Source organism: Salarias fasciatus, chromosome 15 (assembly GCF_902148845.1).
Source record: "Salarias fasciatus chromosome 15, fSalaFa1.1, whole genome shotgun sequence".
In the NCBI taxonomy this organism is placed as follows: Eukaryota; Metazoa; Chordata; class Actinopteri; order Blenniiformes; family Blenniidae; genus Salarias; species Salarias fasciatus.
Genome location: NC_043759.1, coordinates 25,410,713 through 25,481,806, shown reverse-complemented (window position 1 = coordinate 25,481,806; position 71,094 = coordinate 25,410,713). Strand labels below are relative to the sequence as shown.

General features: G+C 45.8%; 3 protein-coding genes and 1 pseudogene across 3 annotated transcripts; 2 read left to right on the top strand and 2 right to left on the bottom strand.

Moving 5' to 3' along the window:
* Positions 1-18,185: 18,185 nt before the first annotated feature.
* LOC115401499 (meprin A subunit alpha-like) lies at positions 18,186-24,282 on the bottom strand. Its single transcript, XM_030109752.1, has 14 exons — positions 24,223-24,282; positions 24,118-24,142; positions 23,985-24,029; positions 23,868-23,908; positions 23,607-23,682; positions 22,822-22,939; positions 22,458-22,633; positions 22,078-22,299; positions 21,845-21,991; positions 21,559-21,774; positions 19,975-20,436; positions 18,713-18,889; positions 18,440-18,504; positions 18,186-18,354 (listed from the first exon to the last, which is right to left on the bottom strand). Exons 1-13 carry the CDS (start codon positions 24,280-24,282, stop codon positions 18,455-18,457), a joined length of 1,815 nt encoding a protein of 604 aa, XP_029965612.1. The 3' UTR covers positions 18,186-18,354; positions 18,440-18,454.
* A 2,905-nt stretch (positions 24,283-27,187) lies between these two features.
* On the top strand, positions 27,188-42,941 carry LOC115401498 (meprin A subunit alpha-like; annotated as a pseudogene).
* A 5,702-nt stretch (positions 42,942-48,643) lies between these two features.
* Positions 48,644-54,622, bottom strand: LOC115401497 (meprin A subunit alpha-like). Its single transcript, XM_030109751.1, has 13 exons — positions 54,563-54,622; positions 54,458-54,482; positions 54,325-54,369; positions 54,208-54,248; positions 53,947-54,022; positions 53,162-53,279; positions 52,798-52,973; positions 52,418-52,639; positions 52,185-52,331; positions 51,899-52,114; positions 50,149-50,602; positions 48,876-49,060; positions 48,644-48,693 (listed from the first exon to the last, which is right to left on the bottom strand). The coding sequence occupies exons 1-13, from the start codon at positions 54,620-54,622 to the stop codon at positions 48,644-48,646; spliced, it is 1,815 nt and encodes a 604-aa protein (XP_029965611.1).
* A 1,047-nt stretch (positions 54,623-55,669) lies between these two features.
* On the top strand, positions 55,670-69,380 carry LOC115401496 (meprin A subunit alpha-like). The gene is made up of 12 exons (XM_030109750.1): positions 55,670-55,679; positions 63,252-63,296; positions 63,373-63,413; positions 63,599-63,674; positions 64,303-64,420; positions 64,609-64,784; positions 64,943-65,164; positions 65,251-65,397; positions 65,468-65,683; positions 67,504-67,950; positions 69,036-69,212; positions 69,331-69,380. Exons 1-12 carry the CDS (start codon positions 55,670-55,672, stop codon positions 69,378-69,380), a joined length of 1,725 nt encoding a protein of 574 aa, XP_029965610.1.
* The last annotated feature ends 1,714 nt before the right edge of the window (positions 69,381-71,094 follow it).

The window sequence follows — 71,094 nt, the reverse complement described above, 5'->3', positions numbered from 1 at the left end:
AAACAGTGTTTTCTTGACCATGTTGTTGTTACTGAAAAAAGTAAAAGTGCAAAAACATTTCTTTAGGGTTAGGCTTTGTTGTGGTGTGGGTTAGGGTTAGGGTAAGGGTCAGGGTTAGGGGATAGACATGAATGGGAGTCAATGGAAGGTCCCCACAAGGATAGAAATACGAGACTGTGTGGGTGTGTGTGTGTGTGTGTGTGTGTGTGTGTGTGTGTGTGTGTGGAGTCTCCTCAGTGGAAAATGCCAATCAGCTGCGTGCTGGTCAGAGGAGAGTGGGCGTGTTGTCTGCGCGGGGGTGGGGTGGGAGAAGAGTGGTGGGGAGGAGTTCAACTTTTGTGACACATAAGTTTGAAGAGTTTTAAACGAGCCGTTTTCTACTCGAAGGGAGGGGCTGCTGGAAAGAGCAGCAGACTGAAAGAGATTACTCAGACATGCGTGGATGAAGGCAAATAACATTTTGGGGGTGATTTTAAAGGGAAATCAACTTTGTGGCATGCTTTAAACCTTAAAAAAGTGGATTTGTATGATATAGGTCCTTTAAAGTACAACTCCTCCACAACTTCACTAAATTATCACCTCAATACGTCACATTCAGCCGTGCTGTGAGGAGCGAGGAGTTCTCAGCCTACAGTCACCGCAGCGTTGGGACGACGAGTGCTCTTATATTGAAAAAAATTTAGATAAGTCTCACGCTTTGCAATGAGGACCACCATGGCTTGGATGTTTCCGTTTTGTTTATGGGCACATCCGTTATTCTCAGGGATGTTTTTAGTTGTTTACAGGCAGCCTGTATTTTAATGTAAAGGAGGATTATAAATGGTGCTAATAGTCCAATTGTGACTTAATTTCTTTTCCGATTTATGCATTTTATTATACTGCTAAATAAGAGACAGTGCACTAATTTATTTTCAAGTTAAAGTCTATTTGTTTTGCTTTTAACAGACACTTAGAAGACATTTATTTATTTTCATGTTTCAACTAGCCTTAAATTAGCCTTGTTAATGCATTGTTCTATTTGTGAATGTGTTGTTCAATGCTGTTAAGAATAAATCTTTTAAGGAATATGATTTGCATTTTCTCTTTCATAAGAAAGACAGCATTTTCATAGAAATGAACCGATTGATTCAGAGGGAAATTCAGTTTCGCAGAAAAACTGCTGCGTATCAGTCGATAATCGATCAATAGGATGAAACAACTATCGATTAATGAATTACTCAATAATTTGCATCCCTAGTAAATACCCTACTTTTATTATAGCTCCGTGTAAAGGCTGGGTCAGAGTGTAAATCAACGCGGAGGCTGCTTGCCCAGAATGATGCGTATTTAAGTTCACATCCTATAACTTTACATTTGATTGCAGCGAGTAGAACAGGAAACACTGACAGTGAGTGGAGGAAGGTGTAGGGAATGCTTTTATAAGTGATAGAAATGTATATTAGCTAGTTGAACTATCCTAGTATCCAAATATGATATTATTTGGTCCTAGTAATAAAGTAAGCAAAATAAGATCAATATGGTCCAATAGCAAAGGCAAAAGGCACCATCATATAAAAAGTTTTTTAAAAAGTTTCACCATCATGTCAGTAAGTCTAGAGAAGCCATTTTATGCCTGCACACCCGACCTGTGGACAAGCAGAGCGGCAGACAACATCTTGGAGCAGCAGCAAGCTGTGTGTGCGGTGCTGATAGAGGACAGAAGAAAATAGCATCTGATGCCCAAAGAGGCTGACATTACAACTTTAGAGATTGTGAAGAATGTCCTTGAACCACTGAGCCCCTTTACTGACACACTCAGTGGTGAGAAGAACAACTCTCTCCTCTGTCTCACCAGTGATGTGGAAGATATCCACCTGCCGCAGTGATGAAAAGGATGACTCTGCACTTGCTGGTCAGATGAAGCGCCAGTCAGAGACTATCTAGATGAACATTATCAAGACAAAAAGTTCCAGCTGCTTTCAAACACAGCCACCTACCTACCGTGACCCTAGGTTTAAAGACAGGTTTGTTTCACTTGAAGATGTCGTCAAAGTCTTCTGGATCAAGTCAGGGAATCTGCTGCAGCAGACGTGGCCCTGCCAGGAGGCCCGGGACAAGCAGAGCCCTCAGCAAGCCAAGCCATCAAAAAAGACCAAGACTGAATTGAAACATCTGCTTTCGAATATACAAGTGCAAACAGAAGGACAGTGATGCCAGTGCCACCCAGGAAGCGATATTTCTGACCCTGAGTGAAAAGTTAAATGGAGAGTTTCTGATATAAAGCAGAATGCCAGAACTCGATGCGGACTCTGAGCAGGACCCACTGGACTGGTGGAAAACCCATGAAAACACACTGCCTCAGCTCTGATTTTGCCAGGAAGTTTTTGTGTATTGCAGCCACAAGCTGTGCGTACCTCAGGTATTATTGTCACTCCAAAACAAGCAAGACTGACCCAAGAAAACATCGAAATGTTGGTGTTCCTTGGCAAAAATCTTCAATTGGTGAAGACAAAGTTCATGACAAGTGATGCGGTTCTTATGGGAATCAAACATCTCCATAAAATGGAAGTAGCAGCAGCACATAATCCTTCTGCATGTTTTGTAATCAAGCAGTAAGCTGCAGTGTTTTTGAAATAGTTGATTACATGACACTTGATGCCTAAGTAAGCACAGTCCACCAAAGCAATTTTTATACAGTACTTGAAAACTACATGCACAATATTTTGTTGTTAATTATTGAACGCGACATGCAGAGTATCTTATGTTATTGCTTATTACTTGAAAGCGACATGCACAGTATTTTGTTACTGTTTATCACTTGAGGGCTACATGTAGATCTTATTTAATTGTTTAATACTTGAAGAGTACATGCCACTGGTTAGGCAAGGAATTTTTTATTTTTACACTTGAAGGCAACATGACATGTTATTTTGTTTAATAGTTGAAGGATACATACATGTACAGTTTTATTACTCAGCTACATGCACTTTATTTTCTGTTTTATACTTGAAGGCTACATGTATAGTTTTAATTTACATGTTCTATTTAAGCATAATATTGTTTGTTGTTCACTCTGTGCAAATAATGGAGTGTACGTTGAAGTACAGGGGATTTTTCTTTATTTTTACTGTGGTATTGAGTGGTACCGAGTATCGTAAAATTTAAGTGGTATTTGGCATCGACCACTAAATTTCTGGTATCGTGACGAGCCTAGTGACCTGCCTGTGAGATCCTCCAGACGGATTCCTCAACTCGGCCCCTTCGTCATCTACCAGTCCTGGCAACTTGCTACCACCGGGAAGGCAGCAGTCCCGTCAAGGAAGGCAAAACAACAACGCCAAAAGGCCAGCGGACGGAGTGGGTCTGAGCACGAACCATCTGGAGTGACCGCATCCTATGTTCGTGTGTGTGCAGAGTCCCCTTGCTGCCATCAGGATGCGGGGCACCTTTAATCTGTGGCTGATCTCAGACCTGCTGTTGGAAAAAGTTCAACTGTGTTCAAATTTTTTCAACTTCGTCAATTTTTTTTTTCTACTTCCTCTGCATTACTGTTCAGCATTTTCAGCTCGGCATTCACGCTTTCATTTTCTTCAGGAACTGCAAATTTTTCCAGTCATTGCTTGCTTCCTTCACAGCTCGAAATCAGAATCAGCAACACACTGCAGACACAGCAGGTTAAAGACTACTCTGTGGTGACTACTGTTGGCATCCGGATCAATAACGCAGACCGCACAAACACAGGTAAGCCATTTATAGCGAGCAAAATCTATACTGGCATTTAGCAACAACTTCATTGATGCGATAATTAATTTTCGCCCTCTGATATGCTGTCAAATGTGTCAAATTCAAATGTAGTTTAAATATAATCAAATAAACAACCTCAATCAAGACCGAATTAAAACAATAAATCAAATATATTCAGTTATTCTCTGTTTTCAGATGCCAGAGTGCTTCCCTGCAAGGTTCTACAAAAGGACAGGGGCAGCTGTGGTTCAGTGGGGAGAGCGGTCGTATGTCGGTTTGACTCCTGTCTTCCCCCTGTCTGTATGTTGAAGTGCCCTTGAGCAAAACACTGAACCCTAAATTGCCTCCAGTGAGCACCCTGAGCACCCTGCATGGCAGCCGCCTCTAATGGTGTATCAATGTGTGTGTGAATGGGTGAATGTGATAATGCAGTGTAAAGCGCTTTGGGCTCTGTCGGTGCAGGGCAAAAAGTGCTATAAGTGTAACCCCCCCCCCCCCCCCCCCCCGCAAAAAAAAAACAAAAAAACAAAACAAAATCACTCCAATCACACCCCATGCACAGTCTACTGTTCTACTGGCATTAAAGTCTCCTTCTAAACAGTGGACTCGATAGATATGAAGTCTGTTGTGTTCCCAACCTTCGACTCAGCTGACTAGGGGTGGGCGGTATAAACCGTATGCGATATAAATTTGGCCCACGGGTAGGGATTTTGGTCATGCCGCCCAACCACGATAGCCCATTACGTCCTCTAGGTGGCAGTAATGCAACTTTTTAGATGCCCGTTCCCAGAAGCAGTAGTATACAACAACAGCGATGGCGGCAAGCGGTGAACAGAGGAAGAGCTCGTGAAAAAGATTGGTGCAACATCTATAACAGTGATCTGTAACTGGCGGCCCACCGGTCAAACAATAATATCTGGCCCGCCAGATGATTTTGAGAATCTGAGGCAGCTGCTTCACGGAGGCAGTAACACCGTCCATCAGCCTGTCAGCATCCAGCTCCTCCTAAACCGCCTTCACTACCTGTGAAACACCTGGAAACCCTCTGATTCAGAGAACAACCTAAGCCGTGCAGCCTGCTGCCTTCAGGGACACTTTGTAAAAGTAGCTGCTGATAGACGCTACCGGTGCCTCAGTCAGCTGTTAGTCACAGACGAACAGGGATCAGTCAAAAAGAAATTGGCCCGATGCCAAATCAAGTTGCCAACCCCTGATCTATAATCTGGACATGGTTTGGATTCAAGGTAACTTGACTTCTGTTATTTATAGTTTAAAAACTACTTCCTGCTTCCATGCATTCACCATGTGCTATGGCAACCATCAAGAAACTTATGCTGTAATTTGTATATCAAATTATATCGTGATATATACCTTCTACCGTGTAAGTTTCAAATTATACCGTGATTTAAATTTTAGGCCATTTCGCCCACCCCTACAGTTGACCCAGAAATGTTGTCTAAGATCTCTCTCATCCAAGCCAGCAGAGACCAGACCGAACACAAGTCTACCTCCGGGTGCCAGTGCCGTGGGGGTTGCATTACCAATAAATGCTGCTGCAAGCGAGCAGAATTCAAGTGCTCTACCAAGTGTCATGGCACAACCAGGGAAGCCAGAAGAAATTTTTAGTTTAAGTCAATAATGTGGGATTTTGAATAAACTGCATCAGCTCTGGGTCAGCTCTGCTAAGTGAAAACCATGTGAAATAATTACGCTGCCAAACAACGGTGAGGGTCAGCTGTACATTAACCTAGGTCAGGACTTTTCTCACTGACTGCACACAGCCAGTCCCTGATGACACTCCCCCCTGATCTTCACGCCGGAATTTCTGGCGGGTATTTATGCACTGCAGCCCACTGGCTGTGCTCACAAGCAATGCTTCAACCACGTTCTATTTCATAACTACTGACCGCCAGAGGAGATTCTGAAAGCAGTGGAATGTTCCCTTCAGACATGTGCAGTTCAAGTATGTATACCAACAACGTCACTCATGACCCCTGGGTGACCCAGGAACAACTCTAATGCTGCGTTCACACCGGACGCGTCGTGGGCTTTGTTGAAGTTTGGGACACCTTGAAGCTGACGCTTGTGAATCTTCAAGCACAATGCTTGACACCAGGTGGTCACAAAGCTCACGACGCGCGTCAGTCCGATTTCTGTTTCCAGCTATGGCGGATCGCATCAGGAGAGTGGCTTGGCTTTATTTGTCAAATAAAGCTAGACAGCGTTGTCTCTGGGTTCATCCCATTATACAGAGGCGTTCTGAATTTGGGGAGTTTCACCATTTGCTCCAGGAGCTGCGTGAGGATGAGGGTCGCTTCCAGGGCTACTTTCGTCTCTCCCGTGCCCAGTTTGACGACCTGCTGGCCTGCATCACTCTCCAGGACACCAACTACAGGCGCTCAGTTCCTCCTGAAGAGCGCCTGTCCATCTGTCTCCGGTTAGTCAGTGACATTATATTATGATTTTATCTTACAAAATGCACTTTCGATCACTATAAGCACATTAGGGCTGGGTTAAACGATTATTTTTGTAATCGATTAATCTAGGAAATAGTTCGTCGATGCATCGATTAATCTAACGATTCATTTTTAAATCCGTTGCGGAGCTCCTCTCCGCCTTCGTGGTTATGCGGCGGATCCCCGCGCGCTCCGCAGCCGGGTCTCCGCCCGGGAGCAGAGATCCAGAGCTCTCCCGTCAGCCTCCGTGGGGCAGCTCCACTCGGCCCCTGGAAGCCGCGGCCTGCTTCACGCGCCTCCGTGGAGCAAGCCGCGGCGCGGCAGCTCCGGATCTCCGCTCCCGGGCGGAGACGCGCTCTGTGCCGGCCGCGGAGCGCGCGGGGACCCGCCGCATAACCACGGAGGCGCTTCAAGCAGGCCGCGGCTGCTGGAGCTCTCCTGTCGCCGCCGTGGAGCAGCTCCGGGCCGTTTACCCAATCGGCCCCTGGAAGTCAGGCACCCAGGCGCCGTGACAGCCGAGGCTGAATCAAAGTGCCTCTCTGCTGGGGAGAGGAGCTCAAACGTTCCCATCCGAGCTAATTGTGGCTAAGTTAGCGAAAACTGTCAGTTGACTCACCTGAAGACGGTAGACGAGCTGACTTTAAGATAACACTGGCGATGGATGAAAAAATATAGCTGAAAAGAGCGATTTTGCAGAGATTATGTCCTGCACTGAAGCTCCCCTGCCGTGGCCCCCGCTAAGTGCGGCTAAATCGGTTGGATCTAAATAATTGCTGCTACTCGATGCCGCCGCCATTTTTTTTTATTCTGAAACGACGCATCGACACGCAGTTTTTGCGTCAACATATTTTTTGTGTAGACGTAATCGATGACGTCGACGCGTCGTCCCAGCCCTAAAGCGCATATAGTGCTGGATAAATTTGCATGCAGACTTGAGACAACAGGGTCAGCCTATCCCTACGTTTTCTTTTACTTAATATTATTTATATGAAATGCAAATATGATAAGCTGGTGTACATTTGTACATATCTAGCCTGCTGTAATGTATGCAAAATTTCTATTAGCAGCACTAAACGTGTTCTGAACAGGCGACATTACAGAGAGCTAATGTGACAACTATGACACCTGGTGACAGGTGACAGACACGCAGTATGGACTCAATTATTTTGTGACAATATCTACAGATGGAGTTATTGATGTTTTGTGCTCCTCATGTGCTATGCATGTTACTAAATTTACAGTAAAAACCACATTGTCTGCTAGTTAAATGTCATTTGCAATAGGTTATTATTTTTCCCATAGACATTAGGGAGAATAAGATTTTATATTTTATGAGTAAATTAATATATGCATTTTATCATTGCTTGCAGGTTTCTGGCCACTGGGTACTCCTACAGGACCACTGCCAGCAGCTTCAGGGTGGGCATTTCAACTGTCTCTGAGATAATCCCACAGATGGTGATGGTCATCTGGGAGAGCCTCGTGGAGGAGTTTATGCCTGTTCCTGGAGCAGAGGAGTGGAGGTCCATTGCGGTCGAGTTCGAGGAGCGGTGGAACTTTCCTCTGTGCTGTGGTGCTGTGGATGGGAAGCACATTCAAATGAAGGCACCCCCCAACTCTGGCTCCCTGTATTTCAACTACAAGCTGCTCCATCCCCTGGTCCTGCTTGCAGTTGTAGATGTGAGGTACAGGTTCTGGGTGATAGATGTTGGAGGTTATGGCAGAACCAGCGATGGAGGGATCTTTGCCAACTCTGCCTTTGGCCAGGGTCTGCGTGCGGGTACACTGGATCTGCCTCCAAACCAGCACTTACCCGGAGCCGACCGAGGATCCCAGCCTCATGTGTTTGTGGCAGACGAGGCGCTTCCTCTTCGCCCCTACCTGATGCGCCCCTTTCCTGGACATGGTGGCCTAACCCTGGAGCAGCGCATCTTTAACTACCGCCTCTTCGGGATTTGGTCTTCACAGTGGAGGATGTTCCGCACTCTGCTGGAAATCCACCCTGAAGTTGTTGAGAAGTGTGTGAAGGCAACGTGTGTTCTCCACAACTTCATGAGGATGTCTGCAGATGCGCGAGCACCTGCATTCAGAGGAGCGGGGGAGCATGAGGACCCACTTCCAGGTGTGCGGCGGATGGGGGCCAACAATGCGACACGAGACGCACTCAACACACGAGATGCGTTTATGGCCCACTTCTGCGAGGAGGGAGCAGAACCGTGGAGCCAGCAGAACAGTCATGTCCTCACAGGACTGACCCACAACGGCTCTTCTAAGAGCCACCCACAAGTAACTAAAGAGCACTCCTATTATAACATTTAAGCATCTACATTTAACAATGTACTAATGAAATGTGTATATTAATGTTTTTCTTGTGTACGTTTCTATATTAATATGCTCTTTGGAGCTTTTTTTCCATCCTGTTTGCAGGTAATGGCTGTCAGACTCTTCTCCTTCCCCAGACTTGTTTCATCACAACATGCACATTCAGGCCAGTCTAAACAGCACAAGGTGAAATAAATAAAACAAATTTCCAACAAAAAACTTGTTTTTCTAAGATCATATGAAACGAAATATCTACAATTGCGGAAATCAACATTTTCAATCAATCAGGATTATAAAACGATAAAGGTGTGCTTAAAGTCACAGTCAAAAACAGAAAAGAGTTGCAGACAACGTAACTTTTATTTAAAACATAACAAAACTACATACATAAAACACACAGACAAGAATAGAAAGGATCTTGATTGGAGGAGGTGTGGTGAAGAGGAGGGACACACCATGGAGTCTGGTTCCTCTCCTGCAGAAAGTGTCACCTCATCCAGGTGAAATTACTGAGTTGGCTCCAATTGTTCCAAATTAAGCATAAAAGTGCTGCTTTCATATAATAATTTGTGTATTTGAAATTTGACGAAATCTTTTGATTGAGGCGGCACTTTTTGCAGGAGAGGAAGCGGTGAGAGGAGGAAGTGCTCATCTTCTGAGTAGGGTTTCCTCAGTTCTGCCAGCATCTCCCGCTCAAGGGCTGATGGCTCTGAGCGGTCCTGGAGTCTTTTTCTTTGCCTTTTACGTGATGGGCCTTTAAAGAACACGGGGCAATGAGAATCCTGACAGCTGAAATATGTTTCACCCACAATTCAACCAATTATTACAAAGAAAATAACATAAGCAACAACTAAATTCTGTGTTAAAAGAAGAGCATGTGTAATTTAACAATATATAAACAACTTTTATGTTAAATTATGTCAAATTCAATGAGCATTCATAGTAAAATTGTTATTTAAATTGACCATGAGTATTTCACATCTGACAACCAAATTTAGCTCACAAGCATACAAGTTTTCTCACAGCCTTTATTTGCTGTATATTTCAGTATATGTAAAAAAAACATAAAAAAAACGGGCATCTAAAAAAAAATCCAGTAAAATTCCTAGATTCACAGTTCATCATTCAAAGACACGCACAAATAAATGACTATTGGACCCAAAAGTATGATAAAAGTTTCAAAAGAAATATTTTTGAAACAAGCACGTAGCTCCCCAAAAAGATATCTCTATAGTATTTTTTGGAATCTACTTGATTGTGTGGATCTTTTTCAAAGCTTTTAAAATATTCCTAGATTCTCAACCTTAGCAAAATTCCTACACACCTGAAGGTGTCGCAGCAGAGGACGGGCCAGCCTGCGCAGCAGCAGCCGGTGGTTCAGGTACAGGTGACTCTGGGTTTGAAGAGGACGGTTCTGTCCCAGGTCCTATGTCAGCAGGTTCTGTATGAAAAAATACTTCAATAAATGCACTGTTTTTTGTTCTATTTTTCCTAAAAATAAATACTTATATTATTTCCACTGCTTGTACTCCTGCTTCTAAGTATCAAGGTAGCACACTGATCAGACAGAAATCAATGTATTTTGTTTAGCGATCATAAATTGTGTGTTTTTTTTCTAACAAAATCAGAGATAAAGCACCTGACATCCCTGCAGCTGCGTCTTCCTGTGGCTCTTCTGGGTGGTCATACCCTGCTTCCTCCTCTTCCTCGACCCTTGGCAACAGCATGTTGCCTGACGTCTCCCGTGGGGTGATGTGGGGGTCGAGGAAGGATAAGACAGCTCGGTATTTCCACCCCTTGGCTGACCCTGCCTCTGAACCACTCTTCTTCCTCCTCTCGTGCTCCTTCCTGAACTCCTTGGTGTACTTGTCCCTCAGGCTCTTCCACCGATTTTTGCACATTTCCTCTGTATAAACATTCATTTTAACCGGAGAGATAGCAGTGGCTGTACAATGTTCTGATTGAATGTAGCACACAATACAGCGTGATGAAAAGTTTAGATAACTTACTTGAGACCCCGATCTCTTCACTGATCCTCCTCCAAGCAAGATCCTTTCTATTCTTGCCTCGGTAGTGGAATGACGACGTGACTTACAGCTTGGGACGAGCGCACACAGCCACAGTCCACTTGTCTTCCATCGTCTTTCTTTTCCGGACTCCTGGTCCTGATGTAAACGACGTGAAACGTAGTGACGTAGCGCTGGAGGGATCGTCTCTGATTGGTTGACGGCAGCGTGTCAAAAGTTCAGTTTTCCGAACTCTCAAAAAGCGACGCTCACGAAGCTCCTGACGCCGGGGATGCGCGTCGTGAGCATCAGAAGCTCGAAAAGCTTGAAAAGTCGACGCTCCTGAAGCGCCGCCCCGCCGCTCCACGACGCTCGTCCACATAGACTTTGCATAGAAAAGCAACGCCCACGAAGCTTGCTACGCGTCCGGTGTGAACGCAGCATAAGTTCTGGTGTCCCAATCCAGAAGCCAGGGATGTGCTCCCAAGCCTTCACCAAGTCAGCACAGCAGAAAATGTCAACAGGTCATCCGCCTACACAGTCAGGCAGTCTAAGCTGGTGTGAAGCACCTCCCTCTCACTCGTAACCTGGTTACTGCTCTAAACGGGAAATAAAAAGAGCCACGTCCCAGATGAGCTCCAGCTGGTTACCACCTGGCTCAGGGCCAACAACAAGAAGAGAGGAAACACCCAACAACAGTCATCAACATCAAGGTTTTAACTGAAATTAAAAAAAAAAAAAATCATGAATATGGAAGATTTGGAGGGATTGCACTCACTACTGTCAACAGTGTGTGGATGGGTTAAAGTTAGGAGTGTAACGTTATTTCAGTGTTTCCCCTGGGTTGAGAATTTACTTGTGGTGGTGGGCCGGGCGGTGTAGGAGGACGTTGCGGTCTTTGATAAGTGCATTCACAATAACCTAGTCAAACTGGTTTATGAACCATCTATTATTTATTCTAGATACATCTTAAGCCTGCTTTAACATAAACAGAACCAAAAAGAAAAGCGAAATAAAAAAAAAAATGAAGGAAAAATAGCCATTTAAAGCCACTTGCAAAGCTAGTTGCAAAGCTGACAGTTTGTGTCAGAGCATTTTTCTTGGTTTAGTAAAAAAGATCTCCAATGCCTTTCGGTACGGAAAGGATCGGGGGTCAGGTCCATTTATGCTGATGCGCATGCATGCAGCAAGATGCTCCCCTTGCAGCCTGTTCCTCAGTTCAGTTTTGATCTAAAAGAGAAAAAAAACTTGCATAACCATAATGCAAAAGAGCACAAGAAAATTAACTGAAATTATTCACATTGTGCTCTTATGCATTATGGTTTAAATCACTTACTAGAGCTGGGCGATATGGCCTCAAATCAATATCACGATAATATTAAGCAGTTCACCTCGATAACGATAAATGGACGATAATTATCTACTTGGGGGGGCATTTAATCAAGCTTTTTGTTGTACTGGATTAAATTTATGACAGCTTACTGTTGGCTCAGGTTGTGCAAACATTATTATTTTATTTCTCATTAAATGGGGTCAATTTTCTTGAAATGCTAGTACATTTATCAAGATTAGGGTACAAAACATATCTATGTATCCTAACTTTCACAGCAACAGACGTCCAAATCCGACAGAACTCTGCTGGTAATGTAAATGTCTTCTCTGTGGGCTTTAGGGAAAATCCGATGACTGGAAGACTATAGAAAATTATTAATGTTCCGTGGTTCCAGATGTTTCCAGTGTCATGTGGTGTTTTGAGCAGCTGAGAATGGAACACAGCTGGACGTCTACCTGTCCCTGAATTACAAATGAGCCCAACTTATTTGTTTACAATTTCCTTCTCAGTTTCCTGTCCACACAGCATCGCTTCAGGAAATATCTACATCCACGCAACATAACAAGGACTCAAAACGATGTAGTTCACCCACCAGGCCTTCAGATGGCGCTGTCACTCTGACACAGCAACTCCAAAATAGAGAAGAAGACACGGAGCAGGACTCGGAGCTGCACATGCAGCGTCATATAAACAAACACAACACCAGAACATACAGCCTGCTCAATAAAACAGCATGAGGAGCTTCTGCAGGAAAAATCAGCCAATCGAGCTGATTATAAGTTATACTGTCCGGGACGGTCGACCAGCATTAATCTGCAGCCTGCAAGCTGTTAGCCTGTAGCCGGTAGCGGCTAAACTAGCATGCTTCCATGTGTCCAGAGATCAGAGTCCACGGGGGTGCGCGAGCCTGACACCCAGTGTGAGAGACAGACCGCGCGTTTTTGTTTTTGTTTTATCATTAATCTGCTTGGGCGGGTGTCAATCTACTTGGGCGGCCCGCCCAAGTAAAGTGTATGTAGGGGAAACTCTGTATTTATATTGGTCCCATACCGTCACGGTACGGGGGTCACAGTTCGGTACACACAGTCACATCGAATACACCAAAAAAAAAAAAAAAAAAGCCGAGTCCTGATTCCAACCTTAGGTGGCGGTAAGTCAATGTAATTACGCGATTGTTGCTCGGTCTTGAGCGGCGAGCGTTTCCAGCAAAAATTCGCTCGCCGCTCGAGTTGAAATAATTGAACTCTTCAAGCGAATTGGCTTGTTGACACGCCATGACAGCCTGTCAGCGTGGAGGTCATCACGGACGTGCTGACGTGGGACACGCAGGGCTCCGAGCACGCAAAACGGTTGTTGGCGCACTTTTTGAGAGCCCGAAGATGGAGGAGAGGCTGACTGTCGCCGTGACTGCTCACCCAGAGCTCTATGATGTGACTGGTCCTTTGTAGGAGGACAGCAACAAGAAGGAGCAGCCTGGGTGAGCATCAGCCAAAATATTGGGATACCAAGTACATTTTTTTGTCTTACTTGTATTTTACATTGATTGTCTGTTGCACAGTTGAAGTTACTGCCCCAGCACGGCTGGCTTTGCTGGCATAACCTTACCTGTCTTGTTTTTCAGCAATCAATTAAGGCAGCTCTTTAATCTTATTTCTTTCACGTACGTTACGTTACTGCAGTCGAAAGGTGTAAAAAAAGTGGAAGAACCTGCGGCTGCGGAGCGTGCCTACACGGGGTGTCAGCGCAGCACAGTGCAGAGCGGTGCTCACACGGCACACGGAGCGTCAGGGCGCCTATGGTGCAGCCGGCCCTGATTGCACTAATAATAATAATAATAATAATGTATGTATGCAATAATAATGTAAAGCATGTAATTTATTTGTATCTATAATCTCTGCAGATAAGCTCACATTTTTTGGATAAACAATTTCTCACATTATCTGTTCAAATTATATGAAATAGGCTTAATTGCACTGTGTCGGTCCGTTTCGCAGCACAACATCCATGCAAAAACAAACACTAAATTAAATAGAAATAGCCTTTTAGATAAATAAAATATAATAACCTAAAATATTACAATTAAACAAAATAAAAGTCAGCATTAAAAATGAGACTTGAGTAACAGAACCGTCTTTTATTAGCCCAATTATCCCCAATTATCCGGCTACTAACCCGTTGTCTCCATGTTGTTGTGGAGTGATATGAAAGGACACAACCTGCATTTGACTTTTTTTTTGGATCATCCTTGACTTGGTCTGATGTTCTGGGTTTTTTTCCCCGACATTTTGAGCCTTTTAAAGTTCAGCCAAATCACCACCGAGATGCTGCTCTGTGATGGAGCTCTGCGCAAAATCGGATTGTGCCACTCACCATGGTGGTTCATCCACAAACACTAAATAGATAGAATATTGAATAAAACTACAAGTACATTTTTCCAGTGTATTTGATAGGCTAACATTAAATAGGCTTTGTATGATATTTGGAAAAAAAACAACCAATTCTATGTAAAATCAGTCATTCAGCACCCCCATACAGCTGTAATGGAATGGTCCTCGCTTAATAACCACATTTTTTCGATGCTTCGACTGCGTGATTGGCAGTCAAATCAGGCCCCTTTGAACGAATCATCGAATCGTCGACTATCTGAGGACACCCCTAAACAATACACAGATTATTTTAAGGATGGCTGTTGTCAGACTCAGCAAATATATTTGATCCATAATACCGGCCGGGCGGTCGCTAGTAGTCTGCTGGTAGTCTGCCGTATCCTTGTGAAACATGTGGTAAAAATTTCAGTGAAAAGAGGTCCATGTTGACCCACATGAAAACTCACTAGTGAGTCCTTGTTAAATGTGGAATAAGTGTTTGCTCAATACTGCGCTACAAGAGTTCACACAGGCGAGAAGCTGTATTCTTCTGTTGAAAAGTTGCTTTTCATTGTTGTCCCTCATGAGAACAGATGTCGTTATGTGCAAAAAAAAAATTAAATTTCATCAAGTGTAAATAAAATGTTGCCATGAATTCAACGAATTCAGAGTTTCGTTTTCTGTTAACACAACTGAGTCTTAATTTAGCTTCTCATTCTTTTTCTGTTTCACAGGAGAAAAAAAACTCTGCCTCTGACTGCTGCCATGCAATGATTGAAAACTTGTGTGGAGAATGTCTTTAAACTTATTACATTTGTCATTGTGTGTCACCCATTTACCAAAACAAAAGGTATGTTTGAAACAACGAACTGAAACATACACTCAAGATGTTTTCCAGGCAGTGTCACAAAATTGAGAAAACAAGAGGATATGATACATGAGGATATCAGATGTGCTACTGGGCAATAAACGGGTGTAAATAGTTTTCAAAAACCAGCCACGTCTTCTGAAAACCAGTGCAAATTTTATCAACCCGACCACTGCTGCTTTTTTAAGGCAACGGTTTCAAAAGAAACACAACTGGGCGGAAACCCACCCAATCTGGCAACACTGCCTCCGCAACTCAATGCGGATGATGCGTTCACGACTCTCGGAATTTTCTCTACTACTGGAAATAACGTGGGATACAATGACTTGCACGTGAAAGACTCAAACGTGGATGAAATAACATGACCGCTGGGTCAAAGCGGGAGGACGCATCCCTCCTAAACCGACTCCTACGAAAAAGTGTCCTTCCTCCAAAGACATACTGCATTGCTGGAGCGAGTGGCACGTGACCAAGATGGCCGCCGCGCGGGCACGTCGGCTCAAATCGCCAGCAGACGGATTGAATGCGGCGTCGATGTAAATTACGTCCACATTTACGACCAATAAGCCGACATCCGATTTTTATCGGGTTACATACCTTTCCACGACACCCGAAGTCCCGAATCTTCCGGGAACCTTTACAACTTTACCGACCTCAGTAGCTGCGGTGTCCTCCAAACTCTGCCTCCCAAAACTCGGAGTTGCGCCAAGTTCCCTCCTGGACCAGCGACCTGCTGGAGCGGCCAACATGAGGGCAAGAAGACCGCCAAGACTGCCCAACGAAGTCACAACGGACACAAGCTCACCTCCTTCCGCCGTCCTCCACCTGTCCCGGCGCCACGCTCTCTGGTCTCCTCTGCACGTGCTCTGATCACTTCCTCTTTTTTTTTTTAAATCCGGAGGTACGTCACGTGACACCGCAGTATGGTAAGTTTAGATAAATAAATAAATAAATAAATATTCCAACAAGAAAAATAGTGACAGCATGTTTCTTTAACTAAATATGTGTTTCTATGAGCATATAATTCAGTGCAGTCAACAGAGGAAGACAATTTTCTCAAATTTAAACTATTTGAATGGTTTATATACCAAAATTATAACTACTGTGATAATTTCTTTACTGAAAAACAGCAGTGTAGGTATGAGTAAAAAAAAATTGTGAGAATTTAGAATTTAAATTGATGTTTGAATGCATGTTTCATGTTTATGTAAAAAATCTTTTCAAATTTATCTTAGATTGTCTTCATCTACAATTTATTTGACATTATAGATGTTTCAATATGGTCTGATAAACAGCACGATTTCCCTGATTGGAGAGATAATCTCCTCCTCCACCTTGGAGTATGGGTATCAGGCCTAAAAGTTCTCCATCCCATTGACTTGAACTCTTTCTGTGTTTTCTTTAGTCCTACGCTGGTCTATCAGGGACCTTAGGGAACTACTCTTACTTTCTTCATGCCTTTATTATCTATTTGAATACTTACAACCTTCTATTTTATTTTGTCCACTTGTTGACAGTTTTGTCAGGGATTCATTCTAAATTCAACTGAAACAAATATCTAAGGAACCAGAACCAATAATTCCCTTGATCTTCACTGAGAGGTATCTGATCCATCACAACGAGAATCAGTCTGTGGCAGCAGAGAATTTTCAAATAAGATCAGCATCAAAGTGATCTTAAATTAATGATATTACAAGATTCGATAGGCTTTTTTTTTTAGGGGAAATGAGAATCACTCCACTTTACTTACTTTTAGAAATATAGATGATCAGGTGAACTTTTATAAAAGTTCACCTGATCACGTCTTCTCTGGCGCCCTCTGGAGGTCAGCAGGAGTATCACTGAGTTTCTTATTGTTACAGTACCTGACTCTTACCAGTAGGTGGAGACAGATACTAACATGCAGACAGCATTTACCGTATTGGCCCGAATATAAGACGACTCCGATTATAACACGACCCCTATTTTTCAAAGATCATTTTGTGAAAAAAAAAATACTGAAAACAGGTCACTCATAAAACAACTTTTTATTATACAATTACTATAAACTCAAAACTCACTACTGAGATAACATTTCACGAGATATAAAATGAAAAAATATTACTACAGTATTGAATAAATATAGTCTCTTTCTCAAAATAAGAAACAATAAGCAACAAATAAGAACCTCAACGGGTCAAAACTTCATAAACAATGTAAATAACTTTCCAGTGCCTTCAGCTGAATCAGGCTCTGGTGGTGGGCATTCCGTCTTTCCGTTTTTCAGAGTATTCTCTCACCCGTCTATCAGTCTCTCTGAAGCGTCTCTCTCAGGACCACGGAAAGCTTTTCTCATAGCGTTAGCATCTGTAGGCGTTTTTTCTGTGCTCTCCAATTAGAACGAGGCTCTGCTCCACCAGACCTCCTGGCGGCTTGGCAGTAGTTTGATGACTCTGCTGCGTTTAAATCACCATCAGTTTAAAGTTGGTATCATAACTTCGCCTCTGTTGTTTGCTCAGTTGTCCAGCGTTCAGCCCCTTTGTTCCAGATGAGCTGCCATTTTTCATCAGATCATTTGATCTCATTTCATCGCTCCACTCGCTCTCTGGTCAGTGAAACTTTGGCTCCAGCGAGCGGCGCGGATGGGTATTGACCATCTACCGTAAGTCCGCGATTATAACACGACCCCACTTTTGAGGATGCAATTTCTGGAAAAAAACATCGTCTTATATTCGGGCCAACACGGTAATTGTCAGAAAGTGACTTCTTTAAAAAGAAAATTGATCCTATATATATATATATATATATATATATATATATATATATACAGTATATATAATCTGTAGTTGTATTTCTAACTGTTTGTCCTTTTTTTTATTTAATTTATTTTTATTTAATTTTCTAGAAGTACATTTGAAATGAATGACTTTTTCACTTTGAGACGTTTGGATTTCTTAAAGGATACTTTATTTTCAGCAAAATAAAGACAATTTTACCTAATTACAACATTTCAGTCCTTTCTCCAGCTCTGCTCAGTAATGATGTAAAAAATGCTTCAAAGAAAAAACAACAATTGACAAAGTATTTATTGAACACACCACATTCCGTTTCTTTTATACATTTAATAAAGATAGATATAAAGATACAAAATCAATACCAGTGTTTTGACAGATCTGTGTGCATCCATTCATTCGCACAAATTCCATTATTTTTGTTTCTAAAGGTGAAACAGTCACACTTTCCAACTGTCCATCGACGTTTCATCTTCAGGTTATTTTTCCACATCCTGATTTTTCCATTCCTGCAACAGATGAAATTAATTAGAACAATTAATTCATTTTTATAGATAATCACTGAAAAGCTGTGAAACAAAGAGAGGATCTCACCTCTCTGAGGCGACGTCACTCCTCCGACTGGATGGGAACTTCTGTTTTGATCAGTGACGTCAAATCTGTCGACCAAATCATCCCCACGTTAACACACACACACACACACACACACACACACACACACACACACACACACACACACACACACACACACACACACACACACACTCTCACACACACACACACACACACACACACACACACACACACACACACACACACACACACACACACACACGCCTTCACGGCGTCGCCGCGGAAACCACTCACCATCAAAGTCCACCGTGATGATCAGGTCGTCATTTTTCAGGTAATTTCGCCGCCTGAGGTCGAAGTGCTTCACAAAGTTCCTCCAGCCCCACGATGCACCTCTGTAGCAGCCGCAGGAGGCGTCGTACGTCCCCACCTTGGACGGATTGTCCCAGATCAATTTCCCATCTGATGTTGCTTGGGACAAAACAACAGGATAATCAGGCAAAGTTGGAAATGACTCTTTTAAAATCATCTGAAGAGTGGCACAAAAAGACCCAAACTGGTAAAATAGTTAAAATTTCGATGTTTTCCACAAAAGAAATGCTGAAAAAAAGAAAAGAGAAACTACTAAAATCAGATTAAAAAAACAGTCAAATGTATTGTGTTGTTCATTGTCTGAATTGTAACTGAAAATCCATTAATGCAGCAGAATAAAGTTTTTATCTGTGTTTCAGATCGAGAAATGAAACTTTATGAGACGTTCTCATTTTAAAGCTTAAATTCACTCCGAGGCTCCAGTGAAACATCATTTGGTAGAAATTAAGTTGCAAAAATGTCTGTTTTGGTTGTAAAGGCAATAAAATCGATTACTAAAATGAAGAACACTTTTGGAAAATGTAGAGCTGGAAACAATGTTCTGAATTACGGAGCACATCCAGAGGAGGAGGAGAGATATGACAAACACCTGTGTGATTTCTGGAATGTCTTTTTTCCTGTTAAATCCACCGTATTATCACTTTTACCTCCGTACTAACTGAAGATGTGCCTCCTCCTGGACTTGATGTCTTGTGCAGGCACACTGTGAAAATGTGTGGATAAAATTTACTCTTTGATATGTTCATTGTTTATGATTAAAAAAATCATCTTGATAGAGTCAGTATCTTCCATGAGTTGGCGTGAGAGTTCAGTGGCTGTTTTCCAAGCTAAATAATAATAAAAGATCTTTACACAGCTTAAAACAGCTGATCACATCAAGATAAGAGGATTTTAAAACACTGCGAAAGGGTTTATTGTTGTGTTTATCTGACTGTAACTGTGTGGCGGGATATGAGCTGCTTTATCTGTGGTAAACACTTCAGCGGTGCATTTATAAGCTTCGCCCTGTGGGGAATAATAAAGGATGTAAAAGGATTATCAACAAAAAAACTCAACAGTTGGTTTGTCAAACATGAGGCCCGTGGGCCAAAACTGGCAGTCAAGAGGCTCCAATCCGGTCAAACCAAAAATTCAAAGAAAACTGATTGCATGAGCCAGACCCCGTCAGGATGAAACACACTCACTGGTCAGGGCGGTGGTGAGGCTGCGAGCCGTGGACATCCTCAGTGTGACGTCGGGGTCTTGGTCCATCACCACCAGCGTAGCCTGCCTGTTGACCGCCGGCCACTGCAGCACGGCGTCGTTCTCCCCGCTGGCCAGGTGGAAGGACAGCGCGGTGTACTTCCCCGTGAAGTCAGTGTAGGTGGACACAGGCTGGACCAGGATCCCGTAGCCGTACCCCTCGGGGCTGTAGAAGCGGGGGCTCCAGAGGGCCGTGCTGGTGTCGGCCGTTTCCAGGATCTTGGAGAAGTTCTGGATCTTCCACACGGCGCTGGGGCAGCGCGTCTCCGTCAGGCTCACGTCGTCCACGTAAATCCCGCCACCGGAGGCCGAGGGCTCGCCTCGTATTGCCTGGAAGCCGTAGCGAAACTTCACTCCCACCTCCAGCGGGACGTGGGCGATCTTCCACGTGTGATCAGAATCCGCTGGGAAGCCAGGAAAACTGTCTGTTAGCCAAGATCTTCAGCAAAAGATTGATCTCAGGAGACAAATCGACAGAGAAAAAGTACCTGGAAGTAGGACTGTTAATGTAGAACTTATACTTTTACTTTTAATTAGGTATATATTTTGCTGCTGTGCTGTACTTTTCCTTAAGTGCTGAGGTTCTGAACTTCCTCCTCCACTGATTACAGTCATGCTGCACAGCAGCAGCCTTTCAGCTTTCAACTAGAAGACTGGCCTTGAGCTCTCCCAGAAGGTCTTCAGTCTGGCTTATTTCAGTAGTTAATATGGGATCAAACTATCCCACTGAACAACATGTTAATTAACCTTTGACTGCATGTTGTTACATTTGGGTTGTAAATCAAAGACAGCAGGTGTCTTGTAGGTGAAATGTAAATCCAGAAAACGCAGAAATATCTGGGAAGACAATGCAAATCAGTGAAGGTCTGAGCTCCACACAGACCTTATCACCACTTTGGGCACATGAACAGACTGATTTGTTGTGTTTGGTACATAACTTAGTGGGCCTGATGAGCTACATTACATATATTTACATACAGCACAAACATCCCAAACAGGACTTGATAAATGAAATGACAATGCTGATGATATCAAAATCATTACCGTACTTTAAAAAATGGGATTTGGTTCCAGTATTCAGAAATAATAAAAACGTATTGTATAGTCTGTGGTCCCTTTATGTGTCCAATCAGTATGAATCTGAGGCTGAAGAAGGGGTTGTACCTCTCTGTCAATAATCTCTGGTAGAATATTTCATCAATGAAAGAATCGTAGGAAGCTGCCTTCTGTCTTTGTTAAACTAACTCGGTGATAGATGCAGCTTTATGATATAAAGTTGACTCTGTAGCTATTTATCATGCAGCATCGAATGTAGGAAAGCCTCCAAAAGAAACCTCAAACACAACATAACAGAAGGACTTTATGTTGTTTCTGGATGTTCTGAGATAACTTCATTTGAATTTCATGTCTTAGTTACCGAGCAGCTGAAGAAATAACCAAATTAACTTTTGCCACCATGCAAATCTCTGTTTTTCGGCCTGTTAATGGATGAATTCATGTTGCCGCAGCACGAGCTGGATCGTTACCATAAAACGTTTGTGTCTTCCTCATTCTGCGAACGGTGCCCATGCCGTCATCCGTGTTCACCCAGATCACCAGTTTGTCTTTGGGGCTTCCGTTCATCTTGTAGAAGAACTCCAGGCACTGCAGCTTCCTCTTGGGGTACAGGATGCGGGACTCCAGCAGGGCGGACTCCTGAGGATTCCCCGACTTGGTGTCGAAGTGCATGAAGTACCCGGCATCTGAAAAACAAACAAACAGTCAACTCCTCCAGTAGTTTGGAGAAACCTCCTTCTGAATCGCCCTTCACACCTCTGCACCGTCCCAGCAGCGTGTGGTCCTCCGAGGCCTCGCTGCTCTTGGTGTGGACCCAGTCGCCGTCGTCGGTGGAGGGCTGGATCATCCCGCAGATGTTCTCAAGCTCAAAGGTGCACTGGTCCAGCAGCGTGAGCGGGGCGGCTGGGGTAGAAGACGGCCAGGACCTTTGCTTTAACTTGACCCACAGACTTGACGACAGCGAGTCAGACCGGCGACGCGATACGTACTGCAGTTGTACATGCGGTTGAGCCTGAGCGTGTCCATCTCACTGAAGTCCAGGTACTGGCCTATGATGTTCTGGAATGCGGGGATCTTGGTGGTGATGGTGGGGATGGAGTCGTTTTTGTTGAAGGAGAAGGGCCGGTAGTGCATGATGGATTCGTAGTCATACGCCGTGTTCTGATCGGTGATGAAGTTGTCTTCGTATTTATTGAAGTTGTGTTCCTTTCCTGAAGAGAATGCAGCGGTTTCAAACGACATGCTGCAAAAATGTCCCAATAAGAAACATCAGTACAGCTCCAGTGAAATCACTAAGAATCCCAAAGGTCATCTTACAATACCGTTTTGTTGAGAAGACTCTTCAATGAATCTCTGTTCCTGGACTCACCTTCCTCCACCTGGTCCAGCCAGATGTTGACGTAGTCGTCCCGGTCTGTGCGGGACTGCTCGTGGTAAAACCCCAGTGCGTGGAGGAGCTCGTGCTCAATGACGGCCTTGTGGTCACAGCCGGTTCCCAAAGACAAGATCTGACCGACCTGCTGGTCTCCAACAGAGGAGAAGCACCTGTGGCGACGGGAAGAGCTCACTCAGGTCGTTGATCACAAACGGTGGCCATTTTTTAGCAGCTTCCAGCATCCAAGGACATTTTATTAGGCTCCGGCTTGCATAAAAGGCTTCTTCCTTTACTCAAGGACATGAACTTTAATGTGTAATTAAAGGTAATCATTAACACGGCCATCACTTTACAGTACCCTCCTCGCTTCTCGAACTTGATGAAGGTCTTTTCTCCCTCGTAAGGCTTGAAGTCGACGCAGGACTTGAGTCGATACATCTCAAACGCCTGATGGACGCAGCCTTTGGCGTTCAGGTCTGAGGGTTGAATGAAGCAGTCGGGAGAAAATGTCACATACCTTTGGCCTTGTGCAGACTTCCCCATCAGTCTGTCCAGTTTATTCAAACTGGTGGGCCTTTCTTCAATCTTGGACAGTGTTGTTCTGTTCTTTTAAAACCATTTAGGTCAAAGTTCGAAGTTGTATGTTTTCTAATAGAAAAGGGTCTCCAGAGAGGACTTCATCTTAGACTCTACATCTGTCTGTTATCCAGTCAGCGGCCGTTAAATAGTTGAATTTCCATGCAATATTCATAGTGCAGAATATTCTGGTGCGGTGTGTTTGTTTGGGCTTTGTACCATTTGCTTTGTGGGGTGGCAGGCTGCATTGGAGCCTTGCGCAGGCCCATGGGCCTTATGTTTAACCCCTCGGCTCAAGAGTGATTGCCAGGTGTGGTTGTGGCTCAGCTGGTTGAGGGTACAAGCCTCCACCTTGCCCCGTCTGTGTTGCTGTCATGATTATTGTGTAGATGCGGTAGGTCATGTAAAGACTGCTATAAGACTGCTGAAGGGGTGTATTGTGTAGGACTGGTGTTGTAGACTCATCCAAATCTTTTCAAGATGATGGGTCTTTCTCCTTGAAGTGTTCGTTTAGCTGGGTTCATACATTTGTAGTTACGGCGGTTTTACCACGTCAGAGAAACTCACCCAGATCATCACCCAGAATGTACGGAATGGGAAACTTCCACCTGTATCTCTGGTCCAGCAGAGCATTCCTCCCCCCCTGCTGTAAAAACATTTTTTTAAGACCGACTTTATCTGCCATCATAAACCTAATCATTTGACAACAATGCGCGTAGTGCCGGGTGCAAAGAGATCAATCCGAGCAATAAAACAATAACGCTACTAATACGACATAAAGGAAACTGCTCTTTAAATCAAAACAAATAGCTTCAAATATAAACTCACTGGGATTAAAATGTCGCCTTCCATGAGGTTTTCCTTCGACCCTGTCGCAAGAAGTAAAAGCAGACCTGTCAGGAAAGAGTCTCTCTGGTAATGAAGCAATCAAACGCTGAGTCTCACCCTTGTTTAAGATGGGGTTCTCATCCTCCCCGTTCTCATAGACCTCTGTAAAACACAGAATTCACTTAGAGCGTCTTATCATCTCCATAAGCTTTCAAGCCTTTCCTGAATAAAGATGATACTCGTCACGTACCGTGCACTACAGGAAGAGCTGGTATCTGCACAAAGCGAAACCGACAAGAGTCAGCATGGAGACCATGTAACGAGCGCTGGAGACACACGATGAATCCATACTTACAGCGACGGAGCAGGCCAGAACCAGCAGTCCACACAGCAGCAGGAGTCTCTCCATCACCATGTCGAGCAGCAGCAGGGAAACCGTCCCGCGGTAGAGGTGTGGTGAGACCTTAAGACGTGGATGGGCCAGCTGTAAAGACCGACTGCAGGACTTTGACTGATTGGTGTCGCGTTTTATACCTGCCTGTGTTCGTTGGTCACACCCCAGACTCCTCTGCTCTGCAACAGCTCAGCAGTGATGTGTTAATGTTTGAAGATTTTGTGTGGTCAGCATTCAGAACTGCTGCCACGCACAGTGCCTGCAGGCTGATGGGGCGACGCGAGGTTCGACTGAACCTCATGTTACCAGGTTCAGCCTGTTCTGTCGACTCAAGCTCCCTTTACATGACGTTTCAAATGAAACGCTTAATTTTTGTGTCAGAAAAGTTTCGCATTTTCACAGAAAAGCCCTGAAAAAGAGATGTTTGTTTACACTGGCATGTAGTTAGCATGTACAGCGGCTCGTGGGTGCTGTTGGATGTTGGACATTCGTTATTCCAGGTGACCCCAGGAGAATATTGCCTGGAGGTCACGACAACATCGTCTATCTATACACACACACACACACACACACACACACACACGCGCGCACACACACGTGCACAGGAGAACTATTTACTATGGCAGTGGTGTTCATTCGCAGCAGCAGTGTTTCCACCACCAGCAGGAAGGCGGGCCTGAGTGTTTCCACAAAATTCCACTTCCAGAGCCATTCTGAAAAAGTTCCATCACCAGAAGCTCCATCCACTGCTGTTGCATAAAAAGGATGAAGGTAAAGTGTTTTCAAATATGCCTTTGAATTGATTTGTGACAAATAACAAAAAGTATTAGTGACACTGATGAGTACTTCCAACTGTAAATGTAAGTCCACACCCAGTTCATGTTTGGTCTGGTTTCTTTTAGCTGTCCAAAAATAAGCATGTGAGGTTAATGGCCTGAATATGAGTGATTGTGAATCAACAATCTAATTCTCTCTACTTGTTTTTCTTATATAACAGAAACAAATTAATTTCACACTTGACCTTCAGTTTTATGAGTTTAGGATACATTATGTAATCATGTACAGAGGTGGGCCGTCAGGGCCTGCAAAGCCTTCTCTGCTGGCCTAAAAAGTATCTGAATTACAGACTGATGTAAATTATATTTTGTCCATGAATACTTACTAAATGATTCCAAACAGTATGTTCTGGTTCCTTTCATAGTTTTCCCGTGGTTGCGGTGCTTCCAGACATGTTTTTTTTTTCATATTAAATCATTTAACCAATCAGATTTCAGGAATCATATGTTGCCAGGGTCAAAGAAATCTGCCTGAGGCCTTCACAGTCCGTTCTGATAGCCCAGTAAAGTCAAGTAAAGCGTCAAACAGACAGTTGCTTCAACCAATCAGATTTCGAGTTGGCGACTCAGCACCTTCTAGCTAGCGTACACTAACAACAGCAGACCCAGGCCTTCTGATTTACATTCACCAAGAGATACAGTAGGTGGCAGTATGCACCTAAGTTGTTGGTCGCCTGCCGCCAGTGGCGGACTGTGCATTTCACACTAAGGCCTTCAGAACAGATCCGCCTGAACCAATCCACCTCTCAATAACTATTTTATGTCTATAAAAAAAAATCTTATTATACAGATATGCATATAAAGAGTTGTGCAATGTGGATTGGGTGGCAGCCTACGGCAAGGTGCCCGGCGACCCGGTCCTCAGACGCAGAGACAAGCTGTGGGGACATGGAATGTCACCTCGTTGGGCGGGAAGGAGCCCGAGCTTGTGAGGGAGGTTGAGAGGGACCGGCTAGATAGTCGGGCTCACCTCCACACATAGCCTGGGCTCTGGAACCCAACCTCTCGAGAAGGGCTGGACTCTCCACTTCTCTGGCGTTGCCCGCGGTGAGAGGCGGCGGGCTGGTGTGGGTTTGCTTATAGCCCCACAGCTCAGCCGCCATGTGTTGGAGTTCACCCCAGTGAACGAGAGGGTCGCATCCCTGCACCTTAGGTGCCTCACTGTTGTCAGTGCTCCGACTGGGGATTCCATTGTTCTGCTGGGGGACTTCAACGCCCACATGGGCAGCAACATTGAGACCTGGAAGGGGGTGATTGGATCGCATGGCCTCCCTGATCTGAACCCGAGTGGTGTTCTGTTATTGGACTTCTGTGCTAGCCACAGTTTGTCCATAACAAACACCATGTTCGAGCACAGGGGTGTCCATAAGTGCACTTGGCACCAGGACACCCTTGGTTGGAGGTCGATGATCGACTTTGTTGTCGTGTCATCTGACCTCCGGCCGCGTGTCTTGGACACTCGGGTGAAGAGAGGGGCAGAGCTGTCGACCGATCACCACCTGGTGGTGAGTTGGATTCGCTGGCGGAGGAGGAAACCGGACAGACTTGGCAGACCCAAACGTGTTGTGAGGGTCTGCTGGGAACGTCTGGTGGAACCCTCTGTCAGCATGGTTTTCAACTCCCACCTCCGGGAGAGCTTCTCCCATGACCCGAGGGAGGCTGGGGACATTGAGTCCGAGTGGACCATGTTCTCCACCTCCATTGTCGAAGCAGCTGCCCAGAGCTGTGGTCGAAAGGTCTCCGGTGCCTGAGGAGAAAGCAGCCACCTCGGTGCGGCCGGAGCTGAAGAGACGGGACCTGGGACGGAGCCTCGGACAGCGACCCGGATGGCGGCGGAGCCTCGTGACCTTACGACCACAGCTCTGGGCAGCTGCTCTGGGCAGCCGCCGTGATCCGATTCCCCCGTGGGCTAGGCAACCGGTCCGGACCCTCCTTCCGCGCTGCAGCTGCGGGAGACAGGAACCTGGGGGCACTGACTCGTTCGCGGCCGACCGAGCTGGCGCAGCAGCAGCGGTTCACTTCACGTCGCCAGAGTACAACAGATATGGTAGTTACACGCAGGGGCAGAGAAACTCTGCCTGCCTGCCGTGATGAGCCTCGCACTCTGGTCCCACTACTGCTCCACGGTCGTAGTGAGCCGTCGCACCGCGCCGTCGTCCCAGGTCCCGTCTCTTCAGCTCCAGCCGCACCGAGGTGGCTGCCTTCTCCTCCTGCCGTGCTGGACCCCCTCCTGCTCCCTCCGCCACCGATATTAACGCACCCGCACCTGGGCGTCCGCCCCCAGTTCATTTAGACCATAATTAGCCTCAGCTGCAGGGGTCACGTCATTCACAACAGGAAGTAAAGCACGCACCGTTCCATTTCAAATTAAAAGCACCACAAACAAAAGCACAGCAATCCAAAAATTGCAATCCAAAATAAAAAACATGCAAGTGCAAATGTGCAATACTCCCGTTCCGTGACATCCCCCCTTGTTTTAAGGGTGGCAGTCCCTGTCACCTCAGTCTTCATCCGGCCCGCAACCGGGTTGGAGGCTGTCCAAAGTTCACTCGGACGGTACGTCGAGGGTTCTGTGGTAACTCAGGCAGGTTTACAGGATGTTCTGGAGGCTCAGCAGGTGGATCATAAAAAGAACAATAGTATGGGGTCTGGCTCTGTGTACCACTCTCGGGAGGATCATCCGTAATCTTTTCCAGGTCCTCGTGTGCGGATCCAACACAAAGTTTCAGTGAATTCCTGTGCACAGTCTTCTCATTGCCCCCCTTCTCAGGCCTGACCTTGTAGACAACCCTGGTATCGCCAACTTGTTCCAGCACTACATGGGGCTCTGGGTCCCAACCCGGGTGAAGCTTACCCTTACTCTTACGGTTCCTGTCTCTCACCCACACTCGTTCACCTGGGGCCAGTGGCATGGCCTTGGCTTGCCGGTCATAAGTTTGCTTATTGTGACCTGCCACCTTGTCAATGTTCTGTCTGGCTAACTTATAGGCGAAGGAGAGCTTTTAGTGGTGGTCTCTAACCCAGCCTTGTCGGTCATAAGTCTGTGGTTGTCAGTCCACACCCAGACTGACATCAACCGGTTGCCTCAAGTGCCGGGCAAACATTAAAAACGAGGGTGTATAGCCAGTAGAACTATGGACAGTGTTGTTGTAGGCTGCTAAGAGTTCAGGGAGGTACTCAGGCCACTTACGCTGCTTTTCCACCTCAATAGAGCGCAGCATATTGAGCAAAGTCTGATTCATCCTTTCTATGCTACCATTACCAGCAGGATGGTATGGAGTGGTCCTGCTCTTGCTAATGCCATAGAGCTGACATAGCTGTTGGACAACAGATGACTCAAAGTTCGCCCCTTGGTCCGAGTGAAATCTCACAGGGCAACCAAAAACCTGAATCACATGGGACCACATGGCATGGACAGTAGTCTCTGCTGTCTGATCCTTCGTGGGAACTGCCTAAGCGTAACGGGTGAAATGATCTGTCAAAACTAATATATTCTGACACCTATCTGTTGCTCTGCCCAAGGTCAAGTAATCCATGCCTATTACCTCTAATGGGTAGCAGGCGATGAAGGGATGCAGTGGGGCCCTAGGCTGGGTCCTGTTCTGCAAACTGCAAGCGACACACCCTTGTTGGAACTGACGCACCTCCATATTCATCCCAGGCCAGTAAAAAAACTGCCGTATCCTGGAGAGGGTCCTTTCAGCTCCTGCATGGGCGGCTGCCTCATGATACTTCCTCCAGACCTCCTGTCGCTTGATGACTGGGCACACCACCTGCACACATGTCTCAAAAGTTTTGGGGTCTTTGACCCTCCGACACAATACCCCATCCACAAGGTGCAGCTTCTCCCACTGTTGTAGAAGCTTTTGCGACTTCAAAGGTAAAGCCTGTCTTGTAGGACCATCAGGCCTCGACTTTTCAGCCACGTACCTTCTTACTGCTTTGATGTCGAGATCCGCATCTTGAAGGGTCTTCCAATCCTCATCCAGGTATAACCTGACTTCTCGAGTAGCTGAGCTCACCTCAGGAGTCACTGTCAGCTGAGCAACGTTGCAGCCTGTATCAGTGGAGGAGCTGGCAGGAAACCTGGAAAGGGCATCGGCATTAAGATTTTCTTTCCCAGCACGGTATTTCACTTGGTAGTCGAAAGAGGCAAGTTGGGCAACCCAGCGCTGCTCGACGGCACCCAGATGAGCTGTTTGTAGATGGAAAACAGGATTATTGTCAGTGTAGACAATAACCTTTGCTCCCATGAGATAGTCCTTAAATTTTTCCGTGACGGCCCACTTCAACGCTAGGAGTTCCAATTTAAATGAGCTGTAGTTTGCATCATTTCTCTCTGTTGGGTGTAAGCTCCGACTGGTGTATGCGATTACACGCTCCTGGTTGTCCTGCACTTGTGCCAAAACAGCACCAAGGCCTTGGTTGCTGGCGTCTGTGTAAACAACAAAAGGTTTAGTGAAGTCTGCATAGGCCAAGACAGGTGGCTGGGTCAAGGCCGACTTTAATCGTTCAAAAGCAGCCTGACATTCTGGGGACTACTGGATCCGAATCTGTGAGTTTTTCTTAACGGGCACGCCGCTCAACAGGCTATTCAGTGGCCGGGCAATTTTAGCAAAGTTCGGTACAAATCGTCTATAATAACCTGCTAAGCCAAGAAAGGCTCGGACCTCATGTACAGTGGCAGGTGCAGGCCAATCTAACACAGCACAGATTTTGTCTGGGTCTGGTCTTACCCCAGCCTTGTCAACCACATGGCCCAGAAACTTCACCTCGTGTTGAAACAGTTTGCACTTATCCATCCTGAGCTTAAGTCATTGTTGCCAAAATCTTTGGAACACCTCCTCCAGATGCTGTAAGTGGGAGGAGAAGTCAGGTGAATAAATGATCACATCATCAAGGTACACCAAGAGAGACTCAGTTATTTGACCGCTCAAACACTGCTGCATCAACCGCTGGAAAGTAGCAGGTGCATTGCAGAGCCCAAAAGGCATCCGCTCAAACTCAATAGGCGTGGTGAAAGCTGTCTTTTCACGGTCTCTGGGGTCCATCTCAACTTGCCAGTACCCACTAGCAAGGTCTAATGTGGAAAACCATTCTGCTCTGTTCAGACTAGTCAGTGGCTCTTCGATCCGTGGAAGTGGGAATGCATCTTTGTGTGTGACCGAATTAAGTTTCCTGTAGTCCACGCAGAATCTCCAGCTGCCATCCTTCTTCCTGACGAGGACAATTGGTGCGGCCCAAGGACTTCAGCTCTCACGGACAACACCTTTGTCGAGTATATCTGCAAGCAGGGTCTTTATCTCTTTGTACATAGATGGGGGCAAGGGTCGATACCTTTCTTTGATGGGAGGAGCATCCCCAGTGTGAATGCGATGTTGCACCAAGTCGGTGCGTCCAAAATCCTCTTAATCCGCAGCAAAAACCTTCTCCCACCGCTGTAGCAGAGCTCTGAGCTCCAGCTGCTGCTGTGGTGTTAAATGATGACAGTCAGCAGGCTTACTCACTTCTTCAGTGCACTCTTTGTGGTGGGGGCTCTGGGTGTCCACCATTCCCACCTCCACGACACCATCCGGGCCCAAAGTCAAGCTCAGGTCTTGGGACCCCTGGACATCCACGTCTTTCACGCGGTACAACTGGCCCAGCTTCTGGTAGCAATCTATGATGACTGGATATACATGGGGGTTGCAAATACGAACAGGGACCCTCCCACTTCGCACAACCGATAAGGTCCTTGCTACTCCCCATGCTTCTGTTCCAGGCATAGCCTCCAATACCGCTGGGAAGTCAGGGCTGCTTGGCCCCACGCAAGTGCGGCCCCACACAATCATCTCAGTCCTTGGTGGTACCTGAACCTGTTGTTAACTCGCAAGGTGGACAAAGCCCAAGAACCCATTTTCTGGTGTGGTTACGATGGTCCTCTGGCACACAACAAACGCTTCCCGCCATGGCTTCCATTTCTGAGGGGAGAGAGCTGGCTTTCCCTGTTTAACAACAGCATCCCAACATGCACCAATCACATTCATCCCAATGAGCAGTGGGTGGGTGGAGCAATCATCCTTGACAATAACAACACCTTTCCCTGGAATTTTTACACCTTCTACTTCAAAGTTCATTATGGCATAACCACAGAAGGGTATACTGAGGCCATTGGCGGCTTTCAGTGTTAACACCAAGGGGGCTGTGCCTTTCTCAACCTGAGAAAAATGTTGCTCCATTACTTTCTGTTGGATTAGCGTTACCTGTGACCCTGTGTCTAACAGCCCAGTCATCCTGGTTCCACCAACACAGACTTCAATGGTTGGGCACTTCCCCACAAACTGGGTGGTGGCCCCCTGGTGGTTAGCCTCAGAGGCCGCCCCCACTGCTTGGGCCTCAGCAGCAGGGGTGATTAGTTTAAAGGTGTATTGTTGGTGGTACTGGCGTTCTGACAGAACCTTGCCACATGACCGGCCTGTCTACACTGCCTACATATAGGCTTCCCATCTCTAGTCCACTCATTGGCGTCATTTTGGAATCTTTGTCTAGTTCTGCGTCGGTACTGCATGGGGGAGTGTTCTAGTCCAGAGAATTGCAACCACGGTTTGATTTCTCTTATTATTTCCTGGGTGAAGCCTTTCATTTGGTCTTTAACATCATTCATTATCTCTTTCCTCAGAGCCTCTCTCCAGCTAAGTGTAGGTGGTGTACCTTCTTGAGACCCCCCAATGAAAGCGGTGTACGTTGCGTCGATGCCGTCCTGTCCACGTTGCTCCTCCTCCAGGAGTAGAGCTTCATGGTGCACAGCAGCAAAATCCAATTCAGGGTTTCGGCCAGAGGTGGGAGATTGGAGCCTGATCAAGTCATCTCCATGCCATGTTTTTGCTCTGACCATGTCTCACACCAGGTGAATCTAATCAACCCTGCTCCTCAGCTTGTCTGTAGGGTTTGGCCTCCCCAGCTAATGCTCCCATTAAAAATTCAATTTTCCTGGGTTCAGTGAGATTTTGTGCATTTAACATGCCACACATTTGCTCTTTCCAGTCCCCATACTTAATGTCACTGTTTGGCCCATTAAACTTTGGCAGCCAAGGCGCACCGGAATATACTGGCATTATCATCATGCTTAGTTAAAAACAAAACTAAAACAGCCTTTGGATATTACACTGCTCGTGCTTGTGTCCTGCCGACAATGCCACAATTTGTGGCGAGGTGAAGAGTGCAACTCGGATGACAACGCCACCCAGTTTTAATGGAGACTGGGAACTCAGTAAAATACCAAAAAGGCTCTAAAAACAAGGCAAGCAGTGTAAAACCAATAGGCTGAAATGAATGGCTGGTTAAAAGATTTATTACAATAAATCAAATAGATGAATAAAAATAAACAAAGCAGCACAAGACCTAAAATGATGCCAGCAATAAAATAGAAATAAAATACTAAAAGGTCCGCGAGTAAAAACCAAGGAGAGGTCCGCCGCCGGCCTGCCGTGTCAGCTGGCTCAACTCAACCGCAGCACAGCTCCACCGCTGTCCGAGGCTCCACTGCCGTCCGGGTCGCTGTACGAGGCTCCGCCGCCGTCCGGGTTGCTGTCCGAGGCTCCGCCGCCTTCCGGGTCGCTGTCCGAGGCTCCGCCGCCGTGATCCGATTCCCCCGTGGGCTAGGCAACCGGTCCGGACCCTCCTTCCGCGCTGCAGGTGCGGGAGACAGGAACCTGGGGGCACTGACTCGTTCGCGACCGACCGAGCTGGCGCAGCAGCAGCGGTTCACTTCACGTCGCCAGAGTACAACAGATACGGTACTTACACGCAGGGGCAGAGAAACTCTGCCCGCCTGCCGTGATGAGCCTCGCACTCTGGTCCCACTACTGCTCCACGGCCGTAGCCCGCCGTTGCACCGCGCCGTCATCCCAGGGCCCGTCTCTTCAGCTCCGGCCGCACCGAGGTGGCTGCCTTCTCCTCCTGCCGTGCTGGACCCCCTCCTGCTCCCTCCGCCACCGATATTAACGCACCCACACCTGGGCGTCCGCCCCCAGTTCATTTAGCCATAATTAGCTTCAGCTGCAGGGGTCAGGTCATTCACAACAGGAAGTAAAGCACGCACCGTTCCATTTCAAATTAAAAGCACCACAAACAAAAGCACACAGCAATCCAAAAATTGCAATACAAAATAAAAAACATGCAAGTGCAAATGTGCAATACTCCCGTTCCGTGACAGTAAGGTCTCCGGTGCCTGTTGTGGCGGCAATCCCCGAACCCGGTAGTGGACACCAGAAGTAAGGGCTGCCGTCAAGCTGAAGAAGGAGTCGCATCGAGTCCTGTTGGCTCATGGGACTCCTGAAGCAGCTGACAGGTACCGGCAGACCAAGCGAACTGCAGCCCGAGTGGTTGTGGAGGCAAAAACTCGGGTCTGGGAGGAGTTCGGGGAGGCCATGGAGGAGGACTATTGGTCGGCCTCGAAGAAATTTTGGCAAACCGTCCGGCACCTCAGGAGGGGAAAGCAGGTCTCCGCCAACACTGTTTACAGTGGAGGTGGGGAGCTGCTGACCTCAACTGGAGATATTGTTGGACAGTGGAAGGAATACTTCGAGGACCTCCTCAATCCCGTCGCCACGTCTTCCGTGGAGGAAGCAGAGGCTGAGGTCTCAGAGGTGGACTCGTCCATCACCCAAGCTGAAGTCACCGAGGTGGTTGGTAAGCTCCTCGGTGGCAAGGCACCGGGGGTGGACGAGATTCGCCCTGAATATCTTAAGTCTCTGGATGTGCAGGGACTGTCTTGGTTGACACATCTCTGCAACATCGCGTGGCGGTCGGGGACCGTGCCTCTGGATTGGCAGACCGGGGTGGTGGTCCCCCTGTTTAAAAAGGGGGACCGGAGGGTGTGCTCCAACTATAGGGGGATCACACTCCTCAGCCTCCCTGGGAAAGTCTATTCCAGGGTACTGGAGAGGAGGATTCGACCGATAGCCGAACCTCGGATTCAGGAGGAACAATGCGGTTTTCGTCCTGGTCGTGGAACAGTGGACCAGCTCTATACCCTTCATAGGGTGCTCGAGGGTTCCTGGGAGTTTGCCCAACCAGTTCACATGTGTTTTGTGGACTTGGAGAAGGCGTTCGACCACGTCTCGCGTGGTGTCTTGTGGGGGGTGCTCCGGGAATACGGAGTCCGGGGCCCTTTGTTAAGGGCCGTCCAGTCTTTGTATGACCGGAGTAGGAGTCTGGTCCGCATTGCCGGCAGTAAGTCGGACCTGTTCCCGGTGCATGTTGGACTTCGGCAGGGCTGCCCTTTGTCACCGATTCTGTTTATAATCTTTATGGACAGAATTTCTAGGTGCGGCCAGGGGCCGGAGGGGGTCCGGTTCGGGAACCACAGGATTTCATTTCTGCTTTTTGCAGATGATGTTGTCCTGTTGGCTTCATCGAACCCGGACCTACAGCATGCACTGGGGCGGTTCGCAGTCGAGTGTGAAGCGACAGGAATGAGGATCAGCACCTCCAAATCCGAGGCCATGGTCCTCGACCGGAAGAAGGTGGCTTGCCCTCTCCAGGTCGGTGGAGAGACCCTGGCCCAAGTGGAGGAGTTTAAGTATCTTGGGGTCTTCCAAAAACAAAGGTTCTTTTCCAAAGACCAGGGAGGTATTATTTACCTGACGGTTTCGGCAGCTGTCAGCTGTCTGCTTCATAGAGTCACGTGATGTTGTTGTGACGTATCTTGTCAGCTGATTTATACAGGTTTTGGCGCTATTCTCCCACTAGTGGAAGCGGGAGAACAGCGCCATCTGCAGTCCGACTTCTTGAGTACAGCATCCCAGGTGTGTGAAAGCAAAAAGGCCCCCTCATCCCGGTTCACTGTCTCGGGGGTGCACATCGAGAGGGGCCAGCTGAGGTGGCTCGGGCATCTGGTTAGGATGCCTCCTGGACGCCTCCCAAGGGAGGTGTTCCGGGCATGTCCCCTGGGGAAGACCGAGGACATGCTGGAGAGACTATGTCTCTCGGCTGGCCTGGGAACGCCTCGGGATCCTCCCAGAGGAGCTGGAGGAAGTGTCTGGGGACAGGAAAGTTTGAGCATCCCTGCTAAGACTGTTGCCCCCGCGACCTGGCCCCGGATAAGCAGAAGAAAATGGATGGATGGATGGAGTTGTTGCACAGCAGATAGATACTTGTGCAGCCAGAATAAATGCCTTTGCTGAAGTGCACAAGTCTCCTACTACATCTGCACACATACAATAAGCTTTAACAACTTAATAAAACAGCAATATTATTTAGGAAAAGAGGAACATTTTACTCACCAAAATCCCGATTATTTGTAAACAAAATCCATCCTTATTTCCTTCCCTAAAAAGAGTTCAATTGTTGTGTCATATAGATTATCCGTGCGTTTCAGTTCCATAAAGCCAGGGCTGAAAGTCCAGCTTGCCCTGTGGTATTTCTGGCATAAGTTTTATTTCTCTTCAGGTCTTCTTCTTCTTCCTTGGGATAATTGTGGCAGGCGACCAACAACTTAGGTGCATACCGCCACCTACTGTATCTCTTGGTGAATGTAAATCAGAAGGCCCGGATCTGCTGTTGTTAGTGTACGCTAGCTGGAAGGCGCTGAGTCGCCAACTCGAATCTGATTGGTTGAAGCAACTGTCTGATTGGTTGAAGCAGCTGTCTGATGGTTGAAGCAACTGTCTGTTTGACGCTTTACTTGACTTTACTGGGCTATCAGAACAGACTGTGAAGGCCTCAGGCAGATTTCTTTGACCCTGGCAACAGATGATGCCTGAAGTCTGATTGGTTAAATGATTTAATATGAAAAAAAAATGTCTGTAAGCAGCGCAACCACGGGAAAATTATGAAAGGAACCAGAACATACTGTTTGGAATCATTTAGTAAGTATTCATGGACAAAATATAATTTACATCAGTCTGTAATTCAGATACTTTTTAGGCCAGCAGAGAAGGCTTTGCAGGCCCTGACGGCCCACCTCTGTACATGATTACATAATGTATCCTAAACTCATAAAACTGAAGGTCAAGTGTGAAATTAGTTTGTTTCTGTTATATAAGAAAAACAAATAGAGAGAATTAGAATATTGATTCACAATCACTCATATTCAGGCCATTAACCTCACATGCTTATTTTTGGACAGCAAAAAGAAACCAGATCAAACATGAACTGTGTGTGGACTTACATTTACAGTTGGAAGTACTCATCAGTGTCACTAATCCTTTTTGTTATTTGTCACAAATCAATTCAAAGGCATATTTGAAAACACTTTACCTTCATCCTTTTTATGCAACAGCAGTGGATGAAGCTGCTGATGATGGAACTTTTTCAGATTGGCTCTGGAAGTGGAATTTTGTGGAAACTCTCAGGCCCGTCTTCCTGCTGGTGGTGGAAACACTGCTGCTGCGAATGAACACCACTGCCATAGTAAATATTTCTCCTGTGCACGTGTGCGTGTGTGTGTGTGTGTGTGTGTGTGTGTATAGATAGACGATGGTGTCGTGACCTCCAGGCAATATTCTCCTGGGGTCACCTGGAATAACGAATGTCCAACATCCAACAGCACCCACGAGCCGCTGTACATGCTAACTACATGCCAGTGTAAACAAACATCTCTTTTTCAGGGCTTTTCTGTGAAAATGCGAAACTTTTCTGACACAAAAATTAAGCGTTTTCATTTGAAACGCTCTAAGTGAATTCTGTGTTTTCCAGAGATCTATGAGAACGGCTAGGATGAGAACCCCATCTTAAACAAGGGTGAGACTCAGCGTTTGATTGCTTCATTACCAGAGAGACTCTTTCCTGACAGGTCTGCTTTTACTTCTTGCGACAGGGTCGAAGGAAAACCTCATGGAAGGTGACATTTTAATCCCAGTGAGTTTATATTTGAAGCTATTTGTTTTGATTTAAAGAGCAGTTTCCTTAATGTTGTATTGGTAGCGTTATTGTTTTATTGTTCGGATTGGTCTCTTTGCACCCGGCACTACGCGCATTGTTGTCAAATGATTAGGTTTATGATGGCAGATAAAGTCGGTCTTAAAAAATGTTTTTACAGCAGGGGGGGAGGAATGCTCTGCTGGACCAGAGATACAGGTGGAAGTTTCCCATTCCGTACATTCTGGGTGATGATCTGGGTGAGTTTCTCTGACGTGGTAAAACCGCCGTAACTACAAATGTATGAACCCAGCTAAACGAACACTTCAAGGAGGAAGACCCATCATCTTGAAAAGATTTGGATGAGTCTACAACACCAGTCCTACACAATACACCCCTTCAGCAGTCTTATAGCAGTCTTTACATGACCTACCGCATCTACACAATAATCATGATAGCAACACAGACGGGGCAAGGTGGAGGCTTGTACCCTCAACCAGCTGAGCCACAACCACACCTGGCAATCACTCTTGAGCCGAGGGGTTAAACATAAGGCCCATGGGCCTGCGCAAGGCTCCAATGCAGCCTGCCACCCCACAAAGCAAATGGTACAAAGCCCAAACAAACACAACGCCCCACAATATTCTTCTCTACGAATATTGCATGGAAATTCAACTATTTAACGGCCGCTGACTGGATAACAGACAGATGTAGGGTCTAAGATGAAGTCCTCTCTGGAGACCCTTTTCTATTAGAAAACATACAACTTCGAAATTTGACCTAAATGGTTTTAAAAGAACAGAACAACACTGTCCAAGATTGAAGAAAGGCCCACCAGTTTGAATAAACTGGACAGACTGATGGGGAAGTCTGCACAAGGCCAAAGGTATGTAACATTTTCTCCCGACTGCTTCATTCACCCCTCAGACCTGAACGCCAAAGGCTGCATCCATCAGGCATTTGAGATGTATCGACTCAAGTCCTGCGTCGACTTTAAGCCTTACGAGGGAGAAAAGACCTTCATCAAGTTCGAGAAGCGAGGAGGGTACTGTAAAGTGATGGCCGTGTTAATGATTACCTTTAATTACACGTTAAAGTTCATGTCCTTGAGTAAAGGAGGAATCCTTTTATGTAAGCCGGAGCCTAATAAAATGTCCCTGGATGCTGGAAGCTGCTAAAAAATGGCCACCGTTTGTGATCAATGACCTGAGTGAGCTCTTCCCGTCGCCACAGGTGCTACTCCTACGTTGGAGACCAGCAGGTCGGTCAGATCTTGTCTTTGGGAACCGGCTGTGACCACAAGGCCGTCATTGAGCACGAGCTCCTCCACGCACTGGGGTTTTACCACGAGCAGTCCCGCACAGACCGGGACGACTACGTCAACATCTGGCTGGACCAGGTGGAGGAAGGTGAGTCCAGGAACAGAAATTCATTGAAGAGTCTTCTCAACAAAATGGTATTGTAAGATGACCTTTGGGATTCTTAGTGATTTCACTGGAGCTGTACTGATGTTTCTTATTGGGACATTTTTGCGGCATGTCGTTTGAAACCGCTGCGTTCTCTCCAGGAAAGGAACACAACTTCAATAAATACGAAGATAACTTCATCACCGAACAGAACACGGCGTACGACTACGAATCCATCATGCACCACAGGCCCTTCTCCTTCAACAAGAACGACTCCATCCCCACCATCACCACCAAGATCCCCGCATTCCAGAACATCATAGGCCAGTACCTGGACTTCAGTGAGATGGACACGTTCAGGCTCAACCGCATGTACAACTGCAGTACGTATCGCGTCGCCGGTCTGACTCGCTGTCGTCAAGTCTGTGGGTAAAGTTAAAGCAAAGGTCCTGGCCATCTTCTACCCCAGCCGCCCCGCTCACGCTGCTGGACCAGTGCACCTTTGAGCTTGAGAACTTCTGCGGGATGATCCAGCCCTCCACCGACGACGGCGACTGGGTCCACACCAAGAGCAGCGAGGCCTCGGAGGACCACACGCTGCTGGGACGGTGCAGAGGTGTGAAGGGCGATTCAGAAGGAGGTTTCTCCAAACTACTGGAGGAGTTGACTGTTTGTTTGTTTTTCAGATGCCGGGTACTTCATGCACTTCGACACCAAGTCGGGGAATCCTCAGGAGTCCGCCCTGCTGGAGTCCCGCATCCTGTACCCCAAGAGGAAGCTGCAGTGCCTGGAGTTCTTCTACAAGATGAACGGAAGCCCCAAAGACAAACTGGTGACCTGGGTGAACACGGATGACGGCATGGGCGCCGTTCGCAGAATGAGGAAGATACAAACGTTTTATGGTAACGATCCAGCTCGTGCTGCGGCAACATGAATTCAGCCATTAACAGGCCGAAAAACAGAGATTTGCATGTTGGCAAAAGTTAATTTGGTTATTTCTTCAGCTGCTCGGTAACTAAGTCATGAAATTCAAATGAAGTTATCTCAGAACATCCAGAAACAACATAAAGTCCTTCTGTTATGTTGTGTTGAGGTTTCTTTTGGAGGCTTTCCTACATTAGATGCTGCATGATAAATAGTTATAGATTCAAATTTATATCATAAAGCTGCATCTATCACCGAGTTAGTTTAACAAAGACAGAAGGCAGCTTCCTACGATTCTTCCATTGATGAAATATTCTACCAGAGATTATTGACAGAGAGGTACAACCCCTTCTTCAGCCTCAGATTCATACTGATTGGACACATAAAGGGACCACAGACTATACAATACGTTTTTATTATTTCTGAATACTGGAACCAAATCCCATTTTTTAAAGTACGGTAATGATTTTGATATCATCAGCATTGTCATTTCATTTATCAAGTCCTGTTTGGGATGTTTGTACTGTATGTAAATATATGTAAATGTAGCTCATCAGGCCCACTAAGTTATGAACCAAACACAAGAGATCAGTCTGTTCATGTGCCCAAAGTGGTGATAAGGTCTGTGTGGAGCTCAGACCTTCACTGATTTGCATTGTCTTCCCAGATATTTCTGCGTTTTCTGGATTTACATTTCACCTACAAGACACCTGCTGTCTTTGATTTACAACCCAAATGTAACAACATGCAGTCAAAGGTTAGTTAACATGTTGTTCAGTGGGATAGTTTGATCCCATATTAACTACTGAAATAAGCCAGACTGAAGACCTTCTGGGAGAGCTCAAGGCCAGTCTTCTAGTTGAAAGCTGAAAGGCTGCTGCTGTGCAGCATGACTGTAATCAGTGGAGGAGGAAGTTCAGAACCTCAGCACTTAAGGAAAAGTACAGCACAGCAGCAAAATATATACTTAACTAAAAGTAAAAGTATAAGTTCTACATTAACAGTCCTACTTCCAGGTACTTTTTCTCTGTCGATTTGTCTTCCCAGACATTTCTGCGTTTTCTGGATTTACATTTCACCTACAAGACACCTGCTGTCTTTGATTTACAACCCAAATGTAACAACATGATGTCAAAGGTTACATAACATGTTGTTCCGGGGGGTAGTTTGATCCCATATTAACAACTTAAATAACAGTTTTATGGCCCGTTTACAGTCTTAGGGCTCGCAGTGATTTCAAGTGAGAACTCCAAACCTTCATTGTGTTTCCGGTGTTTCTTTATACGACTGCGGTGCTCAGAGCTGCTGACAACGCGACTTTTTAGAAACACACAAGCTCCCATGGAGGAAGTTTTGGAAAACAGCCAGACTGAAGACCTTCTGGGAGAGCTCAAGGCCAGTCTTCTAGTTGAAAGCTGAAAGGCTGCTGCTGTGCAGCACGACTGTAATCAGTGGAGGAGGAAGTTCAGAACCTCAGCACTAAAGGAGAAGCACAGAACAGCAGCAAAATATATACTTAACTAAAAGTAAAAGTATAAGTTCTACATTAACAGTCCTACTTCCAGGTACTTTTTCTCTGTCGATTTGTCTCCTGAGATCAATCTTTTGCTGAAGATCTTGGCTAACAGACAGTTTCCTGGCTTCCCAGCGGATTCTGATCACACGTGGAAGATCGCCCACGTCCCGCTGGAGGTGGGAGTGAAGTTTCGCTACGGCTTCCAGGCAATGCGAGGCGAGCCCTCGGCGTCCCTTGGCGGGATTTACGTGGACGACGTGAGCCTGACGGAGACGCGCTGCCCCAACGCCGTGTGGAGGATCCAGAACTTCTCCAAGATCCTGGAAACGGCCGACACCAGCACGGCCCTCTGGAGCCCCCGCTTCTACAGCCCCGAGGGGTACGGCTACGGGATCCTGGTCCAGCCTGTGTCCACCTACACCGACTTCACGGGGAAGTACACCGCGCTGTACTTCCACCTGGCCAGCGGGGAGAACGACGCCGTGCTGCAGTGGCCGGCGGTCAACAGGCAGGCTGCGCTGGTGGTGATGGACCAAGACCCCGACGTCACACTGAGGATGTCCACGGCTCGCAGCCTCACGACCGCCCTGACCAGTGAGTGTGTTTCATCCTGACGGGGTCTGGCTCATGCAATCAGTTTTCTTTGAATTTTTGGTTTGACCGGATTGGAGCCTCTTGACTGCCAGTTTTGGCCCACTGGCCTCATGTTTGACAAACCAACTGTTGAGTTTTTTTGTTGATAATCCTTTTACATCCTTTATTATTCCCCACAGGGCGAAGCTTATAAATGCACCGCTGAAGTGTTTACCACAGATAAAGCAGCTCATATCCCGCCACACAGTTACAGTCAGATAAACACAACAATAAACCCTTTCGCAGTGTTTTAAAATCCTCTTATCTTGATGTGATCAGCTGTTTTAAGCTGTGTAAAGATCTTTTATTATTATTTAGCTTGGAAAACAGCCACTGAACTCTCACGCCAACTCATAGAAGATACTGACTTTATCAAGATGATTTTTTTAATCATAAACAATGAACATATCAAAGAGTAAATTTTATCCACACATTTTCACAGTGTGCCTGCACAAGACATCAAGTCCAGGAGGAGGCACATCTTCAGTTAGTACGGAGGTAAAAGTGATAATACGGTGGATTTAACAGGAAAAAAGACATTCCAGAAATCACACAGGTGTTTGTCATATCTCTCCTCCTCCTCTGGATGTGCTCCGTAATTCAGAACATTGTTTCCAGCTCTACATTTTCCAAAAGTGTTCTTCATTTTAGTAATCGATTTTATTGCCTTTACAACCAAAACAGACATTTTTGCAACTTAATTTCTACCAAATGATGTTTCACTGGAGCCTCGGAGTGAATTTAAGCTTTAAAATGAAAACGTCTCATAAAGTTTCATTTCTCGATCTGAAACACAGATAAAAACTTTATTCTGCTGCATTAATGGATTTTCAGTTACAATTCAGACAATGAACAACACAATACATTTGACTGTTTTTTTAATCTGATTTTAGTAGTTTCTCTTTTCTTTTTTTCAGCATTTCTTTTGTGGAAAACATCGAAATTTTAACTATTTTACCAGTTTGGGTCTTTTTGTGCCACTCTTCAGATGATTTTAAAAGAGTAATTTCCGACTTTGCCTGATTATCCTGTTGTTTTGTCCCAAGCAACATCAGATGGGAAATTGATCTGGGACAATCCGTCCAAGGTGGGGACGTACGACGCCTCCTGCGGCTGCTACAGAGGTGCATCGTGGGGCTGGAGGAACTTTGTGAAGCACTTCGACCTCAGGCGGCGAAATTACCTGAAAAATGACGACCTGATCATCACGGTGGACTTTGATGGTGAGTGGTTTCCGCGGCGACGCCGTGAAGGCGTGTGTGTGTGTGTGTGTGTGTGTGTGTGTGTGTGGTGCGGTGTGTTAACGTGGGGATGATTTGGTCGACAGATTTGACGTCACTGATCAAAACAGAAGTTCCCATCCAGTCGGAGGAGTGACGTCGCCTCAGAGAGGTGAGATCCTCTCTTTGTTTCACAGCTTTTCAGTGATTATCTATAAAAATGAATTAATTGTTCTAATTAATTTCATCTGTTGCAGGAATGGAAAAATCAGGATGTGGAAAAATAACCTGAAGATGAAACGTCGATGGACAGTTGGAAAGTGTGACTGTTTCACCTTTAGAAACAAAAATAATGGAATTTGTGCGAATGAATGGATGCACACAGATCTGTCAAAACACTGGTATTGATTTTGTATGTTTATATCTATCTTTATTAAATGTATCAAAGAAACAGAATGTGGTGCGTTTGTCAATAAATACTTTTTCAATTGTTGTTTTTTTCTTTGAAGCATTTTTCAGATCATTACTGAGCAGAGCTGGAGAAAGGACTGAAATGTTGTAATTAGGTAAAATTGTCTTTATTTTGCTGAAAATAAAGTATCCTTTAAGAAATCCAAACGTCTAAAAGTGAAAAATTCATTCATTTCAAATTTACTTTTAGAAAATTAAATAACAAAAGGACAAACAGTTAGAAATCCAATCCAACACCAGTTGTTTTATTGAAAAGTTAGTTTATGTAGTATTTAGGACCTTTCAGGACGAAGAAGATGAAACTGTGTTCAGATCATCAGTTCTGTGGTCCATCTTTTTCTTTATTCAGCTCAAACACGACACAACTTGTCATATCCACTGGAAATAAAACAAAATGAAGATATAAAGTAAAACAAAAGTCTAATAAAATATTTATGACTTAACAAAAACTGAGCAGTTCCTTCATGACAAACTGTTTCTATAGAAACTTCAAACAGATCAGTAGTTTTAACTGAAGGAATGAGCACACTGACTGCTGATACAGGAATATAAATGAAATGTCCTGCAACACCAAATACTCTGAAAGTCCTGAGAGACTGAATGAGGGTTCACTCGAACACAATGGAGAAGCAGGTGCCTGAAAACATTTCAAAACCAGCAGCAGCAAATCGTCCAGCTGAGAGCAGAGAGGGAGAAACCTCCGACCATCCCGGGACGGCGAGGAGGCCCTGGTAGAGCGGGAGCAGCGCTGGAGGCTTCAGGAGGAGGAGGAGGAGGAGGAGGAGATCTTCAACCAGAGGAGCGCGAGACAAAAAAATGAAACATTCTCTTCCTCATTTCCTCCTCATGTCTCAGTCCAAATGTGTAAATAAACTCATCCTTCCCAGTGAGTCAATAGTGCGCTCTAAAAAGTAACTCAGAGGAGCTTTTAACACCACTTGATTTCATACATGGATCCAAGTAAAAAATTGTAATTAGTTGAGTTTGAAAAACTTTCTAAGTTTCAAACTTATTTTTTTCAAGTTATGAATAAATAAAAATGTTCCTAATTACATCAACTTCATTTTGCTTGCAATTTGAACTCAAAATTCTTTGTTGATGGGTTTAAAACAAAATTCAAGTTGTTATAACTTAACAAACTTGGCTGGATAATTTGATTTTGTCAACGTTGACTTCACAATTTTAAGTTCCCTCTCGCCACACAGCACGCCTGGACAAGTTGGACAGTGGGTTCGCAGGATGAAAAACCTCGATACAAGCAACATTTCATGGGGAGTAAAATTTATTTCTCATAGTTCTAGTAGGGTAAGGACACCACTTCACCATGGTTAGTGTTGGTCACAGCATAAAGAAAACAGGCTCTTTGAAGAATTTAACAATGATGATGATGGTAGTGTCGCAATGCATCATGGGAGTTTGGGATGAGATATTCGAGATTTAAACATTGATTTCATGATTCATTTTAATGTTCTGATGTTAACAGTGTTATTGATAGTTGTGTTTGGTTGTGTTCTTGTTGTTCATTTAATCTAAATAGGGTAGTTACTTTTCGTGTCAAACCTGGAATGAGAAGTATTGAGCATTTAATCTGGTCCTGCTACGACTTTGAATCTTACAGAGCTCAACAGAACACATATCAGATATTAGAATTGAACAGATATATTAGAGATTATAATTCACTGCAGTCAACAGAGGAAGAAAATTTTCTCAAATTTAAACTATTTGAATTGTTTATATACCAAAAATTTAAACTACTGTGATAATTTCTTTACTGAAAAACAGCAGTGTAGGTATGAGTACAAAAACATTTGTGAGAATTTAGAATTTAAATTGATGTTTGAATGCATGTTTCATGTTTATGTAAAAAATCTTTTCAAATTTATCTTAGATTGTCTTCATCTACAATTTATTTGACATTATAGATGTTTCAATATGATCTGATAAACAGCACGATTTCCCTGATTGGAGAGATAATCTCCTCCTCCACCTTGGAGTATGGGGAGGAGAAGGTCCTGGGCAGGTGGAGCTTCTGCAAGGTCACCCTCTGCGGGAAGATGGTTGCTTTGAAAACTGTTAAAGAAACTAAATCCATTGCTGACCTAAAGAACAAGGTGCAGTAACAGAAAAGTCTCACATTTCGCAGCACATCCAAAAACACTTTCTCTAACATGAGATTTGCTGCGATCTGCTCTGTTTCCAGGCCAACTTTCTGAAGATGATGACAGATTTGGGCTCAGTGAACTTCAACATGGTCCAATGGATTCACTTCTTCATGGTGTGATCTTTACTGCCTGGTGCTGGAGAGGCTGGACGTCAGTCTTGTCCATTTCATGAAAAGTCATTCTCTTGGACTGCTCGGACCATTCCATCGATACCTGGGCTCTGGGCTGCGTCGTAGCACAGATACTGGCAGAAAGTTCAGAGTTCAGGTTTAAATCTCTGAAGGCATCATTCATGGTCTCTCCTTGAACAGCATGAAAACACGCCAGTGGACAATTAACAGTCAATTAACTGTTTAATTCTGAATTATTTAGCTGTTTTCATGAATCAGATCACAGGTTGCAAGGATAATAATGATCTGTATGTCAGGTGACCTGAGTCTTGGAGGGACCTCCCCAGCATCATCCTGTCTGAGCTCCACCAGGCCTAAAAGTTCTCCATCCCATTGACTTGAACTCTTTCTGTGTTTTCTTTAGTCCTATGCTGGTCTATCAGGGACCTTAGGGAACTACTCTTACTTTCTTTATGCCTTTATTATCTATTTGAATACTTACAGCCTTCTTTTTTATTTTGTCCACTTGTTGACAGTTTTGTCAGGGATTCATTCTAAATTCAGCTGAAACAAATATCTAAGGAACCAGGACCAATAATTCCCTTGATCTTCACTGAGAGGTATCTGATCCAACACAACTGGAATCAGTCTGTGGCAGCAGAGAATTATCAAATAAGATCAGCATCAAAGTGATCTTAAATTAATGATATTACAAGATTCGATAGGCTTTTTTTTTTTTAAGGAAAATGAGAATCACTCCACTTTACTGGGTGACATTGTTTTCTTTTAGAAATATAGGTGATCAGGTGAACTTTTATAAAAGTTCACCTGATCACGTCTTCTTTGGCGCCCTCTGGAGGTCAGCAGGAGTATCACTGAGTTTCTTATTGTTACAGTACCTAACTCTTACCAGTAGGTGGAGACAGATACTAACATGCAGACAGCATTTAATTGTCAGAAAGTGACATCTTTAAAGGGGAACGGTCGTTTTTACAATCTGGACCTTATTTCACATTCACAACAACAACATTTACTCACCCGTTTGACTTTCGTGTGATTTGCAGTTGGTTCGGAGATAATTAGATGCTCCCATATCCATATAACGGCAGTGGGCGGGGCACCGACATGCAGCCGTTACAGACGCTCTTTTCTCTTATGTTTGCTGTGGTGTGGTAGATACATGTAAATTTGTTAAGTCGGCATCACTTAACGCTATTGGGAAGTCTGGAAACCGGCTAGATTGAGCAGCTCTCCGGGAACTCTGAAGTGATGATGTCATCACACTGCGCCGTGGCGCACATTCACTCTGTTTGTTTACATGGGAGTAGCGTCTCTGCTCTGCAGTCAGACCACGGCATCTCGATCGGCTTTTTTAGGCAGTCAGAGTTTATTTTCAGCTGGTTGTAACTTTGGTACAATGGTTCCAGTGTGCATATATCCTGGCTGTGAAAGTAAAATGACCAGCTGGACGTCATTGAGCTCACAGGCTCCCACTTCGTGACGGGATTTATTGAAGCTATGGCTAATAGCGCTCAACATGGACCCCAGCATCAAAGTTCAAACTTTACCACATTTGGATTATCGGGTGTGGAGTACCCACTTCACATCTGTGGACTTCTTCCCAGTTCAGGGAAGAAATGAAGGCCAGAAGATCCAGAGAATGAACCTCAAAAAGAATGCCATTCCAGCAGCTGCAGGAGGAGAACAGGTCGAGGTAACGTGATGCTAATGCTATTCATTTTTTTCTTTACTAATGTCTCGAGGCTGGGATGTTTACTGTTTAGTTCATTTGAGCAACAACAAAGGATGATACAAGTATATCTGTCAATGACAAGAGTTGTACATAAAAAGTACAATATTCTGTACACTGTTGCTCAAAAGGAGTAGGGACAAGTTTATAACATTCTCGCCAACTCTAGACATTAGTAAAGGAAAAAATGAATAGCATTAGCATCACGTTACCTCGACCTGTTCTCCTCCTGCAGCCGCTGGAATGGCATTCTTTTTGAGCTTCATTCTCTGGATCTTCTGGCCTTCATTTCTTTCCTGAACTGGGAAGAAGTCCACAGATGTGAAGTGGACACTACACACCCGATAATCTAAACGTCGAAAAGTTTGAACTTTGATGCTGGAGTCCATGTTGAGCGCTATTAGCCATAGCTTCAATAGATCCCGTCACGAAGTGGGAGCCTGTGAGCTCAATGACGTCCAGCTTGCCATTTTACTTTCACAGCCAGGATATATGCACACTCGAACCATTGTACCAAAGTTACAACCAGCTGAAAATAAACTCTGACTGCCTAAAAAAGCCGATCGAGATGCCGTGGTCTGACTGCAGAGCAGAGACACTCCCATGTAAACAAACACAGTGCGCCACGGCGCAGTGTGATGACATCATCACTTCAGAGCTCCCGGAGAGTTGCTCAATCTGGACGGTTTACAGACTTCCCAATAGCGCTAAGTGATGCCGACTTAATAAATTCACATGTATCTACCACACCACAACAAACATAAGAGAAAAGAGCGTCTGTAACGGCTGCATGTCGGTGCCCCGCCCACTGCCGTTGTATGGATATGGGAGTAGCTAATTATCTCCGAACCAACTGCAAATCACACGAAAGTCAAACGGGTGAGTAAATGTTGTTGTTATGAATGTGAAATAAGGTCCAGATTGTAAAAACGACCGTTCCCCTTTAAAAAGAAAATTGATCCATATATATATAATCTGTAGTTGTATTTCTAACTGTTTGCCATTTTTTTCGAAAAGTACATTTGAAATGAATGACTTTTTCACTTTTAGACGTTTGGATTTCTTAAAGGATACTTTATTTTCAGCAAAATAAAGATAATTTTACCTAATTACAACATTTCAGTCCTTTCTCCAGCTCTGCTCAGTAATGATGTAAAAAATGCTTCAAAGAAAAAACAACAATTGATAAAGTATTTATTGACAAATGCACCACATTCCGTTTCTTTGATACATTTAATAAAGATAGATATAAAGATACAAAATCAATACCAGTGTTTTCACAGATCTTTGTGCCTCCATTCATTCGCACAAATTCCATTATTTTTGTTTCTAAAGGTGAAACAGTCACACTTTCCAACCGTCCATCAACGTTTCATCTTCAGGTTATTTTTCCACATCCTGATTTTTCCATTCCTGCAACAGATGAAATTAATTAGAACAATTAATTCATTTTTATAGATAATCACTGAAAAGCTGTGAAACAAAGAGAGGATCTCACCTCTCTGAGGCGACGTCACTCCTCCGACTGGATGGGAACTTCTGTTTTGATCAGTGACGTCAAATCTGTCGACCAAATCATCCCCACGTTAACACACCGCACCACACACACACACACACACACACACCGCACCACACACACACACACACACACACACACACACACACACACACACACACACACACACACACACACACACACACACACACACACACACCTTCACGGCGTCGCCACGGAAACCACTCACCATCAAAGTCCACCGTGATGATCAGGTCGTCGTTTTTCAGGTAATTTCGCCGCCTGAGGTCGAAGTGCTTCACAAAGTTCCTCCAGCCCCACGATGCACCTCTGTAGCAGCCGCAGGAGGCGTCGTACGTCCCCACCTTGGACGGATTGTCCCAGATCAATTCCCCATCTGATGTTGCCAGGGACAAAACAACAGGATAATCAGGCAAAGTCGGAAATGACTCTTTTAAAATCATCTGAAGAGTGGCACAAAAAGACCCAAACTGGTAAAATAGTTAAAATTTCTATATTTTCCACAAAAGAAATGCTGAAAAAAAGAAAAGAGAAACTACTAAAATCAGATTAAAACAAACAGTCAAATGTATTGTGTTGTTCATTGTCTGAATTGTAACTGAAAATCCATTAATGCAGCAGAATAAAGTTTTTATCTGTGTTTCAGATCGAGAAATGAAACTTTATGAGACGTTCTCATTTTAAAGCTTAAATTCACTCTGAGGCTCCAGTGAAACATCATTTGGTAGAAATTAAGTTGCAAAAATGTCTGTTTTGGTTGTAAAGGCAATAAAATCGATTACTAAAATGAAGAACACTTTTGGAAAATGTAGAGCTGGAAACAATGTTCTGAATTACGGAGCACATCCAGAGGAGGAGGAGAGATATGACAAACACCTGTCTGATTTCTGGAATGTCTTTTTTCCTGTTAAATCCACCGTATTATCACTTTTACCTCTGTACTAACTGAAGATGTGCCTCCTCCTGGACTTGATGTCTTGTGCAGGCACACTGTGAAAATGTGTGGATAAAATTTACTCTTTGATATGTTCATTGTTTATGATTAAAAAAATCATCTTGATAAAGTCAGTATCTTCTATGAGTTGGCGTGAGAGTTCAGTGGCTGTTTTCCAAGCTAAATAATAATAAAAGATCTTTACACAGCTTAAAACAGCTGATCGCCTCAAGATAAGAGGATTTTAAAACACTGCGAAAGGGTTTATTGTTGTGTTTATCTGACTGTAACTGTGTGTGGCGGGATATGAGCTGCTTTATCTGTGGTAAACACTTCAGCGGTGCATTTATAAGCTTCGCCCTGTGGGGAATAATAAAGGATACAAAGGGATTGTCAACAAAGAAAATCAACAGTAGGTTTGTCAAACATGAGGCCCGTGGGCCAAAACTGGCAGTCAAGAGGCTCCAATCCGGTCAAACCAAAAATTCAAAGAAAACTGATTGCATGAGCCAGACCCCGTCAGGATGAAACACACTCACGGGTCAGGGCGGTGGTGAGGCTGCGAGCCGTGGACATCCTCAGTGTGACGTCGGGGTCTTGGTCCATCACCACCAGCGTAGCCTGCCTGTTGACCGCCGGCCACTGCAGCATGGCGTCGTTCTCCCCGCTGGCCAGGTGGAAGTACAGCGCGGTGTACTTCCCCGTGAAGTCGGTGTAGGTGGACACAGGCCGGACCAGGATCCCGAAGCCGTACCCCTCGGGGCTGTAGAAGCGGGGGCTCCAGAGGGATGTGGTGGTGTCGGCCGTTTCCAGGATCTTGGAGAAGTTCTGGATCCTCCACACGGCGCTGGGGCAGCGCGTCTCCGTCAGGCTCACGTCGTCCACGTAAATCCCGCCACCGGACGCCGAGGGCTCGCCTCGCATTGCCTGGAAGCCGTAGCGAAACTTCACTCCCACCTCCAGCGGGACGTGGGCGATCTTCCACGTGTGGTCAGAATCCGCTGGGGAGCCAGGAAAACTGTCTGTTAGCCAAGATCTTCAGCAAAAGGTTGATCTCAGGAAACAAATCGACAGAGAAAAAGTACCTGGAAGTAGGACTGTTAATGTAGAACTTATACTTTTACGTTTAGTTAAGTATATATTTTGCTGCTGTTCTGTACTTTTCCTGAAGTGCTGAGGTTCTGAACTTCCTCCTCCACTGATTACAGTCGTGCTGCACAGCAGCAGCCTTTCAGCTTTCAACTAGAGGACTGGCCTTGAACTCTCCCAGAAGGTCTTCAGTCTGGCTGTTTTCCAAAACTTCCTCCATGGGAGCTTGTGTGTTTCTAAAAAGTTGCGTTTCCAGCAGCTCCGAGCACCGCGGTCGTATAAAGAAACACCGAAAACACAATGAAGGTTTGGAGTTCTCACTTGAAATCACTGCGAGCCCTAAGACTGTAAACGGGCCATAAAACTGTTATTTCAGTAGTTAATATGGGATCAAACTATCCCACTGAACAACATGTTAATTAACCTTTGACTGCATGTTGTTACATTTGGGTTGTAAATCAAAGACAGCAGGTGTCTTGTAGGTGAAATGTAAATCCAGAAAACGCAGAAATATCTGGGAAGACAATGCAAATCAGTGAAGGTCTGAGCTCCACACAGACCTTTTCACCACTTTGGGCACATGAACAGACTGATCTCTTGTGTTTGGTTCATAACTTAGTGGGCCTGATGAGCTACATTTACATATATTTACATACAGTACAAACATCCCAAACAGGACTTGATAAATGAAATGACAATGCTGATGATATCAAAATCATTACCGTACTTTAAAAAATGGGATTTGGTTCCAGTATTCAGAAATAATAAGAATGTATTCATGAATATAGTCTGTGGTCCCTTTATGTGTCCAATCAGTATGAATCTGAAGCTGAAGAAGGGGTTGTACCTCTCTGTCAATAATCTCTGGTAGAATATTTCATCAATGGAAGAATCGTAGGAAGCTGCCTTCTGTCTTCGTTAAACTAACTCGGTGATAGATGCAGTTTTATGATATAAAGTAGAATCTATAACTATTTATCATGCAGCATCTAATGTAGGAAAGCCTCCAAAAGAAACCTCAAACACAACACAACAGAAGGATTTTATGCTGTTTCTGGATGTTCTGAGATAACTTCATTTGAATTTCATGTCTTAGTTACCGAGCAGCTGAAGAAATATCCAAATTAACTTTTGCCACCATGCAAATCTCTGTTTTCGGTCTGCTGATGGATGAATTCATGTTGCCTCAGCACGAGCTGGATCGTTACCGTGAAACGTTTGTGTCTTCCTCATTCTGCGAACGGTGCCCATGCCGTCATCCGTGTTCACCCAGATCACCAGTTTGTCTTTGGGGCTTCCGTTCATCTTGTAGAAGAACTCCAGGCACTGCAGCTTCCTCTTGGGGTACAGGATGCGGGACTCCAGCAGGGCGGACTCCTGAGGATTCCCTGACTTGGTGTCGAAGTGCATGAAGTACCCGGCATCTGAAAAACAAACCAACAGTCAACTCCTCCAGTAGTTTGGAGAAACCTCCTTCTGAATCGCCCTTCACACCTCTGCACCGTCCCAGCAGCGTGTGGTCCTCCGAGGCCTCGCTGCTCTTGGTGTGGACCCAGTCGCCGTCGTCGGTGGAGGGCTGGATCATCCCGCAGATGTTCTCTAACTCAAAGGCGCACTGATCCAGCAGCGTGAGCGGGGCGGCTGGGGTAGAAGATGGCCAGGACCTTAGCTTTAACTTGACCCACAGACTTGACGACAGCGAGTCAGACCGGCGACGCGATACGTACTGCAGTTGTACATGCGGTTGAGCCTGAGCGTGTCCATCTCACTGAAGTCCAGGTACTGGCCAATAATGTTCTGGAATGCGGGAATCTTGGTGGTGATGGTGGGGATGGAGTCGTTCTTGTTGAAGGAGAAGGGCCTGTAGTGCATGATGGACTCGTAGTCGTACGCCGTGTTCTGATCGGTGATGAAGGTGTCTTCGTATTTATTGAAGTTGTGTTCCTTTCCTGGAGAGAATGCAGCGGTTTCAAACGACATGCCGCAAAAATGTCTCAATAAGAAACATCAGTACAGCTCCAGTGAAATCACTAAGAGGCCCAAAGGTCATCTTACAATACCGTTTTGTTGAGAAGACTCTTCAATGAATTTCTGTTCCTGGCCTCACCTTCTTCCACCTGGTCCAGCCAGATGTTGACGTAGTCGTCCCGGTCTGTGCGGGACTGCTCGTGGTAAAACCCCAGTGCATGGAGGAGCTCGTGCTCAATGACAGCCTTGTGGTCACAGCCGGTTCCCAAAGACAAGATCTGACCGACCTGCTGGTCTCCAACGGAGGAGAAGCACCTGTGGCGACGGGAAGAGCTCACTCAGGTCGTTGATCACAAACGGTGGCCATTTTTTAGCAGCTTCCAGCATCCAGGGATATTTTATTAGGCTTCGGCTTACATAAAAGGCTTCTTCCTTTACTCAAGGATATGAACTTTAATGTGTAATTAAAGGTAATCATTAACACGGCCATCACTTTACAGTACCCTCCTCGCTTCTCGAACTTGATGAAGGTCTTTTCTCCCTCGTATGGCTTGAAGTCGACGCAGGACTTGAGTCGATACATCTCAAACGCCTGATGGATGCAGCCTTTGGCGTTCAGGTCTGAGGGTTGAAGGAAGCAGTCGGGAGAAAATATTACATACCTTTGGCCTCGTGCAGACTTCCCCATCAGTCTGTCCAGTTTATTCAAACTGGTGGGCCTTTCTTCAATCTTGGACAGTGTTTTTGTGTTCTTTTAAAACCATTTAGGTCAAAGTTCGATGTTGTACGTTTTCTAATAGAAAAGGATCTCCAGAGAGGACTTCATCTTAGACCCTACATCTGTCTGTTATCCAGTCAGCGGCCGTTAAATAGTTGAATTTCCATGCAATATTCGTAGTGCAGAATATTCTGGTGCGGTGTGTTTGTTTGGGCTTTGTACCATTTGCTTTGTGGGGTGGCAGGCTGCATTGGAGCCTTGCGCAGGCCCATGGGCCTTATGTTTAACCCCTTGGCTCAAGAGTGATTGCCAGGTGTGGTTGTGGCTCAGCTGGTTGAGGGTACAAGCCTCCACCTTGCCCCGTCTGTGTTGCTATCATGATTATTGTGTAGATGCGGTAGGTCATGTAAAGACTGCTATAAGACTGCTGAAGGGGTGTATTGGGTAGGACTGGTGTTGTAGACTCATCCAAATCTTTTCAAGATGATGGGTCTTCCTCCTTGAAGTGTTCGTTTAGCTGGTTTCATACATTTATAGTTACGGCGGTTTTACCACGTCAGAGAAACTCACCCAGATCATCACCCAGAATGTACGGAATGGGAAACTTCCACCTGTATCTCTGGTCCAGCAGAGCATTCCTCCCCCCCTGCTGTAAAAACATTTTTTTAAGACCGACTTTATCTGCCATCATAAACCTAATCATTTGACAACAATGCGCATAGTGCCGGGTGCAAAGAGATCAATCCGAGCAATAAAACAATAACGCTACTAATACGACATAAAGGAAACTGCTCTTGAAATCAAAACAAATAGCTTCAAATATAAACTCACTGGGATTAAAATGTCGCCTTCCATGAGGTTTTCCTTCGACCCTGTAGCAAGAAGTAAAAGCAGACCTGTCAGGAAAGAGTCTCTCTGGTAATGAAGCAATCAAACGCTGAGTCTCACCCTTGTTTAAGATGGGGCTCTCATCCTCCCCGTTCTCATAGACCTCTGTAAAACACAGATTTCACTTAGAGCGTCTCATCATCTCCATAAGCTTTCAAGCCTTTCCTGAATAAAGATGATACTCGTCACGTACCGTGCACTACAGGAGGAGCCGGTATCTGTACAAAGCAAAACCGGCAAGAGTCAGCATGGAGACCATGTAACGAGCGCTGGAGACACACGATGAATCCATACTTACAGCGACGGAGCAGGCCAGGACCAGCAGTCCACACAGCAGCAGGAGTCTCTCCATCACCATGTTGAGCAGCAGCAGGGAAACCGTCTCGCGGTAGAGGTGTGGTGAGACCTTAAGACGCGGATGGGCCAGCTGTAAAGACCGACTGCAGGACTTTGACTGATTGGTGTCGCGTTTTATACCTGCCTGTGTTCGTTGGTCACACCCGAGTCTCCTCTGCTCTGCAACAGCTCAGCAGTGATGTGTTAATGTTTGAAGATTTTGTGTGGTCAGCATTCAGAACTTCTGCCACGCACAGTGCCTGCAGGCTGATGGGGCGACGCGAGGTTCGACTGAACCTCATGTTACCAGGTTCAGCCTGTTCTGTCGACTCAAGCTCCCTTTACATGACGTTTCAAATGAAAACGCTTAATTTTTGTGTCAGAAAAGTTTCGCATTTTCACAGAAAAGCCCTGAAAAAGAGATGTTTGTTTACACTGGCATGTAGTTAGCTTGTACAGCGGCTAGTGGGTGCTGTTGGATGTTGGACATTCGTTATTCCAGGTGACCCCAGGAGAATATTGCCTGGAGGTCACGACACCATCGTCTATCTACACACACACACACACACACACACACACACACACACACACACACACACACGCACACACGTGCACAGGAGAACTATTTACTATGGCAGTGGTGCTCATTCGCAGCAGCAGTGTTTCCACCACCAGCAGGAAGGCGGGCCTGAGTGTTTCCACAAAATTCCACTTCCAGAGCCATTCTGAAAAAGTTCCATCATCAGCAGCTCCATCCACTGCTGTTGCATAAAAAGGATGAAGGTGAAGTGTTTTCAAATATGCCTTTCAATTGATTTGTGACAAATAACAAAAAGTATTAATGACACTGATGAGTACTTCCAACTGTAAATGTAAATCCACACACAGTTCATGTTTGGTCTGGTTTCTTTTAGCTGTCCAAAAATAAGCATGTGAGGTTAATGGCCTGAATATGAGTGATTGTGAATCAACATTCTAATTCTCTCTACTTGTTTTTCTTATATAACAGAAACAAACTAATTTCACACTTGACCTTCAGTTTTATGAGTTTAGGATACATTGTGTAATCATGTACAGAGGTGGGCCGTCAGGGCCTGCAAAGCCTTCTCTGCTGGCCTAAAAAGTATCTGAATTACAGACTGATGTAAATTATATTTTGTCCATGAATACTTACTAAATGATTCCAAACGGTATGTTCTGGTTCCTTTCATAGCTTTCCCGTGGTTGCGGTGCTTCCAAACATGTTTTTTTTTCATATTAAATCATTTAACCAATCAGATTTCAGGAATCATCTGTTGCCAGGGTCATAGAAATCTGCCTGAGGCCTTCACAGTCCGTTCTGATAGCCCAGTAAAGTCAAGTAAAGCGTCAAACAGACAGTTGCTTCAACCAATCAGATTTCGAGTTGGCGACTCAGCACCTTCTAGCTAGCGTACACTAACAACAGCAGACCCAGGCCTTCTGATTTACATTCACCAAGAGATACAGTAGGTGGCGGTATGCACCTAAGTTTTTGGTCGCCTGCCGCAAGTGGCGGACCGTGCATTTCACACTAAGGCCTTCAGAACAGATCCGCCTGAACCAATCCACCTCTCAATAACTATTTTATGTCTATAAAAAAAAAATCTTATTATTCAGAGATGCATATAAAGAGTTGTGCAATGTGGATTGGGTGGCAGCCGACGGCAGGGTGCCCGGTGACCCGGTCCTCAGACACAGAGACTAGCTCTAGGGACATGGAATGTCACCTCGTTGGGCGGGAAGGAGTCCGAGCTTGTGAGGGAGGTTGAGAGGTACCGGCTCGATATAGTCGGGCTCACCTCCACACATAGCCTGGGCTCTGGAACCCAACCTCTCGAGAAGGGCTGGACTCTCCACTTCTCTGGCGTTGCCCACGGTGAGAGGCGGCGGGCTGGTGTGGGTTTGCTTATAGCCCCACAGCTCAGCCGCCATGTGTTGGAGTTCACCCCAGTGAACGAGAGGGTCGCATCCCTGCGCCTTCAGGTTGGGGATAGGTGCCTCACTGTTGTCTCGGCTTATGGGCCGAACAGCAGTGCAGAGTACCCGGCCTTCTTGGAGTCCCTGGGAGGGGTGCTGGACAGTGCTCAAACTGGGGATTCCATTGTTCTACTGGGGGACTTCAACGCCCACATGGGCAGCAACATTGAGACCTGGAAGGGGGTGATTGGATCGCATGGCCTCCCTGATCTGAACCCGAGCGGTGTTCTGTTATTGGACTTCTGTGCTAGCCACAGTTTGTCCATAACAAACACCATGTTCGAGCACAGGGGTGTCCATAAGTGCACTTGGCACCAGGACACCCTAGGTCGGAGGTTGATGATCGACTTTGTTGTCGTGTCATCTGACCTCCGGCCGCGTGTCTTGGACACTCGGGTGAAGAGAGGGGCAGAGCTGTCGACCGATCACCACCTGGTGGTGAGTTGGATTCGCTGGCGGAGGAGGAAACCGGACAGACTTGGCAGACCCAAACGTGTTGTGAGGGTCTGCTGGGAACGTCTGGTGGAACCCTCTGTCAGCATGGTTTTCAACTCCCACCTCCGGGAGAGCTTCTCCCATGTCCCGAGGGAGGCTGGGGACATTGAGTCCGAGTGGACCATGTTCTCCACCTCCATTGTCGAAGCAGCTGCCCAGAGCTGTGGTCGTAAGGTCTCTGGTGCCTGAGGAGAAGGCAGCCACCTCGGTGCGGCCGGAGCTGAATAGACGGGACCTGGGACGACGGCGCGGTGCGACGGCGGGCTACGGCCGTGGAGCAGTAGTGAGACCAGAGTGCGAGGCTCATCACGGCAGGCGGGCAGAGTTTCTCTGCCCCTGCGTGTAAGTACCGCATCTGTCGTACTCTGGCGACGTGACGTGAACCACTGCTGCTGCGCCAGCTCGGTCGGCCGCGAACGAGTCAGTGCCCCCAGGTTCCTGTCTCCCACAGCTGCAGCGCGTCGATGTCCGAGGCTCCGCCGCCGTGATCCGATTCCCCCGTGGGCTAGGCGACCGGTCCGGACCCTCCTTCCGTGCTGCAGCTGCGGGAGACAGGAACCTGGGGGCACTGACTCGTTCGCAGCCGACCGAGCTGGCGCAGCAGCAGTGGTTCACGTCACGTCGCCAGAGTACAACAGATGCGGTACTTACACGCAGGGGCAGAGAAACTCTGCCCGCCTGCCGTGATGAGCCTCGCACTCTGGTTCCACTACTGCTCCACGGCCGTAGCCCACCGTCGCACCGCGCCGTCGTCCCAGGTCCCGTCTCTTCAGCTCCGGCCGCACCGAGGTGGCTGCCTTCTCCTCCTGCTGTGCTTGTATCCTGCCGACAACGCCAAAATTTGTGGCGAGGTGAAGAATGCAACTCGGATGACAACGCCACCCAGTTTTAATGGACTGGGAACTCAGTAAAATACCAAAAAGGCTCTAAAAACAAGGCAAGCAGTGTAAAACCAACAGGCTGAAATGAATGGCTGGTTAAAAGATTTATTACAATAAATCAAATAGATGAATAAAAATAAACAAAGCAGCACAAGACCTAAAATGATGCCAGCAATAAAATAGAAATAAAATACTAAAAGGTCCGCTAGTAAAAACCGAGGAGAGGTCCGCCGCCGGCCTGCCGTGTCAGCTGGCTCAACTCAACCGCAGCACAGCTCCACCGCTGTCCGAGGCTCCACCGCCGTCCGGGTCGCTGTCCGAGGCTCCGCTGCTGTGATCCGATTCCCCCGTGGGCTAGGCGACCGGTCTGGACCCTCCTTCCGCGCTGCAGCTGCGGGAGACAGGAACCTGGGGGCACTGACTCGTTCGCGGCCGACCGAGCTGGCGCAGCAGCAGTGGTTCACGTCACGTCGCCAGAGTACAACAGATGCGGTACTTACACGCAGGGGCAGAGAAACTCTGCCCGCCTGCCGTGATGAGCCTCGCACTCTGGTTCCACTACTGCTCCACGGCCGTAGCCCGCCGTCGCACCGCGCCGTCGTCCCAGGTCCCGTCTCTTCAGCTCCGGCCGCACCGAGGTGGCTGCCTTCTCCTCCTGCCGTGCTGGACCCCCTCCTGCTCCCTCCGCCACCGATATGAATGCACCCGCACCTGGGCGTCCACCCCCAGTTCATTTAGCCATAATTAGCCTCAGCTGCAGGGGTCAGGTCATTCACAACAGGAAGTAAAGCACGCACCGTTCCATTTCAAATTAAAAGCACCACAAACAAAAGCACACAGCAATCCAAAAATTGCAATACAAAATAAAAAACATGCAAGTGCAATTGTGCAATACTCCCGTTCCGTGACAGTAAGGTCTCCGGTGCCTGTCGTGGCGGCAACCCCCGAACCCGGTGGTGGACACCGGAAGTAAGGGCTGCCGTCAAGCTGAAGAAGGAGTCCCATCGAGTCCTGTTGGCTCATGGGACTCCTGAAGCAGCTGACAGGTACCGGCAGGCCAAGCGAACTGCAGCCCGAGTGGTTGTGGAGGCAAAAACTCGGGTCTGGGAGGAGTTCGGGGAAGCCATGGAGGAGGACTATCGGTTGGCCTCGAAGAAATTCTGGCAAACCGTCCGGCACCTCAGGAGGGGAAAGCAGGTCTCCGCCAACACTGTTTACAGTGGAGGTGGGGAGCTGCTGACCTCAACTGGGGATATTGTTGGACGGTGGAAGGAATACTTCGAGGACCTCCTCAATCCCGTCGCCACGTCTTCCGTGGAGGAAGCAGAGGCTGAGGTCTCAGAGGTGGACTCGTCCATCACCCAAGCTGAAGTCACCGAGGTGGTTGGTAAGCTCCTCGGTGGCAAGGCACCGGGGGTGGACGAGATTCGCCCTGAATATCTTAAGTCTCTGGATGTGCAGGGACTGTCTTGGTTGACACGTCTCTGCAACATCGCGTGGCGGTCGGGGACGGTGCCTCTGGATTGGCAGACCGGGGTGGTGGTCCCCCTGTTTAAAAAGGGGGACCGGAGGGTGTGCTCCAACTATAGGGGGATCACACTCCTCAGCCTCCCTGGGAAAGTCTATTCCAGGGTACTGGAGAGGAGGATTCGACCGATAGCCGAACCTCGGATTCAGGAGGAACAATGCGGTTTTCGTCCTGGTCGTGGAACAGTGGACCAGCTCTATACCCTTCATAGGGTGCTCGAGGGTTCCTGGGAGTTCGCCCAACCAGTTCACATGTGTTTTGTGGACTTGGAGAAGGCGTTCGACCACGTCCCGTGTGGTGTCTTGTGGGGGGTGCTCCGGGAATACGGAGTCCGGGGCCCTTTGTTAAGGGCCGTCCGGTCTTTGTATGACCGGAGTAGGAGTCTGGTCCGCATTGCCGGCAGTAAGTCGGACCTGTTCCCGGTGCATGTTGGACTTCGGCAGGGCTGCCCTTTGTCACCGATTCTGTTTATAATCTTTATGGACAGAATTTCTTGGTACAGCCAGGGGCCGGAGGGGGTCCGGTTCGGGAACCACAGGATTTCATTTCTGCTTTTTGCAGATGATGTTGTCCTGTTGGCTTCATCGAACCCGGACCTACAGCATGCACTGGGGCGGTTCGCAGCCGAGTGTGAAGTGACAGGAATGAGGATCAGCACCTCCAAATCCGAGGCCATGGTCCTCGACCGGAAGAAGGTGGCTTGCCCTCTCCAGGTCGGTGGAGAGACCCTGGCCCAAGTGGAGGAGTTTAAGTATCTTAGGGTCTTGTTCACGAGTGAGGGACGAATGGAGCGTGAGATTGACAGGCGGATCGGTGCAGCGGCCGCAGTGATGCGGTCGTTGTATCGGTCCGTTGTGGTGAAGAGGGAGCTTAGCCGAAAGGCGAAGCTCTCGATTTACCGGTCAATCTACGTTTCTACCCTCACCTATGGTCATGAACTTTGGGTCATGACCGAAAGGACAAGATCCCGGATACAAGCGGCTGAAATGAGCTTCCTCCGTAGGGTGGCTGGGTGCTCCCTTAGAGATAGGGTGAGGAGCTCAGTCACCAGGGAGGAGCTCGGAGTAGAGCCGCTTCTCCTCCACATCGAGAGGGGCCAGCTGAGGTGGCTCGGGCATCTGGTTAGGATGCCTCCTGGACGCCTCCCGAGGGAGGTGTTCTGGGCATGTCCCACTGGGAGGAGACCCCGGGGAAGACCTGGGACACGCTGGAGAGACTATGTCTCTCGGCTGGCCTGGGAACGCCTCGGGATCCTCCCAGAGGAGCTGGAGGAAGTGTCTGGGGACAGGAAAGTTTGAGCATCCCTGCTGAGACTGTTGCCCCCACGACCTGGCCCCGGATAAACGGAAGAAAATGGATGGATGGATGGAGTTGTTGCACAGCAGATAGATACTTGTGCAGCCAGAATAAATGCCTTTGCAGAAGTGCACAAGTCTCCTACTACATCTGCACACATACAATAAGCTTTAACAACTTAATAAAACAGCAATATTATTTAGGAAAAGAGGAACATTTTACTCACCAAAAATCCCGATTATTTGTAAACAAAATCCATCCTCATTTCCTTCCCTAAAAAGAGTTCAATTGTTCTGTCATATAGATTATCCGCGAGTTTCAGTTCCATAAAGCCAGGGCTGAAAGTCCAGCTTGCCCTGTGGTATTTCTGGTATAAGTTTTATTTCTCTTCAGGTCTTCTTCTTCTTCCTTGGAATAATTGCAGTAGGCGACCAACAACTTAGGTGCATACCGCCACCTACTGTATCTCTTGGTGAATGTAAATCAGAAGGCCTGGATCTGCTGTTGTTAGTGTACGCTAGCTCGAAGGCGCCGAGTCGCCAACTCGAAATCTGATTGGTTGAAGCAACTGTCTGATTGGTTGAAGCAGCTGTCTGATTGGTTGAAGCAACTGTCTGTTTGACGCTTTACTTGACTTTACTGGGCTATCAGAACAGACTGTGAAGGCCTCAGGCAGATTTCTTTGACCCTGGCAACAGATGATGCCTGAAATCTGATTGGTTAAATGATTTAATATGAAAAAAAAAACATGTCTGGAAGCAGTGCAACCATGGGAAAACTATGAAAGGAACCAGAACATACCGTTTGGAATCATTTAGTAAGTATTCATGGACAAAATATAATTTACATCAGTCTGTAATTCAGATACTTTTTAGGCCAGCAGAGAAGGCTTTGCAGGCCCTGACGGCCCACCTCTGTACATGATTACATAATGTATCCTAAACTCATAAAACTGAAGGTCAAGTGTGAAATTAGTTTGTTTCTGTTATGTAAGAAAAACAAGTAGAGAGAATTAGAATGTTGATTCACAATCACTCATATTCAGGCCATTAACCTCACATGCTTATTTTTGGACAGCTAAAAGAAACCAGATCAAACGTGAACTGTGTGTGGATTTACATTTACAGTTGGAAGTACTCATCAGTGTCACTAATACTTTTTGTTATTTGTCACAAATCAATTGAAAGGCATATCTGAAAACACTTTACCTTCATCCTTTTTATGCAACAGCAGTGGATGGAGCTGCTGATGATGGAACTTTTTCAGAATGGCTCTGGAAGTGGAATTTTGTGGAAACACTCAGGCCCGCCTTCCTGCTGGTGGTGGAAACACTGCTGCTGCGAATGAGCACCACTGCCATAGTAAATAGTTCTCCTGTGCACGTGTGTGTGTGCGTGCGTGTGTGTGTTTGTGTGTGTGTGTGTGTATATAGATAGACGATGGTGTCGTGACCTCCAGGCAATATTCTCCTGGGGTCACCTGGAATAACGAATGTCCAACATCCAACAGCACCCACTAGCCGCTGTACATGCTAACTACCGTATTGGCCCGAATATAAGACGACTCCGATTATAACACGACCCCTATTTTTCAAAGATCATTTTGTGAAAAAAAAAATGCTGAAGACAATAAGGCCACTCAAAGAACAACTTTTTTATTATACAATCATTATAAAGTCAAAAACTCACAACTGAGATAACATTTCACGAGACATGAAATGAAAAAAATATTCTCTTTCTCAAAATAAGAAACAATAAGCAACAAATAAGAACCTCAAGGGGTCCAAACTGCATAAATGATGTAAATAACTTTCCAGTGCCTTCAGCTGAATCAGGCTCTGGTGGTGGACATTCCGTCTTTCCGTCTTTCAGAGACGTATTCTCTCACCCTTCTATCAGTCTCTCTGAAGCATCGCTCTCAGGACCACGGAAAGCTTTTCTCATAGCGTTAGCATCTGTAGGTGTTTTTTCTGTGCTCTCCAATAAGAACGAGGCTCTGCTCCACCAGATCTCCTGGCGGCTTGGCAGTTGTTTGATGACTCTGCTGCGTTGATCACCATCAGTTTAAAGTTGGTATCATAACTTCGCCTCTGTTGTTTGCTCAGTTGTCCAGCCTTCAGCCCCTTTGTTCCAGATGATCCGCCATTTTTCATCAGATCATTTGATCTCATTTCATCGCTCCACTCGCTCTCTGCTCAGTGATACTTTGGCTCCATCTAGCGGCGCGGATGCGTATTGACCATCTACCGTAAGTCCGCGATTATAACACGACCCCACTTTTGAGGATGCAATTTCTGGAAAAAAACATCGTCTTATATTCGGGCCAATACGGTACATGCCAGTGTAAACAAACATCTCTTTTTCAGGGCTTTTCTGTGAAAATGCGAAACTTTTCTGACTCAAAAATTAAGCGTTTTCATTTGAAACGCTCCAAGTGAAATCTGTGTTTTACAGAGGTCTATGAGAACGGGGAGGATGAGAACCCCATCTTAAACAAGGGTGAGACTCAGCGTTTGATTGCTTCATTACCAGAGAGACTCTTTCCTGACAGGTCTGCTTTTACTTCTTGCTTCAGGGTCGAAGGAAAACCTCATGGAAGGCGACATTTTAATCCCAGTGAGTTTATATTTGAAGCTATTTGTTTTGATTTCAAGAGCAGTTTCCTTTATGTCGTATTAGTAGCGTTATTATTTTATTGCTCGGATTGGTCTCTTTGCACCCGGCACTCCGCGCATTGTTGTCAGATGATTAGGTTTATGATGGCAGATAAAGTCGGTCTTAAAAAAATGTTTTTACAGCAGGGGGGGAGGAATGCTCTGCTGGACCAGAGATACAGGTGGAAGTTTCCCATTCCGTACATTCTGGGTGATGATCTGGGTGAGTTTCTCTGACGTGGTAAAACCGCCGTAACTATAAATGTATGAAACCAGCGAAACGAACACTTCAAGGAGGAAGACCCATCATCTTGAAAAGATTTAGATGAGTCTACAACACCAGTCCTACACAATATACCCCTTCAGCAGTCTTTACATGACCTACCGCATTTATACAATGATCATGATAGCAACACAGACGGGGCAAGGTGGAGGCTTGTACCCTCAACCAGCTGAGCCACAACCACACCTGGCAATCACTCTTGAGCCAAGGGGTTAAGCATAAGACCCATGGGCCTGCGCAAGGCTCCAATGCAGCCTGCCACCCCACAAAGCAAATGGTAAAAAATCCCAACAAACACTCTGCACTACAATATTCTGCAATAAGAATATTGCATGGAAATTCAACTAAGCTTCACAAGTTCGCAATATTCCTGCAGTCTTCGCACCTTAACAGCTGCTGACTGGAGAATAACAGACTGATGTAGGGTTTTAAATGGTTTTAAAAGAAAACAAAAACACTGTCCAAGATTGAAGAAAGACCCGCCAGTTTGAATAAACTGGACAGACTGATGGGGAAGTCTGCACGAGGCCAAAGGTATGTAACATTTTCTCCTGACTGCCTCCCTCAGACCTGAACGCCAAAGGCTGCGTCCATCAGGCGTTTGAGATGTATCGACTCAAGTCCTGCGTCGACTTTAAGCCTTACGAGGGAGAAAAGACCTTCATCAAGTTCGAGAAGCGAGGAGGGTACTGTAAAGTGATGGCCGTGTTAATGATTACCTTTAATTACACATTAAAGTTCATGTCCTTGAGTAAAGGAGGAATCCTTTTTTGTAAGCCGGAGCCTAATAAAATGTCCCTGGATGCTGGAAGCTGCTAAAAAATGGCCACCGTTTGTAATCAAGGACCTGAGTGAGCTCTTCCCGTCGCCACAGGTGCTTCTCCTCCGTTGGAGACCAGCAGGTCGGTCAGATCTTGTCTTTGGGAACCGGCTGTGACCACAAGGCCGTCATTGAGCACGAGCTCCTCCACGCACTGGGGTTTTACCACGAGCAGTCCCGCACAGACCGGGACGACTACGTCAACATCTGGCTGGACCAGGTGGAGGAAGGTGAGTCCAGGAACAGAGATTCATTGAAGAGTCTTCTCAACAAAACGGTATTCTAAGATGACCTTTGGGATTCTTAGTGATTTCACTGGAGCTGTACTGATGTTTCTTATTGAGACATTTTTGCGGCATGTCGTTTGAAACCGCTGCATTCTCTCCAGGAAAGGAACACAACTTCAATAAATACGAAGATAACTTCATCACCGATCAGAACACGGCGTACGACTACGAGTCCATCATGCACTACAGGCCCTTCTCCTTCAACAAGAACGACTCCATCCCCACCATCACCACCAAGATCCCCGCATTCCAGAACATTATAGGCCAGTACCTGGACTTCAGTGAGATGGACACGTTCAGGCTCAACCGCATGTACAACTGCAGTACGTATCGCGTCGCCGGTCTGACTCGCTGTCGTCAAGTCTGTGGGTCAAGTTAAAGCTGAGGTCCTGGCCGTCTTCTACTCCAGGCGCCCCGCTCACGCTGCTGGATCAGTGCGCCTTTGAGTTAGAGAACATCTGCGGGATGATCCAGCCCTCCACCGACGACGGCGACTGGGTCCACACCAAGAGCAGCGAGGCCTCGGAGGACCACACGCTGCTGGGACGGTGCAGAGGTGTGAAGGGCGATTCAGAAGGAGGTTTCTCCAAACTACTGGAGGAGTTGACTGTTGGTTTGTTTTTCAGATGCCGGGTACTTCATGCACTTCGACACCAAGTCGGGGAATCCTCAGGAGTCCGCCCTGCTGGAGTCCCGCATCCTGTACCCCAAGAGGAAGCTGCAGTGCCTGGAGTTCTTCTACAAGATGAACGGAAGCCCCAAAGACAAACTGGTGATCTGGGTGAACACGGATGACGGCATGGGCGCCGTTCGCAGAATGAGGAAGATACAAACGTTTCACGGTAACGATCCAGCTCGTGCTGCGGCAACATGGATTCATCCATTAACAGGCCGAAAAGCAGAGATTTGCATGGTGGCAAAAGTTAATTTGGTTATTTCTTCAGCTGCTCGGTAACTAAGACATGAAATTCAAATGAAGTTATCTCAGAACATCCAGAAACAACAGAAAATCCTTCTGTTGTTTTGTGTTTGAGGTTTCTTTTGGATGCTTTCCTACATTAGATGCTGCATGATAAACAGTTACAGATTCAACTTTATATCATAAAACTGCATCTATCACCGAGTTAGTTTAACAAAGACAGAAGGCAGCTTCCTACGATTCTTCCATTGATGAAATATTCTACCAGAGATTATTGACAGAGAGGTACAACCCCTTCTTCAGCTTCAGATTCATACTGATTGGACACATAAAGGGACCACAGACTATATTCATGAATACATTCTTATTATTTCTGAATACTGGAACCAAATCCCATTTTTTAAAGTACGGTAATGATTTTGATATCATCAGCATTGTCATTTCATTTATCAAGTCCTGTTTGGGATGTTTGTACTGTATGTAAATATATGTAAATGTAGCTCATCAGGCCCACTAAGTTATGAACCAAACACAAGAGATCAGTCTGTTCATGTGCCCAAAGTGGTGATAAGGTCTGTGTGGAGCTCAGACCTTCACTGATTTGCATTGTCTTCCCAGATATTTCTGCGTTTTCTGGATTTACATTTCACCTACAAGACACCTGCTGTCTTTGATTTACAACCCAAATGTAACAACATGCAGTCAAAGGTTAATTAACATGTTGTTCAGTGGGATAGTTTGATCCCATATTAACAACTGAAATAACAGTTTTATGGCCCGTTTACAGTCTTAGGGCTCGCAGTGATTTCAAGTGAGAACTCCAAAACTTCATTGTGTTTTCGGTGTTTCTTTATACGACCGTGGTGCTCGGAGCTGCTGGAAACGCAACTTTTTAGAAACACACAAGCTCCCATGGAGGAAGTTTTGGAAAACAGCCAGACTGCAGACCTTCTGGGAGAGTTCAAGGCCAGTCCTCTAGTTGAAAGCTGAAAGGCTGCTGCTGTGCAGCACGACTGTAATCAGTGGAGGAGGAAGTTCAGAACCTCAGCACTTAAAGCTCGTGTCCAGAGTTTTGAAAGAGAGAGGTTTTTTTAATCCAATGTCTCGAGGTTCCGCCCTCCCTCTGCTTTCATGAGCGACCAAGCCACGCCCCTTCAATTGTGCACGCGCATTATCCGTCGGGTGAAAATGAGAGCCTCCGAGTCTTACAGCATCCTCCATGGTTAGCTGTTTACGGTGGATGTTCAGCAGACCATGGATATATCCGAGGTAAGCGGGGCGGCTGCTGCATGGCCAACTCACCTCTACCTGGGCGAGCGGCCGTGCTCTCTGGCTGCGCGTACACTTTGATTGACAACAGGAGAATGCGGAAGCTCGAAATCTATTGGCTGACGCTGACCGGCGCTTTTTCGGATAACATGGGGGTCTATGAGACGAAGGCGGGGCTCATAAATAAATTTTTATATTGCTTTATGCTAATATTATATTGTCGTATCGAACCAGACTGACACATTTAAGCTCTGTTGAAAAATGATACATACGTTGGAAACGAACGGAAACTCCGGACACGAGCTTTAAGGAAAAGTACAGAACAGCAGCAAAATATATACTTAACTAAAAGTAAAAGTATATGTTCTACATTAACAGTCCTACTTCCAGGTACTTTTTCTCTATCGATTTGTTTCCTGAGATCAACCTTTTGCTGAAGATCTTGGCTAACAGACAGTTTTCCTGGCTCCCCAGCGGATTCTGACCACACGTGGAAGATCGCCCACGTCCCGCTGGAGGTGGGAGTGAAGTTTCGCTACGGCTTCCAGGCAATGCGAGGCGAGCCCTCGGCGTCCGGTGGCGGGATTTACGTGGACGACGTGAGCCTGACGGAGACGCGCTGCCCCAGCGCCGTGTGGAGGATCCAGAACTTCTCCAAGATCCTGGAAACGGCCGACACCAGCACGGCCCTCTGGAGCCCCGAGGGGTACGGCTACGGGATCCTGGTCCAGCCTGTGTCCACCTACACCGACTTCACGGGGAAGTACACCGCGCTGTACTTCCACCTGGCCAGCGGGGAGAACGACGCCGTGCTGCAGTGGCCGGCGGTCAACAGGCAGGCTACGCTGGTGGTGATGGACCAAGACCCCGACGTCACACTGAGGATGTCCACGGCTCGCAGCCTCACCACCGCCCTGACCAGTGAGTGTGTTTCATCCTGACGGGGTCTGGCTCATGCAATCAGTTTTCTTTGAATTTTTGGTTTGACCGGATTGGAGCCTCTTGACTGCCAGTTTTGGCCCACGGGCCTCATGTTTGATAAACCTACTGTTGATTTTCTTTGTTGACAATCCCTTTGTATCCTTTATTATTCCCCACAGGGCGAAGCTTATAAATGCACCGCTGAAGTGTTTACCACAGATAAAGCAGCTCATATCCCGCCACACAGTTACAGTCAGATAAACACAACAATAAACCCGTTCGCAGTGTTTTAAAATCCTCTTATCTTGAGGCGATCAGCTGTTTTAAGCTGTGTAAAGATCTTTTATTATTATTTAGCTTGGAAAACAGCCACTGAACTCTCACGCCAACTCAGAGAAGATACTGACTTTATCAAGATGATTTTTTTAATCATAAACAATGAACATATCAAAGAGTAAATTTTATCCACACATTTTCACAGTGTGCCTGCACAAGACATCAAGTCCAGGAGGAGGCACATCTTCAGTTAGTACGGAGGTAAAAGTGATAATACGGTGGATTTAACAGGAAAAAAGACATTCCAGAAATCACACAGGTGTTTGTCATATCTCTCCTCCTCCTCTGGATGTGCTCCGTAATTCAGAACATTGTTTCCAGCTCTACATTTTCCAAAAGTGTTCTTCATTTTAGTATTCGATTTTATTGCCTTTACAACCAAAACAGACATTTTTGCAACTTAATTTCTACCAAATGATGTTTCACTGGAGCCTCGGAGTGAATTTAAGCTTTAAAATGAGAACGTCTCATAAAGTTTCATTTCTCGATCTGAAACACAGATAAAAACTTTATTCTGCTGCATTAATGGATTTTCAGTTACAATTCAGACAATGAACAACACAATACATTTGACTGTTTTTTTAATCTGATTTTAGTAGTTTCTCTTTTCTTTTTTTCAGCATTTCTTTTGTGGAAAACATCGAAATTTTAACTATTTTACCAGTTTGGGTCTTTTTGTGCCACTCTTCAGATGATTTTAAAAGAGTCATTTCCGACTTTGCCTGATTATCCTGTTGTTTTGTCCCAAGCAACATCAGATGGGAAATTGATCTGGGACAATCCGTCCAAGGTGGGGACGTACGACGCCTCCTGCGGCTGCTACAGAGGTGCATCGTGGGGCTGGAGGAACTTTGTGAAGCACTTCGACCTCAGGCGGCGAAATTACCTGAAAAACGACGACCTGATCATCACGGTGGACTTTGATGGTGAGTGGTTTCCGTGGCGACGCCGTGAAGGTGTGTGTGTGTGTGTGTGTGTGTGTGTGTGTGTGTGTGTGTGTGTGTGTGGTGCGGTGTGTTAACGTGGGGATGATTTGGTCGACAGATTTGACGTCACTGATCAAAACAGAAGTTACCATCCAGTCGGAGGAGTGACGTCACCTCAGAGAGGTGAGATCCTCTCTTTGTTTCACAGCTTTTCAGTGATTATCTTTAAAAATGAATTAATTGTTCCAGTTAATTTCATCTGTTGCAGGAATGGAAAAATCAGGATGTGGAAAAATAACCTGAAGATGAAACGTTGATGGACGGTTGGAAAGTGTGACTGTTTCACCTTTAGAAACAAAAACAATGGAATTTGTGCGAATGAATGGAGGCACAAAGATCTGTGAAAACACTGGTATTGATTTTGTATCTTTATATCTCTTTATTAAATGTATCAAAGAAACAGAATGTGGTGCGTTTGTCAATAAATACTTTTTCAATTGTTGTTTTTTTCTTTGAAGCATTTTTCACATCATTACTCAGCAGAGCTGGAGAAAGGACTGAAATGTTGTAATTAGGTAAAATTGTCTTTATTTTGCTGAAAATAAAGTATCCTTTAAGAAATCCAAATGTCTAAAAGTGAAGAATTCATTCATTTCAAATTTACTTTTAGAAAATTAAATAACAAAAGGACAAACAGTTAGAAATCCAATCCAACACCAGTTGTTTTATTGAAAAGTTAGTTTATATAGTATTTAGGACCTTTCAGGACGTAGAAGATGCAAACTGTGTTCAGAGCATCAGTTCTGTGGTCCATCTTTTTCTTTATTCAGCTCAAACACGACACAACTTGTCATATCCACTGGAAACAAAATAAAATAAAGATATAGAGTAAAACAAAAATCTAATAAAATATTTATGACTTAACAAAAACTGAGCAGTTCCTTCATGACAAACTGTTTCTATAGAAACTTCAAACAGATCAGTAGTTTTAACTGAAGGAATGAGCACACTGACTGCTGATACAGGAATATAAATGAAATGTCCTGCAACACCAAATTCTCTGAAAGTCCTGAGAGACTGAATGAGGGTTCACTCGAACACAATGGAGAAGCAGGTGCCTGAAAACATTTCAAAACCAGCAGCAGCAAATCGTCCAGCTGAGAGCAGAGAGGGAGAAACCTCCGACCATCCCGGGACGGCGAGGAGGCCCTGGTAGAGCGGGAGCAGCGCTGGAGGCTTCAGGAGGAGGAGGAGGAGGAGGAGGAGATCTTCAACCAGAGGAGCGCGAGACAAAAAAATGAAACATTCTCTTCCTCATTTCCTCCTCATGTCTCAGTCCAAATGTGTAAATAAACTCATCCTTCCCAGTGAGTCAATAGTGCGCTCTAAAAAGTAACTCAGAGGAGCTTTTAACACCACTTGATTTCATACATGGATCCAAGTAAAAAATTGTAATTAGTTGAGTTTGATAAACTTTCTAAGTTTCAAACTTATTTTTTTCAAGTTATGAATAAATAAAAATGTCCCTAATTACATCAACTTCATTTTGCTTGCAATTTGAACTCAAAATTCTTTGTTGATGGGTTTAAAACAAAATTCAAGTTGTTATAACTTAACAAACTTGGCTGGATAATTTAATTTTGTCAATGTTGACTTCACAATTTTAAGTTCCCTCTCGCCACACAGCACGCCTGGACAAGTTGGACAGTGGGTTAGCAGGATGAAAAACCTCGATACAAGCAACATTTCATGGGGAGTAAAATTTATTTCTCATAGTTCTAGTAGGGTAAGGACACCACTTCACCATGGTTAGTGTTGGTCACAGCATAAAGGAAACAGGCTCTTTGAAGAATTTAACAATGATGGTAGTGTCGCAATGAAT

What these genes read in the sequence shown, in the direction of transcription:
- LOC115401497 (XM_030109751.1), bottom strand. Translation starts at nt 54,622, where the DNA reads ATGGTGATGGAGAGACTCCTGCTGCTGTGTGGACTGCTGGTCCTGGCC. An exon ending in GAGCCCCATCTTAAACAAGG is followed by an intron (nt 54,249 to 54,324) that starts GTGAGACTCAGC and finishes TTCTTGCTACAG; the next exon opens with GGTCGAAGGAAAACCTCATG. An exon ending in AAGTTCGAGAAGCGAGGAGG is followed by an intron (nt 52,974 to 53,161) that starts GTACTGTAAAGT and finishes CCGTCGCCACAG; the next exon opens with GTGCTTCTCCTCCGTTGGAG.
- LOC115401496 (XM_030109750.1), top strand. An exon ending in GCTGGACCAGGTGGAGGAAG is followed by an intron (nt 64,785 to 64,942) that starts GTGAGTCCAGGA and finishes CATTCTCTCCAG; the next exon opens with GAAAGGAACACAACTTCAAT. An exon ending in CATCACGGTGGACTTTGATG is followed by an intron (nt 69,213 to 69,330) that starts GTGAGTGGTTTC and finishes TTTGGTCGACAG; the next exon opens with ATTTGACGTCACTGATCAAA.
- LOC115401499 (XM_030109752.1), bottom strand. Translation starts at nt 24,282, where the DNA reads ATGGTGATGGAGAGACTCCTGCTGCTGTGTGGACTGCTGGTTCTGGCC. An exon ending in AGCTCTTCCTGTAGTGCACG is followed by an intron (nt 24,030 to 24,117) that starts GTACGTGACGAG and finishes TGTGTTTTACAG; the next exon opens with AGGTCTATGAGAACGGGGAG. An exon ending in GAAGACACAAACGTTTTATG is followed by an intron (nt 20,437 to 21,558) that starts GTAACGATCCAG and finishes CTGGCTTCCCAG; the next exon opens with CGGATTCTGATCACACGTGG.